General features: G+C 42.9%; 1 protein-coding gene across 1 annotated transcript; it reads left to right on the forward strand.

The window, feature by feature from the left end:
* The first annotated feature begins 33,529 nt into the window (after positions 1 to 33,529).
* On the forward strand, positions 33,530 to 56,669 carry FTA (farnesyltransferase A). Its single transcript, XM_086511963.1, has 5 exons — positions 33,530 to 33,937; positions 46,255 to 46,364; positions 46,472 to 46,592; positions 46,725 to 46,820; positions 56,033 to 56,669. Exons 1-5 carry the CDS (start codon positions 33,653 to 33,655, stop codon positions 56,459 to 56,461), a joined length of 1,041 nt encoding a protein of 346 aa, XP_086368089.1. The 5' UTR covers positions 33,530 to 33,652; the 3' UTR covers positions 56,462 to 56,669.
* Positions 56,670 to 72,089: the final 15,420 nt, after the last annotated feature.

Here is a 72,089-nt window from a genome sequence, read left to right on the forward strand (position 1 = left end):
CACCCAAGCACTCTTGTAATTCTCATTAGGAATCTATTCTAATGAAATGCCCACTATGTTCATGCTAATTTCCGCTACACATAAGTTTTTAGACCATTAAATGTTACACATCTATATGCGATGGGTAGTCTTGATGATGTAGTGTTTGCAGATAGCACAGAAGAGGCGAGTATAGCTAGGTTTGCACAGATTTCATCAACGTTCGGGTGTCTCATGTTCAACTTGTTAGTGTCGAGGCCCAATCTAGCAGCTGTAGTGGGAACATTTGCAATACAGGGGTTGTGAGTCGTGCGATGGCTGACACTAGCATGATGCATAGTGGAGTTTTGCAGACCATACTGAGTAGTCTACGAGATTTACATATAGGCTCTAGCGTGGGTACGCACACTCACCTACCACAAGAGCCGATATGACTACGTGTAGATCAATAGAGTGAGCTAGTGGACATAGGTTGAGAGAGCCTCTCTCCTAGTTTCTTGTACATACTAGTAGTCTAGTTAGTAGGTCTCACTCATCGACGCATCGGCTTTAAGTGGGAGATTGTTGGGATAAAGGCGCTGCTACGCCTTTTTCCCGGGCCAAACGTCCAGTGTCCGGTCGCCCGCCCACATGTGTACATGCTTTTATTCATCATACACATATGAATAAGGAGCACCTCACTCATCACTTCCTGGGGTCGCTCCACACACACACATTGTGTACTCTCTCCTTCTCTCCTTCCCACATGCACACCGCACCGCGTATGTACACATCTGTGTACATTGCACTCATATGATTGGCCAACAATGAAGGTAGACATACCGGACTATGTTACCAAATGCATTGTATGTCAAAAGGCAAAGTATGATAGAGGAAGTCATTACCTATACCTTATTCTCCATGGGAAAGTATACCCATGGATTCATCTGTGGATTGCCGAAATCCATACATGGGAATACGAGAATATGGATAATAGTAGATTGGCTTGGCAAGCAAGCGCATTTCATATCGGTCAAAAAGACTATTAAAACACACATATGGCAGCCCTCTTTATCTCACAAGTCTCTAAGTATCACGGCTTACCAACATCTATAGTATTAATAGAGATCCAAGAATGACCATTATTGGGGAGTCAACTTGAGAACTTGGGTACTAAGTTGAATTTCTCCTTGGCCTATCACCCACAAATGGATGGCCAGAGTGGGATAGCAAATCAACTATCATTGAGCTACTTCAAGCCTATGTGACGGAAGTAGATCAATGGAAAAGTATTTATCCTTAGTAGAGTATGCGTACAATAAGCATTATCCATAATTCTGTAGAAAAGACACCCTTTGAGGTAATTGAAGGAAGACCCAAGCTCTCATTTATAGTCAAGACAGTTGGAAAGATATTTGCTATCGATGAGTATAGTAGAGATCTTAGAGAATCTTTTCAAAAGATCAAAGAAACTATATCCATCACACAATTGAAGTAAAGGCTACTATTGATAAGCATAGATGAGACTTGACCTTTAAATAAAATGATACGGTATTGCTCAAGTTTCCAAAAACATGCCTAAGCCACACTAGCGAGGGAACACAAGCACGCCCAATGTGTCACCATAAATATTATGCTAAGCTAGCAAAAACATATTATGGCCCATTTCAAATTCTTAAGCCTATCAATGAAACAACTTACAAGTTGAGGTTATTGAGTACCTGGCTTATTCATAATGCTTTTCATGCGAGCCTCTTGAAATCTTATAAGGGCTAGCCACCCAAAGAATCAATAATTGAAGAACCACCTGAGTTTGAGGGTCAAGAAGATATTTTGCAGTCTCGGAGAGCATTCTACGACATGAAGACAAGGTTTTAAGAAGTGGTAAGACTATCCAACGATATCTTGTCAAATTTAAGATTATCCTTTTGAAGATGCAAGGTGGATGCAAGACATCCAGCTAAAGGATAATGTAAACCTTGTAAATACTTACAATGACTCCTGTCAAAGGTAAGAATTAGGTATGAACAAGCATATCTTATAAATTTTTTTGTCTTGTTTTGCCTCAAAGTTCCTTTTAAATGTTCATAAGTTTTAAGTGTATGCATACGATGAATCAAGCTTGTGGTAGCTTAGTCTCTTGAGCATCTAGTGGACCTTGCCAGTCTACTATGAAACATGATTAGGGCTAAGTAAAGGCATGCTTATGATAGCTAAGCCTTTCAAGCACCAAGTGGAGTTAATCACCACTGTAGAATAATTTCAACGAGGTAAAAATGGATTCTCTATCCAAAGAAACAAGACTAGAAATGACTTTATTTTCCCTATCCCATAGTCGAAGATGACTATGATTTAAAGGAGAGGTAATGTCATGGATATTAATTTCTAACCTTCTAAAAGTATTTTCCATCTTAATTTGACCACTTAAGTCATGAAAAGAGAACAAGTGAAATTGATTAAGTGCTGACGGACCAACCCGGTCAAGGCTTGGGACCATAAGGGAAAAAGTCCATTAAAGACCAAGGGTAGTTGCTATTTAGTTATCACAATCATAGGTACAGGTCAAGGAAGGATGAATATATCCTTAGAAGCCTTGATCAAAGGTACAAGACAAAGGAGATGACCTAGAGTAATTATAGGACTCTAAAAATAGAAAGTAGCTATGCTAGTTCAAGTCATTAGAATAACTCTTTAGACTCCAAGTATGAGGTCTAAGAAGCCTTAGGGTGAAATTCTAACTTGCCACAAACTGTCTAAATTTAGCAAGTTTTCAGAGCAGCTTGGTGGCACCTCAAAAGCATTGTGCTAAGGTTTTGCAAAGGAGGTGAAAGCTTTAAAGCCCAAAGCATAAGTTTTATTTTTACCAGAATTTATCTTAATTTAGCACATTCTAAATTAGCAGGTAGGTTGTAGCCCCGGGTCAGCTTCATAAGCCTCCAAGGTTTGTGCACTCGAGCTAATTAATAAAAGGGTAAGTTTATGGTTTTTAATGAATGAAAGGAAAAAGATAAAGACTAAGGTTAGATCAACCCTTCTTCATTTAGTAAGTTGGCTCTAGTCTTTCTTTACTAAGCTTGGTTAGGCCACATGTCCAAGGTAGCACATACTTGCTTTGTGTGAACTTAACAAGTGTATGTGTGTGTGTGGTGTCTTCATTTGCCAAGAAGAGTCTAAGAGAAGGGGGGTGGGTTTTTTCATGCATGGCAAGAGTAGACAAGTGTGTGATAAGCATGAGTTTCATTATGGAGTGTTCCCACCTCATTGGCCAAGTTAACCATTCCAATTGAAGATTAGTTGTGTGATAAGCATGAGTTGTATCATGGAGTGTTCCCACCTCATTGACCAAGTGTAAGGATTCCAAGTGTAAGCATTCCAATTGAAGACTAGTTGTACACTTGCACATACATAAATGGAAGGTCTTGTTGGATTTTGGCTCTCTTGCTCCTCTCACACACTCTCTGAAGAGTGTGTAAGCATTCTAACTGAAGACTAGTTGCACACTTGCACAAGCATAAAAGGGAGGGCTCGTTGGATTTTTGGCTCTCTTGCTCCTCTCACACACTCTCTCAGGTGCCCAAGTTGGAAAATCAATTTCTCTCTCTCTCTCTCTCTCTCTCTCTCTCTCTCTCTCTCTCTCTCTCTCTCTCTCTCTCTCTCTCTCTGACATACTCGGCCATTTCTTTAGGTAATCCCACACAAAATTGTTGCTTTTGTTCGGCGAAGTCTATCCTTTGAAAAACTGTAGCTTTGAGATGTAAATCCCAAAACTTGTCTACATATTTGTGGATAGAGTCATTGAAGAGTAGCTTCAAACTTCGCCATTCGGTGAGCTCTTTGTCCTTGGAAACGCTTGCAAGGAATTACTTCATTATGGAAACTCATAGAGTTTTCCATGTCTTTGGGGCCTCGCTGTTGCCACAAAGGCTAGCCCACCATTGACGAGTAGACTTCTAGAAGTGCATAGCTACATGGCATAGCTTGGAGGACTCCATGAAGCCCTCGTCTCCAAAGGCCGCCACATCAAATTGTTGGATAAAGGCCAATACTTTGTCAGTGGCGCCAAAGGTGCCATCATAGGTGAGAAAAGAGATACTCTTTCCTCCCTCTTTGAATTTCTTGAGCTTTTGGGACCTTTACCATGCAAGGTAAATTTTATGATGTCCTCTCCTCTTGTATTCTCCAGGAGAACTATTTCTTTCGTCGGAAGAAGAGGAAGGTGAAGAAGAAGGAGAAGAGGGTGACCTCTTTCTTGCCTTTTTCTTCCTTTGTTTCCTCTCTTCCCTTTTGGAATGACGAGGAGAAGGACTATGGGTTGACCACTTCCTCTTGAGAGGAGTTGGCAACAACCTAGACCGCCGTCTTCGTGGAGCCACATCTTCAAAGGAACTTAGGGATTTGCTTCTTTCTCATTCTTTGGATTCTTCCTCTCTTATGGGAGAGAGTCTTCTTTCGAGAGTCTCATAAAGAGGCCTCCTAAACTCTCTCTCCTCTTGGAGAGGAAGGGAAATCCCATAAGCACGAAGTTGTTGGGTAACTTCGGCTTGCAAAGTAGGGTTTCCCATAGCTTGATGCAACCTAGTAATAAGATAATTGATAAACATGGGGGCATCATCATTAGCACCTTCATGTGCAAATCAAAGTTATCAATGTTCATTCTACGCTCTTGGTTATTGTCAGTCATGCTAATTATACTTATGTGTTTACTTAGTGTAACCTTTGGAAATTCAAAACCTTAGATGCTACTCCTCTTAGCCTTTGAAAATAAGCACTTGAGTATCTACACCCACGGCTCGAATTGGTTGATTATAGAGAGTAGTGGAGTGGGTTTAACATAGCAGAATTACCGAGGGATAGCTCCTTTCAGACTTCTTATGGCTCAATAATGGTAAAGCCGTAGTTAAGTTTAAAAAGACCCCCTTATTAAGACCAAAGCTCCCGCGGTGTGCACCTTATCCCACATAGTGGGCTCAACAAAACCGATAATAGATCCCATTCCACTTACACTAATATAAGGACCTCTTCTCTTCAGTAAGAAAAGAGAAACCAAATGCTATGATATCAATGTAATGGAAGAGGCCTATGAACTTTGAGAATAGAGGAATTAAAGGAATTAGAGTGAGCATTTTTGTGAGATTACTTTGAGAACATAGAGGGTGACCTTAATTAATGATCGCAACATACTTAATTAGCTTGGCATGAACAATACTTTTGCAAGAGAGAGAGTATCAGAGAACATGACAATAGTTGAGGACCGGATTTACTTGGAGCCGGTGCCCCCTCCAAAAGGCGTTTGTATTATAGATTCTCCCATCAAGATAGACTTGATACAATACAATCTTTGTGTTCCTTGTGACCTAGGTGATGCAATGAAGATGGAAAGCTTTATGCATCACAAGCATAACATAAACTTTGGAAAAAGAATTAACTATCCCAAGCCTCTGTCCCAAGGCCTCAAACACCTTCGAAGGTGGAGAGAGCTAGCGGGGAATGAGGGTAGGGAAGAGGAAGAATAATAATCCATAGGAGAAAGAAATAGTTCCTCACTTATCATCACTCTTCTTGTTTAACATAGCATAATAGCATAGTAATGAAGATGAATCATCCCAAGCCTCTGTCCCAAGGCCTCAAACACCTTCGAAGGTGGAGAGAGCTAGCGGGGAATGAGGGTAGGGAAGAGGAAGAAAAATAATCCATAGGAGAAATAAATAGTTCCTCACTTATCATCACTCTTCTTGCTTAACATAGCATAATAGCATAGTAATGAAGATGAAGAAGATGGCAAGCTTAAGCATTGAAGCATGGCTCTTGGTTGGATTTGCATTTCATAGCCAAGAGTGTTGGTGTAGGCTCTCCACTTCTCAACAAGCTTGGAGAGGGAGATGGAGCTCTTGCACTTTGCACTCCACACAATGAGAGAGTGTGTGTGTTTGTGTGGGAGAGTGTTCCCTCATCTCTTGCTTGGCCCACCTCTCTCTCTCTCTCTCTCTCTCTCTCTCTCTCTCTCTCTCTCTCTCTCTCTCTTGTATTATTTAATTATATCATTTGGACATGTGTTCTCTTTGTCCTCTTTGAGAGAAAGAACTTTTTTTTTTTAATGCATCTAAATTCTCATTAGACCCCTTTAAAGCCTATCCAATAGGACTCAAGCACATCATGAGGGCCCAAATGGGGGAAATCTTAACATGTGTCTTTTATGCTTCTTAAGTCATTTGGTTTGAATTGAACACTTCAAGAACTTAGTCATTTAAGCATGGAAATCGTTTATGCCTCTTGAGTGTTTATCTTTGATTGAACACTTCAAGAACCTTAGTCATTTAAGCATGAGAAGCACCTCAAGCTTGGGAAAGGTTCCCACAAACACTTTAAGCACTTTAGTTAGTAAGCCGACAAGCACCTCATACTTGGGTAGAATTTCCACCTCAAGGTCAGTCCCAGGTTTTGCCTAAGGTCAAATTACTTTTTAACACTAACTTTTGGAGGTCTTTAATAAAGCTAACCCTAAGGTCTTTTAAGCTCCATTAGATGCATGTTGCTCTTTGATAGACTACCTCCTTTTGGACCCCTATTGAGATGTAACCATCTCTCCTCTTGGTCCCTTGCTGAGGTAAATCTAGAAGCACTTATTGCACATTGCTCTCTGGTAAACCGTCTCCTTTTGGACCCCTATTGAGATACAACCATTTCTCCTTTTGGTTCCCTGTTGAGATAGGTCTAGAAGCACATGTCTATATCCTAACTCTTGTTCCCCTTTTATCTTCCTATATAAAATGATCAGTTTAATATGAGAAAATCATTTGGTAAAGTTAGATATTATATTTGATGATAGCTAGAAAGTGCAAAAAGAGAATGAACAGAATGACTGAAAGCCCTTCTATTGAAACTTCACTTAGCAACACACTATTGTCGAGCCTACGATTGGGAAAGGGTTACAAAATTTCCTTCTCACAAGTTGTTGGTTGCAATGCATCATAGAAAATGAGGCAAGAGCTACAAATACGCAGATTATAATCGTATCCCTTACCATCTACACACAAAGAGGGCTCTTCGATCACCTCTCTCTCTCTCATACACACACACACACACACACACACACACACAACTCAAGTGGCACTAACCTTGAGCTGTGTATGTGTGTGTAGCTGTTTAAATCTTAACTAATAAAACATAATTGAATTTTTACATTCAAAAGACAGCTCGCCAAGGAACAATGAACTGATACGTACAAAAATAACTCAGTATCAGAATTATTTAGGTACAATGATTGTAGGAAAGAGGTCCTCTTTCAGTAGGGTTGGTAGTAAAAAAAATTCCCCGTTCCTCAGTGGGTATTTCATCACAGTAATGTTGCTTGCCAAAGAAAAGAAAACCCTCCAAGATAAGATAGAGTCCTTACCTGCATCCTCCAAACAAGACAACAATTCAGTTAGCCTTGGATGTGTTTTACAGGTATCAATGGACCATATCAGTTGTTATCCATGTCCATCTTACAAAATTTAATTACTTTAGACAAACTTTAGGTTATTAGATTTTTTAGCAGTCTTTACATATTCTTTCCAGAATCAGTGGCACAATTTACCTTCTACTCTGAGTGGTGAAGTCTACCAATAATCAAGAGTTTTCTTTAGAAAATTTTAAAGAATAGTGAAGTTTACTTGTTAAGCCATAGCTTGGTAGCTTTGCTTGAGCCCATAGTAGCAACCATAAACATACTAATCAATAGAGTATCAAAAAAGACTCCATTTTTACCAAGTGTAACCACATTTCTCGAGCCGTATCTTGGTATTTATGTCCAGTTTGAGGGTACCAGCCATATACTTACCTTCAACCTCCTAAGATTTCTCCATAGCTCGGTAGCTATGCTTATACTAATAGTGGCAACCATATACTTACGAATAGAGTATCAAAAAACCCATTTTTTTCAAGTGGAACTTTATGTCATGAGCCAAAAGGCCAGTTTTTTACGCCAAAGCTAAGAGTATATACTTACCTTCAAATCTTCAAATTTAGCATTCAATATATTTCGGCAGTGTTCAACCTTGTTTTTAGCCAAGATTTTTCAAGTTTCCACCGTCATAGGTGCTAGATGGGTTAAGATAACCCCAACACCTTCTCCTCATATGAAATCATGAGGGAAGGTATTATGCAGAAGTCCAAGAGTTGCCATATTTCTTAAAATAGAAAAGCCAGTCGTATCCTTGTCGGTGTCACACATAATTTTATGAAAAACAATCCACAAGCTTTCGAAAAACCTAGGTTCCATTAACATCCCATGTGGTTACTAGCCTTTGCTTCAGGCCAGAGCTGAAACGCAAGAGCTATATACTTACCCCTTTTCCTTTAAATCCAAGTGATTATTCATCATAAAAAAATTGTAATGTTCGGTTACTGTTAGACCTGCAAAAGGAAGACCAATGTCGGCCAAAACAGAGCCCAAAGAAGACCAGTGTCGGCTAAAACAGAGCCCAATAAAAAGCCTGTAACGGCAAAAACAACGCCCTTTTCTTTTTTTGCAAAAAATCTTAGTCAAGTCGGTAAACAGCAAGACCTGCAGCGGCTTAGGTCAAGCCAAGAGAACTAATAATGCACAGTTCTTTCTCTTTAAAAAGCTCAGTCGACAGCAAATCCCCCCAATCCTTCTCCTAAGTCCCATTAGGTGTGCTTTCATTCAATCAGAGAATGCCTTGCTACCCTATCTAAGGGTTACAACAGTTATTTGAACAAAAATCGTCTACGTAAAGTATTGCCAAAATTCTTCAAGTAAAACCCCTACAAAAATGAATGTTATATAGCTCAAAGCTTATGCTAAGAGAGCTTACTGTAAGCAGTATCAAATGTTTTTATTTTTAGAAGCAACGAAAGTTCAAAGATTTTTTCTCAAAGAAATCCTTGAAGAAAAATCTGAGTGTTTTGCGCAGAGAGCTCCATAGCTCGGACAATGAAGCAGACGGTATACTGGTTTTAGTCAGAATAACAAAAATACACACAAGCTAAGTGAGGGGCAAGGTGCGCCCTCACCTTATTTATAGAGGTTGAGCTGCATTTCCTGAGTGTGATCGATGAGAGAGGCAAGGCGCCCTGCTGTGCAGCGTCTTCAAGTGATGCACAGAAACTTTGCAAGGGGAGATCCCAACCCAAGATGCGGAGGCCGCCTACTATTTGTCATGAGAGCCCAATGTTTTTACTCACGTCTAATTCTAGGAGAGTTTCGTTATGCAAGGGCATAGTCCCACCGGCCATGAGTGGCATGTTATGAGTCAGTGTCCCATGAGTGCTTCAGAAGACGGGGGGTGGGGGGGGGATATGTAGAAAATAAAGCATTTAGTAGTACCACAATGTGTGTGTGTGTGTGTGTACCCGCCCTAAGCCAGGCACCACACACAATGGGTGGGTAGTAGGCCCATTGTGGGCCTACTACCTTATGAGAGAGATGAGACTCTCTTTGGAATGATAGTCCAGGCCAATTGTGCCGAATGAGAGCTTGAGTGATGGTGTTACAGATCTGATTGCGATTAAATCCGTTAAGGGAGTATTTTTTAATTAGTACATAAATTTATTCCCAGGCCATGGATGGTGTAGATGAAGAGTAGCAGATTAAGTAAAGAAGGCCAATACAGGAGCAAATAGAGGCTTTGTATGGCCTATCGCTATTTCTCTTGATTAATTCTATGTGAGGCAGCTTAAGAAGATCCTTTCTCCAAATATATCTAAGGTCATATCCACCTGTAGATGGGGGGTGAAGGGATATTGAAAGGTTAAGAAATTGGGCTGATGAAGAAGCTCCCTAGAGTCGAGTTATCTGGGATGGAAGTAGGCTCAATTCTTAAGCAGTGGGGGTATATTTGATCAATCTCCGAAGAGAACAATCTGTTGTTGATACTAAGCAGGTCATCCATATATCTAAAAGTGTGATTGAATAGTGGAAGTTTTTTATGGTTAGTTTCCATGTTCTTAAGACACCATTTGTACTCAAAAAAGGCTAAATAAATGTTACACATAAGTGGTGAGAAAGAGAAGCCCATAGGGATGCCAAGGCATTGATTAAAGCAGCAACCACCTGCAATAATAGTACAGTTGTTCAACAACCAAAAAATGTAGGAGCAAAGTTTTGCTTCATTGAAGTGTAGAGGGTTTACGGAGTGAGATGCTTGAATCCATCTAGGTTTCTTGGCTAGAGAGATAAAATGATTCTTTCTTTTTTTAGCATTGGTAAAGGCTAAGTTAATGACCTTGGCTAGCACCGTCTTAAGGCCAAGATCCCCACTAAGTGGGATGTTTTTGTAGCATTGTGTAATAACAGCTGCTGTAAAGATGTGGAAAATATGTTGAGGAAGGTTGAGTGTGACTTCTGTAGCATTTTTTGTCAGCCATAAGGGATTGTATTGGATATTTAGGAAATCCTTGCAGATTTTATGTTTCTCTACACAAATGAGTTCTAATTCTGTAAGAATAATATCAAGACAAAGAGTACTATCTTTGGTGATATCTGTGAAGATACAGTTAGAGGCATCAAATATCCATCTGAATTTATGTTTGTGGAATTTATATGCAGGAAATAGTACTGGTAACTTGGTGTTACTGATAGCGTAGCCAAGCTGTCCTAAATGTTTAGAGATCTTGTCAGAGATATCTTGCGGTGTTTTGTTGGTATGACAGAATTCTTTTCCTGATACTCGATCCCGAGCTGCTTTCCAAGCAAGGTGTTTGCACATAATAGTAGGATAGTTAGAGCTTTTGTCAAGCCTGACCACCAACCATTTATCATAGATTAGTTGAAAGTCAAAAGCTAGCTGAGGTGTAAGCCAAGAACTATCAGAAGAAAGCCACTTTCTAGGAAGTAGAGAAATTTTGTGAAGGAAGCATTCCTTTACTAATTCCTTTAAGTCTGGTAGGACTGTCATCTCCAGTCGGAGAGCACTGACAAGGTCAGTGAGGCAGCTAAGTAAAGCTGATAGAGCAAGGTAAGGGTTTTTTGGATAGTTGGGTATGTGATTGAGTCCTTTGGCTAGTAACTTACGTATTGTGACATTATCGATAATGTTGAGGTCCTGAGTACAGACATGGTTCCCAAATCCTTCAAAATTCCTGTAGAATGAGGTAAATTGAATGCATGTACAGTAAGGGATTGTATCTTGTCTAAGAAATTCATTGTTTAAAACTAATCCTTTTATAGGATGATGATATTTCCATCCAATGAGAATATTGTCAAGCAGTTTATGATTCCCAAAAAATAAGTCAAAGCACTCACAAAAAAGACTTTTTGGTAAGATCCAATCAAGAAGTATGTTGTGAAACAGACAGTGTATGTAGATAGCGCAATAATTCGAATCATCTTTGCTGAGAACTTTTCTTCCACATGGGTTTGTAGAGACCTGCAATATATTCAGGGGTTAGATTTTAGGGAGTTTCTGATTGCAAGGAATCTGCCTCTCCCTCTAGTAAAGCTATGAGACTTTCCTCAATTAGATGAGGAGCTAGGTGTGAAAAAAGAGGTGAAAGAGTTGGGAGAAGCTAAAGAGTTAGCTCTTTTTAGAGCAAGAGAATCATCATCTTCAATACAGGGTTTAAGCAGATTAGTGATGTATTTGACTCCTTTGTAGTTAGCATAAGTGGTGAGGTATAGACAGGGCTCATTAGCTTTAAGTTCTTTCAGAATATCATGCATCAGCCCTCGGAAGATGTTAAAGGCAATTTGTGCAATCACAATCTGCTTAGCCTGTCCACCTAGCCATGAGCAGATGAGGGATAGATGAAAGTCAACTGGTTTCTCTGGGAACAACAGATCCAAATGGTTGAGGATATACCAGATTGCATGATCAAACCACATGATGCTTGATTCACAGGTAGCTTTGGGGTCAAGAAATCTGCAGGCACATTTTACATAGGGGCGGAAGATATTCTAGATAGACTCTGTGTAGAAATCTGGGTTACTTTTCGCAAATTCCATGCTACCCTTAGTACGTATGTACAATCCAGCATTTGAGGGGCATTTGGAGTGGTCGATGAGATGAAGGTTAAAAGGGGCTTTAATCAGTTCTCCCTTGTCCAAGAATTGCCCACCTTTAAGAATCTTAAGTTTACAGTCTTCCACTGTTGAGGCGGGGAGGTTGGCCAAGTATACCCAGGTTTCACTAAGAATAGGAGCCAGGAAGGCTTTGTTTGGTAGAACCCACAATTGAGGTCAACTCCAAGAGATTCAATTTCTATTTCTCTTATTGGTAAGACAGGAAAGACTTTTGAGATTTTAGGTACCATCTCAAGGAGGTTAACATCATTGAGAGAGCAAAGATTATTTTGAAACTCTTTTACTGCTTCTAGAGTTGCACTATCTCGACAGAAGATGCCACCAGTTGGAGGGATGGAGGGGGTATTTGGGGTGTAGACAAACGAGGGATTAAGTCCACAGAGTTTTCTAAGGAAATTTGACAACTCAGCTCCAGATGAGGAGAACAGGGCAAGCTCTTGCTGATATTGTGAAGCAAGGACAGGAAGTTGGGCAATATATTGGGATAGCAGATTAACACCTTCTAGGGGGTCTTTGTCCAATGAAGCCATACTTTTTACCCAGTCATTAAATGATAACATATGCAAGACAGAAAGTTTTTTGTCCGAAACAAGAGCTGAATCATAAATAAGCTGTGAAGCATCCAAACTGCTAATACATCTGAGGACCAAAGAGGAGGCCACATAGAGGGGCTCCGCGGTAAGTTCCAATCCTTGAGATAAAGCAAGAGTCTGCAAAAACAGTGAGGTCAGGTTTATTTTTTCTTGCCATAGTATGTGATACATAATTTGGCTTTCCTAGCAAGGAAAGGTCTAGTTCTAGCAGCTAGGGCATCCTTTGGTGTATGGTCTTTAAGGTAGAGCTTAATCTGATCAAGAATCTTTGCATGATTCTCAGGGTTGTGATTAGTACTCATGCGAGCTATCATTCTATAACGTGAGCAGTCCTGAAACAGAGGTGACATAAAAATTAGCAAAGTGTCTAAAAAGTAAAGTCTTTTTGGTCCTGCAACCCTTCAACCGGCAAAGTCTGAGACTATGGTAGCCGTGAGCAGGGAACCAGAAGAGAGTCTAAAAGGGGCCACCTAACACCATTCTACCAATGAAGGATTTAACGACTGTGGGTCCAATTTAGAGCTCCATTCCTACGATAATTTCCTAGGCCAGCATCCCGGTTTCCCCAAAGAGGAGAGACCTTATGTATAGGATGTGTGTGTAGCTGTTTAAATCTTAACTAATAAGACATAATTGAATTTTTACATTCAAAAGACAGCTCGCCAAGGAACAATGAACTGATACGTACAAAAATAACTCAGTATCAGAATTATTTAGGTACAATAATTGTAGGAAAGAGGTCCTCTTTCAGTAGGGTTGGCAGTAAAAAAACTTCCCCGTTCCTCAGTGGGTATTTCATCACAGTAATGTTGCTTGCCAAAGAAAGGAAAACCCTCCAAGCTAAGATAGAGTCCTTACCTGCATCCATCCAAACAAGACAACAATTCAGTTAGCCTTGGATGTGTTTTACAGGTATCAATGGACCATATCAGTTGTTATCCATGTCCATCTTACATAATTTAATTACTTTAGACAAGCTTTAGGTTATTAGATTTTTTAGCAGTCTTTACATATTCCTTATAGAATCAGTGGCACAATTTACCTTCTACTCTGAGTGGTGAAGTCTACCAATAATCAAGAGTTATTTTAAAGAATAGTGAAGTTTACTTGTTAAGCCATAGCTTGGTAGCTATGCTTGAGCCCATAGTAGCAACCATAAACATACTAATCAATAGAGTATAAAAAAAGACTCCATTTTTACCAAGTGTAACCACATTTCTCGAGCCGTATCTTGGTATTTATGTCCAGTTTGAGGGTACCAGCCATATACTTACCTTCAACCTCCTAAGATTTCTCCATAGCTCGGTAGCTATGCTTATACTAATAGTGGCAACCATATACTTACGAATAGAGTATCAAAAAACCCATTTTTTTCAAGTGGAACTTTATGTCATGAGCCAAAAGGCCAGTTTTTTACGCCAAAGCTAAGAGTATATACTTACCTTCAAATCTTCAAATTTAGCATTCAATATATTTCGGCAGTGTTCAACCTTGTTTTTAGCCAAGATTTTTCAAGTTTCCACCGTCATAGGTGCTAGATGGGTTAAGATAACCCCAACACCTTCTCCTCATATGAAATCATGAGGGAAGGTATTATGCAGAAGTCCAAGAGTTGCCATATTTCTTAAAATAGAAAAGCCAGTCATATCCTTGTCGGTGTCACACATAATTTTATGAAAAACAATCCACAAGCTTTCGAAAAACCTAGGTTCCATTAACATCCCATGTGGTTACTAGCCTTTGCTTCAGGCCAGAGCTGAAACGCAAGAGCTATATACTTACCCCTTTTCCTTTAAATCCAAGTGATTATTCATCATAAAAAAATTGTAATGTTCGGTTACTGTTAGACCTGCAAAAGGAAGACCAATGTCGGCCAAAACAGAGCCCAAAGAAGACCAGTGTCGGCTAAAACAGAGCCCAATAAAAAGCCTGTAACGGCAAAAACAACGCCCTTTTCTTTTTTTGCAAAAAATCTTAGTCAAGTCGGTAAACAGCAAGACCTGCAGCGGCTTAGGTCAAGCCAAGAGAACTAATAATGCACAGTTCTTTCTCTTTAAAAAGCTCAGTCGACAGCAAATCCCCCCAATCCTTCTCCTAAGTCCCATTAGGTGTGCTTTCATTCAATCAGAGAATGCCTTGCTACCCTATCTAAGGGTTACAACAGTTATTTGAACAAAAATCGTCTACGTAAAGTATTGCCAAAATTCTTCAAGTAAAACCCCTACAAAAATGAATGTTATATAGCTCAAAGCTTATGCTAAGAGAGCTTACTGTAAGCAGTATCAAATGTTTTTATTTTTAGAAGCAACGAAAGTTCAAAGATTTTTTCTCAAAGAAATCCTTGAAGAAAAATCTGAGTGTTTTGCGCAGAGAGCTCCATAGCTCGGACAATGAAGCAGACGGTATACCGGTTTTAGTCAGAATAACAAAAATACACATAAGCTAAGTGAGGGGCAAGGTGCGCCCTCACCTTATTTATAGAGGTTGAGCTGCATTTCCTGAGTGTGATCGATGAGAGAGGCAAGGCGCCCTGCTGTGCAGCGTCTTCAAGTGATGCACAGAAACTTTGCAAGGGGAGATCCCAACCCAAGATGCGGAGGCCGCCTACTATTTGTCATGAGAGCCCAATGTTTTTACTCACGTCTAATTCTAGGAGAGTTTCGTTATGCAAGGGCATAGTCCCACCGGCCATGAGTGGCATGTTATGAGTCAGTCCCATGAGTGCTTCAGAAGAGGGGGGGGGGGGGGGGATATGTAGAAAATAAAGCATTTAGTAGTACCACAGTGTGTGTGTGTGTGTGTGTGTGTGTGTGTGTGTGTGTGTGTGTGTGTGTGTGTGTGTGAGAGAGAGAGAGAGAGAGAGAGAGAGAGAGAGAGAGAGAGAGAGAGGCCATGCCTTTGCATGCACTGATAATACCAAGCGTGCTACCAAGAGTGTGGTTGTGAGCTACCGAAGGAATGAGAGATTTCTAGCGGATTGCAACAATGCTCCACTTCTCACTCTCACTGTTGGATGTAGCTCTCTATGTAATGGAGCATTCCGCCATAGCGTCGTACTACAAAGTAAGCTTGAAGGGGAGTGATTGGAGTAACATCCATGCCACATTTTACGATGGGAGTGATGTGTTAGAGACTATGGGAGGCGCTTGTGGGTATGTAGATCTTTAGTCATTAGGATACATTACCAACATCGCGGCACTAAGCATCACCATGTTCAATGTGAGACCGAGCTATGGGGCTTGTTTTGAGATCAAGTGCGACAAAGGGAAGGACCTAGAATGGTGTTTGGGTGGACGTTGAGCGATGGTGACAACTATAAATTTTTGTCCGCCCAACAATGTCGTGTCCAACGCTAACGGCGGTTGGTGCAACCCAGTACTGTTGGAGCACTTTGATATTTTTGAGTCTGCCTTTGAGCAGATTGATGTATATGTGGGGGTCCCAATGCTCTATTGCAGGGTTCGTTGCATGAGGAAAGACGACCTTAACTTTACCATGAACGACCACTCTTGGTGCTGATAACCAACGTGGGTGGTGCCGGGGGCGTGCAATCGATTTCCCTTAAGGGTGACCTGATGGGTTGGCAAGCCATGCACAAAAATTCAAGCAAAGAAATAGCCTGCTGGATGGCCAATCATTGTTCTTTATGATCACCACCATGGAAATATCACCTCTTTCAATGTGGCCCCGGCTTCCTGGCGTTATGGCTAGACCTTCGAGGGAGACCAATTCTAAATCTAATTCTAAGTGAGAAAAAGCTTGAATGGAACATTGGCAATACATTCTTATACCCACTAACTTTAACAATCAATTTCCACCTTGTATGAATTGCAGCTCATCCCTCAAAACACTCTTTATGAGGCAGCTGCTTGTAGCTTTCTCGCTCGACTAATCTAACCTTGGCACAACTGTGGCATGACTGTGGCACGACTGTTGATGCCTCCTATTTGTATTCTACATATCCTAATGTTGATTATCCCCTCCTTGTAGATATGGATACGATTGTTCAACACAGAGTTAATAGCCCTCTACATTATCTTCTTGAAAAATTAGGGGAAAAATTGTTATTACATACATACTTATATATATAATACACACACACACACACATATACATATATATATATACACACACACACACACACACACATATATATATATACACACACACACACACACACACACATATATATATATATACATATACACACACACACACACACACACACATATATATATAGAGAAAGAGAGTAGAGAGACATAGAGAGAGGAAGAGGAAGAGAGAGAGAGAGAGAGAGAGAGAGAGAGAGAGAGAGAGGGAGAGGTAGAGGGAGATAGAAGGGGAGTGAGAGAGAGGAGATAGAAAGCGGAGAGGGAGAGACAGAAAAGCTCACTCTGAAAGCTCTATTTGGAGTGAGCTTTTAGAGCGAGCTTTTTTATTAGATTTGGTTAGTAGAGGAATATCCCAAAAAAATCTCACTAAAGAGCTCGCTCTAAAATCTCACTCCGTATTGTGCACGTCTATCGCACGTGTCAATGCAAGGAACTTACCAATACACTGTGTGCGAGCCACAAATGGCTCCAAGCACGCAACTAGCCTAAACTAGTAAGCTCAAAGAAGACGATGGTGTGTCACTCACCACTCTACGCTTGCTGTCGTGAAGGATTCCTCGCCGCGAAGAAGAGAAAGATACCGCTACACCACGCTCAACCGCCTTGCCACCGCAATGCTCGATTGCTCTCTCTCTCTCTCTCTCTCTCTCTCTCTCTCTCTCTCTCTCACGCATACACACACACACACAAGGAGATGAAGAAGAAGAAGATGGAGATGGAGCAAGAGCACTCTTCAATTGCACAAATGAGAGAATGAGTGAATTTTAGTTTAGTTGACTTTTATATGAGCTCGCCCCATTCACACTTGGGCGCCCATGCTTAGCCAACTAATCCCTTGAATGTTCCAGTTAAAGTGCGTCTCTCATCGGCGATCACTCTTACCCTTTTCCTATCGAACCGACAAGCCCGATACCTGACTCTACCAAATAAATAATACGGCGTCCGTCTTAGGTGATAGGAATGTGCATGAGGGTTAACATGCCCCCCTTCCTGATGTAGATTCCATCCTCGAAAGCTATTGAGTTGAAGCTCGTTCGTCGAGGTGGAAGAGCATTTGAGATGAATGTCCTTAGCCTTCTTCAGTCACTGCAAAATCAAACAACATTGGCATAGTAATTGCATTCTCATATACAATTAAAAATCAAATGCAGTTGTAGGCAGACAATTTGATTGGTAACAGAATTTTAAACCATTTGTCAGCAATAAACATTAAATTCAATATAATCAAACGCATAAAGAATTGTAAAGATAAAAAATTAAACAAGTATGGGGTGGCTAATTTAACGGTCGAAAGGCACTAAAGATCAACTATTAATACCATGGGCAAGCTTCTCAATTTTCTCTGGTCAATTAAGTTGTTTAATCGCGAGAGCCAAGTATTTCATGTCCAAGGGCTGACTAGAGACTATACCTAGAAGACCTTGTAGTTAAGCTACAATAAAAGGAATTTCTCATGAAATGATCGCCTGACTGATTACCTTTTCTTTGACCCCCCAAAGTCTTTTCACAGTGATTGAATTTTGATGTGTGTGCTTATTTTGTATGCCTTGGGGTTTTTGCTTTTCAAGGAAAAGAGCCCACACTGGGAACCTCTAGGCCTCTAGTACCATAGGCGATACATGTGAGTGGAGTACCAAATCAAGCTGAGGTTTCTCTTCCAGCTTAAGATTTTACATTATGGCACTTTGATTTTTTGTTTGTTCGTTTTCAGCATTTTAATTTTGTAACTTTGGGGGGTCATATAACACTATTACCCTCCCCAGGCTCATCACACTAGTAAACTCCCTTTCTAATACTTAAGCTAAAGGTCAATAGGGACTAAGCCCACTAGAAAGCGCTAGTACATTTCACACAATGCTGCCTAAATCGGATTAAGAACTTAAGTAACCATTGATAATTAGGAAGGCATTCCCCATGGTATTAAGAGAAGATCTCTAACACCTAGTTTGGTCAAACTAGCTTAGTCAGACTGCTTGATTTTTAAACCTAGACAAGTGATTATGACAAAAAATTACATTGAATTTAATGTTTGATACTAAGTAAATGTGCTGGATATTATGCTACCAGTCACAATTAAAGCAGACAAACATGGATGCAAAAAGATAAGGGGCAATGCTAATGGACAAGAAACACCTGTTTGTGTTGATGGTCGCGCTTGATTTCAAGTGTGAATGAGAGAAAGATTCCATGAAGGTCCAAATCCTAACAACAGCACCACGGTCCTGTACATACTAGGAAACACAAAGAATACCTCTAGGAGGCACATCAGTGGGAAGAAAGAACTTTGCTAATCACTAAACTCTAAAACAGAAATACTCCTATCGTACTAATCCTACCTACCCTCCATCACTCGAGTAATGAGGATCAAAGGTGTTTGATGACATAGGTTTCTGTTTCAATGTACCGGATGTGAATGTGTAGGTCTGGTCAATGTTTGGACTTTTACTGTGCATGCTCGTTTGCTAATTGCTCTTGCTCTTTACTGTTTTCTGTTTTTTGTGAGTATAAGGCTTTATATATACATTCCCTAAAATTTGTGATTGAGAGGTCAGGGAGGAAGGTTGAGAGGGGAGTGAGTGAATGATGACTGTCGGCAAACACTCCCCCCTTCCTTGGGTAGATCATACCGTTTGAAATGTGCTTGTCACCCTTTGAAACCAATTGTTCCAGTTGGTAATAGGTGAGGATTTTTGCCAGTAGTGGTCTATTGCCTTAGGTGCCTCGTCGAGTTGCAAGGGTGGTAAGGTACTCTCCCAGGATCGAACTTGGTACTCTCCCAGGATCGAACTTGAAGTGGTTCATCAGGTGATTCTTGAACACTGGGAGGTGTGGATTCTTTTGTAGCTTTATGGAGGTCCATTATTGTAGGTGGAGACTGTGGAGAAGCTTTTACCTCTATGGATGCATTACATGAGGAGCTAGAAGCTTCATGGGACTCCCCCCTTCCTGAGCTAGGTGGAACAAATTGTTCTTTCTTCGGTACCCAAACTAGCTCTGGAGCGGGTGTGTAGCATTCAATGATTTTTTTCTTTCCACAATCATCAATTCGTTTTGGAGCTACAGGATTGGGCACACATGGGTCAGGTGACAGGTAAGAATACAATCTACGTTTTGACACCCAGATTTGATCATTTCCTTTATAGTAGCCTTGGGCTTCCAATAATCGTTTAGGAATCCAACGCCATGTTTCCTTACATTTCTTGGAGCGAGTCGGACGTTTCTTACAAGGCTTTTGTTTTTTAGCATCAACCATGGTCGCTAAAGAAGATTTAGGCACCCACTTGTATGTTTTCTTTTTTATATTAGGATGAGTCTTGTCAGAAGCTATTTGCATTGCTTCTAGCATATTTAAGGGTACGGGCATTTCATCCCCCTCAGGTGTTACCCAGGTCGTCCCCCTATTTCCCCAAGTGTCTATGGTTGCTGCTAGGTGGACCCAATCCACATTGTCCGACTCAGTCATTCCAGGTCGTACATCCATATAAGGAGAATCTTCCCCAACATCAGTGTCCGCTTTACGTGTTCTTCCTTCGTGTTTTCTTCTTTTTCGGAGATTGGGCAATTGATGCCATATCTCTTTCCTCAAGGATATAGTTTTGTTTTTGGAGCATCGATCGTGTGAGTATGTTTACTGGTACCACCGGTGTACTTTGTGATGGCTCCTCGGTAACTTCAATCAAGTTTAATGGCGTGATCTTGGGTGCATTTGGATTTTTGGACATTGGGCAATCAAATGATCTATGCCACATCGATTACACATGAGTATCGGCATTGTAGACGTGCTCGCTTGATTGGTTTGCATTAGTGTGGCATTCTTTTGTAACCTAATAAGACACTTGGCTACACGATGAGGACCTCCACACTCATAGCATTGAAGAGGTGGTCTCTTAGCAATGTAATTGATATTTTGGCCTCTTGCCGCAAGAGCAGCTACTTGATATACATGTTTGACTTGTCCCCAATAGTCCTCCATGTAGTATTGTGGAATTTCTTCAAGCACATCCATCCCATAGGCAATATTAGGGTCCATATCTTCCTCACAGCCTTCCAAACAAGCAATAGATGACTCACAACCCACTTGATTCACATAAGTGATTCTCGATGTGGTGCTTGCGGTAAGGGTGTTGTTTGAACAACATTTTGGGCCCTAGGGACCATGTGTTGTGCTGTTTGTTCAAGAGGTGGGGCCGGCATCAATGCATGCACTCGAGGTGTGTCTGTCCATGCTAAGGTTGGTCTATTGGCCATCGCGTGCTTAAATACTATGCAATCCTTAGCTTGATGACCATACCTCCCACAGGCATTGCAGTTCCCATTGAATTGTACTCTAGAAGTAGGGAATTCACTGATACTATGCGGTCCATAGCATACTGAGCACCATTATTGCTCCCTTCTTGGATACATATGATTGTTTTGTAAAGCACGGTTGTCTCTAAGACTCTCTTGAATAGCCTTGGTGAGATCTGCTAAAGTCATCTCAGATATCTTTGGCTCCTTAGCAATAGGATTTAGGGTCATTGGCTGATGCCCCGATGCTTGCGAGCTAATAGATTTAGGCTCAACAGACACTCTTTCTCCTTGAATCATTAAATTATCCTCCAATTGGATCGCATTGGTGGTGACTACTTCCCAAGTGGTGATACCTCTAATGACTAGGCCATTGTAGATATCCTCATGTCGTAATCCCCTAATGAATCTATCAAGCAATTGGTTATTGCTGAAGCGTTCATTTGGATAACAATGAGAATTCAAATGCTTCAAGCGACTAATAAAGTCTCTCACCGACTCTCCTTCCTCTCGTTGGTCTTTCTGGAGCTGAGAAGCTACACCCCAAAGTACTCCCTCTCGTATGTATTCTTTTAAGAACAGTCTCCTAAGAGTAGGGTAATTTATTTTTTCTTCCACCCTTAGGGTTCTATACCAATCCCTAGCCTTTCCACTTAAGGTTAGGCTTAAAGCATTACTGTTATGCAGGTCATTGTGTTCTCCTAGAGAATCGCATATTTGTTCAAACACTTCGATATGCTTTCTCACATCCCCGTCTCCACTAAATTTTTGTGTGAGCTTGGCTATTTGTACTGCCTTACTACTAGGCTCTGTATCAGGCATGTTATGCATATTCTCAGCAATAGATCAACCAATAGCTTGAGCAAATGTTGCCAAGTCAACTAAGTGAGCAGGCACCGTGGGTGAAGGTGCTCCAGAGACTACATGTGGAGTAGGTATTGGCAGTGGGCTTGGTGCATAGGAAGCCCTTGGGTTCCACGTTGGGTACGATGTTGTGCCATGTGGTGGCCCAAAGTTCATATGTGTGGCCCTAGGCATAGCAGACGTCGTATGTGACATGCTAATGCTAGCCGGTATAGTCCCATGGAAATAAGAACTTGGGTGTTGTGGTTGGGGAGTATAGGTTGTTGAAACAATGGGAGGGGTAGGAACTACATGAGTACGAGGATCGATGGATGTATACGATTGGTACACACTTCTAGGTACTGTGGTAGGCATTGAGCTACCATGTAGCGGTGCTTTACTAACAAATGAGGTCCATGGTGTGTTTCTCAGTATGCCCATCATTGGGGTAGGCATGGTAGCCATGGTGTCATCAAGGGAAAGATGAGCTAGACTTGGAAAGATAAAGCTATCACTTGTGGGCTCCGATTGCACCGAGACCCCTGGCGAAACAACATAAGGGGGATCCATCGAACTTACCGAGGGAGTCTCCATTTGCGATAAGGTCGGTTGTTTAGCCTTTCCTGTATCCAAGAATCTCATGAGACCCGTTGAATTTGTTGATCCCCTTGTTCTGTCTCTCGAACTCAATGACCCTATGGATGACCTCAGAAACTCTTTGTTGTTGATCCTCCACACTAGTAGCACCCATTGTGGATTGTAGGACATCTAACCAACCCACGTGATAGGTGTGACCTGTGTATAGGTCGGTGAGAGTTTCCGTTTGTAGTTCGTACTCCCAGTTCTCATTTAAGAACGCTCCATCTAGGATTGAGGTGCTAGGGGTGTCTTTTGAGCTAGATGCAATGTTGCTTTCTAGGGGTTGGCCCTTAGCGGTTGCTAAGTCAGGAGCACTCGATTGCTCTCTTAGCAAGGATATTGACATAGGGGCTTTTGCTTTTAACTCTCTTCGTTGCTCTGCCTTGAGTAAGCTCTCGATTTCCTTTCCTTTTGCTGCAAGGATATACCGCTCAACCTCTTGCACTTCGGCAAGGCTTCTACCATCAGATAATATAACCTCAGAGGGGAATAGTTCTGAAGAGTCAGGGGGTGCAGTGAATGGAGTATTCACGTGCACATTCTCTAAGGCATAGGGTCTGCGTTGGTCATGGATGGAGAATTTACTTCCCCACCCCCCTCATTTACATCATTAGCTCCATGTTCGGAGTGAGTGGCTCTACTAAAGGTTTCCTTCAAGCGGCTAAGCACGCTCGGCCCGGACCGCGGGCCCATGGAATGCATGTCTTGGCTTGAGCTATCGGGATTAGGCATTGGAAAACCCTCCATGACGTCGTAGTCACAGGAAGAGTCACTAGCCGCTATGTTTGGGTCTTGGTTTGTACTACCTCGGGTCCCCGCCGAGGGCTCGGAACCTAAGGTAGGCGGATATTGAGAACTCGCATAAGTTGAAATTCTCTCTAGTTGCTCCGTCTCTAGCACACGACCAGAGCGCAGATGCATGTGCCTTTGGCACCCTACAAGCGTCGGTGAATAACCTCGAAGGTTAACCGCTTACTTTTTTAGGCGTCCATTTTTACTCGTTTTTTTTATGTTTTTTAATGATCGGTTTTTTTTATTAAAGTGCGTGATAGCTCATAACAAGCGTATCACTCAGAGGGTCGCGGTGTGCTTTACAACACAATGTTCAGTCACCTGAAGCTCCGTTGGTCCTCAAAAAGGTCAATTTGTAGCTACGTGTGAAGCTAAAATACGTAATTTTAAAGGGCGACTGAGGCCTGAGCCTGAGCGTGAGCGTGAGCTTGGGCTTGGGTTTGGGCTTGGGTCTGGGAGATATTCCCGATCCCGATCCTACCTTTAATTTTTTTATTATTATTTTTTTTTTTTAAAGATAAGGTCGTCGCGGCCTATGCGCGAGCACACACACACTCTACCTATGTACTTACAACTAATACACCTACTGTCACACACTAACACACTTCATTAGCTCTAACAGATCTACTTCCTACTTACTGTACTTTACATTACATAGAACTAACAACCTTAATACTAACACCTTATCATCACAAAGAAAACACAGTACCTTTCAAAACTTCATTAACAAAGAAACACACAGTAGCAAAACAAAATCCTTCTTCTCAACACACACACCTTCCTTCCCTACCTTTCCTACAATTGAAATTGCACCACAAAGAAGCACAGAGTGCCACTCAAGCTTAGTGTATGGCGTTCCCCAGCAACGGCGCCAAAAATGTGTACGTCTGACGTGTCAATGCAAGGAACTTGCCAATACACTATGTGCGAGCTACAAATGGCTCCAAGCACGCAACTAGCCTAAACTAGTAAGCTCCAAGAAGACGATGGTGTGTCACTCACCGCTCTACGCTTGCTGTCGTGGAGGATTCCTCGCCGCGAAGAAGAGGGAGACGCCGCTACGCCGCGCTCAACCGCCTCGCCGTCCTCGTGCTGCCGCAATGCTCGATCGCACACACACACTCTCTCTCTCTCTCTCTCTCTCATGCATACACACACACACAAACAAGGAGATGAAGAAGAAGAAGATGGAGATGGAGCAAGAGTACTCTTCTATTGCACAAATGAGAGAGTGAGTGAATTTTAGGTTTAGTTGACTTTTATATGAGCTCGCCACATTCACACTTGGGCGCCCATGCTTAGCCAACTAATCCCTTGAATGTTCTAGTTAGAGTGCGCCTCTCATCGAAGATCACTCTTACCCTTTTCCTATTGGACCAACAAGCCCGGTACCTGACTCTACCAAATAAATAATAAAGCGTCCGTCTTAGGTGATAGGAATGTGCGTGAGGGTGAACACGTATCAATCCCCCTTTTGCAAGGGGACCACCTCCAGGAAAATTTGGTCCTCATCGAGTTGTCAATCTTAATTGGGTACTCTCGTTGAATTATTTACATGATTCTAATGTTTTTAATGTGTAAATGTGTAAAGAAATCAACCCCGCACAACCTATAGTCTCCTCTCTATCTTTCTCTAAGGAAAACTCTCTCCTTTCATAGCTAAATTCCGTTCAATCTAAAAGTAAGAAATTGATTCTCTAACAACTCAACATACATGACTTGCTTGGCAAAAGGTCTCCACAAAATATTGCATCAAGGCCACCAAATGGCTCTGCATGATTATACTTGATAGTCGTAATGTTCTTCCAGCCTTTTTTCGCGTGCCCAAGGGCAAAGGCTTTAGAGTTGTCTTCTCTTTCTTTGGCTAAAAATAGAAAATGTTTTGTGGGCTTCTTTTAGGGCAACTTAAAAATCATGTCTTGTGATGATTATTAGAATTGATAGGTGAACTGGTGGAGCTCGTGCTGCAATTGCCTCCAGTTCATCAATCGAGAAGATAGGGTGGGTCAGCCGATGGGTGGGTAGGTAAAATAGTTGTGGAGGGAATTGAAGGCGTAGGGATGGGGTTCTGGGTTCATAATTCCTACTTTTTCTCTAGGGTGTATCTCTTTGTGTGCTTAGGAATTCTTTTCTCACTTTCCACCACCTTGGCATCCTTGGGGAGTCTCTGCACCTACTGTTTGTTGTAGGCATGGTGAGTATTGATTAAGGCTCACTGTTGTTGGAGAGGTTTTGTAAGGTTCTGATCTTCTTTTCTAAGAGGTTTCATGTTTACACAGTGTGGAGAGTGATGGGCTTTGAAGGAGGTGATGCGAGACATCACAACCTGCAGTAGATTGTGCTTGGAAGACATCCTTTGTTTCTCTGCGCTGCCATGGACTTCTCTGTAGGGTTTCATCATCTTTGAATTTGCAAGTGGCCTTTTGCTTGATGTTTGCTAGCCTTAGGTCAATTAAACGGGGTCTATTAATGTTTAATTGTTTTGCTTTGCCTAGTTGAAGTGCAAGGATGAGCGAGAAGTCCATGAATGGCTTCAGTGTTTTGTGTCAATTGTGGTGTAGGGACAACTTGCCGAATTATCGATTTCCATGGAGAGCTCTCTCTTGTAGCTCACCTATGACATCTGATTCTCTCTCTCCTTTCCGCTAGGAAATTTTTTTCTTCTCTAGTGCTAAAGGTTCAAATATGATGCCTCCCCAAATGCAATCAAAGCAGTCGCTCCTCGATGTGAGCATTTAATCCCTGCAAGCTTTTCTAGAGACTACATGCACACACACAGAGCACACACCCATGGAAGCTATATATGCGCCCATGAACACTTTCAGATGTATCAAAATATCATGCTCTACCACCGTGTAGATTCTGTTAGGAAATAAGACGTAGCTAAATAGATAATTGAGTAGATTACTTAATGGAGAGAGACAGATTTACATACACGAGATTATAGAGTAGAGAGAGAGAGAGAGAGAGAGAGAGAGAGAGAGAGAGAGAGAGAGAGAGAGAGTACACACGATATACGTGGTTCACCCAATGTGGGCTACGTCCACGGGAAAGCAGCCACTCAATGGCTTTAGTACTTCAAAACAAGAAGTAATTTACAAAGGGATTATACCCTTAATGGAGCTCCCGCCTTGCTTCACTCTCACCACCTCACACTCACCTTGTTGCATCAACTTCACACTATGAAATGTGTGTAGAAATGGCCTCCTTTTATAGGCCAAAAGGGCTGCCCTCTCTTATGAGAGACAGCCATGTGTAGCCGCCCTTGTGCGAATAAGTCCAAATCGGACCCTCCAATCCGCCCATGTGTGGCTGCCCTTGAGAAGACAAGTCCGCTTTTGAATTCGGCCACCGGCCATTGAATTCGGCTACCGGCCATTGACTTCCGACCACCGACCACCGGCCATTGACTACCGGCCACCGGCCAACCGACCGGTTGTTTTCCGACCACTTTCCGGCCGTCGTCCGGCCATAATATTCCGGCGAAAAAAAAAGTCTCGGGGGCCTCCGCCCCCGAGGCCTTTAAAGTTGCCCCTGATTCTTGTCCGTGAAAATTTTGGTTTCCGGTGAGTGATTTTCCTTCACGCACGATGGCTTCTCCTCATAATGGGGGCCTTACAAATGTGCGCTTTTACCACAGAAAAATACAAGGGTAAATCAGGCTCCATACTTAACAATCTCCCACTTGGAGACTGATCTCCAAACCAAACCTGTGACTGCTTTCCATTCTGGCTTCTTATCCTTGAATGCCGATTGAAGATGAGCAAAAGCTCAACGTCTCCTTGTTGACCACCTTTGTAAACATGTCTGCAGGATTTTCACTTGTATGCACCTTTCCTAGCTTTAGTTGTCCCTCTTCCAAAAGAGTGCGTATGAAGTGATATCTCACCTCAATGTGCTTTGTCCTTCAATGAAAGGCTGAGTTCTTCGCCAGATGGATAGAGCTTTGGCTATCACTATACAAGACACAATTGTCTTGTTTGAATCCAAGCTCTTCTAAGAATCTGTGAAGCCACAGAATTTCTTTGCTTGCCTCCGTCATTGCTACATACTCTGCTTCCGTGGTAGAAAGTGAAACCACTTTCTGCAGCTTTGAAGCCCAGCTTACTGCTGTGCCTCCAACCGTGAACACATAGACAGTAGTGCTCCTTCGAGTATCTTTGTCACCTGCCATATCTGCATCAGCATACCCTTCTAGAAAAATATTAGTTCCTCCAAAATACAAAGCATTTGTTGTTGTCCCTTTTAGATACCTAAGTATCCACTTCACAGCTTGCCAATGCTCTTTACCTGGGTTGTCCATGAACCTACTCACAACTCCCACTGCATGTGCAATGTCTGGCCTTGTCCAGACCATAGCATACATTAGAGAACCTACCGCTGCAGCATATGGAACTTTAGACATATAGGCTATCTCCTCTTGTGTCTTTGGACACATATCCTTCGTTAGTTTAAAATGACCAGCCAAAGGTGTAGAAACTGGTTTTGCATTTTGCATTGCAAACCTTTCTAGTACCTTCTTGATGTAATCTTCTTGAGATAGCTTTATTGTCTTCTTCGTCCTGTCCCTTGATATTTTCATACCAAGTATCCTCTTTGCAGCACCTAAATCTTTCATTGAAAAAGATTTGGACAGCTCCTCTTTTAGGTCTTTGATGTCCTGCATGTTAGCACTTGCAATCAACATGTCATCAACATACAACATTAGGATGATGAATTTCCCATCTCCCAAATTCTTTGTGTAGACGCAGTGATCCGAGTTGCATCTTGTGAATCCATGATCCAACATCCATCGATCAAACTTCAAGTACCATTGTCTTGATGCTTGCTTTAAACCATACAAGCTCTTCTTTAATCTGCAAACCATTTTCTCCTTAGCTTTTACATTATATCCCTTTGGTTGAAGCATGTAGATTTCCTCCTCTAAGTCACCGTGAGGGAATGCCGTATTTACATCCATTTGCTCGAGATTTAGATCATGAGCAGCCACAAGGCTTAAGACAAGCCTAATTGAGTTCATTTTTACAACAGGAGAAAATATTTCATTGAAATCAATACCTTTCTTTTGAGAAAAACCTTTTACCACAAGCCTAGACTTGTACCTTTTCTTCCCACCTTCTTCTTCCTTTATCTTGTACACCCATTTGTTTTGAAGTGCCCGCTTACCTTTAGGCAACTCAACCAACTCCCATGTTTGGTTGTGATGTAGTGAGTCCATCTCCACTTGCATGCTCTTCGTCCATTCTTCTTTTGATTCATGTTGCATAGCTTCTTCATATGATTCCGGCTCTCCAAAATCTGAGATCAAGAGATGGTTGAAGGAAGGAACAAACCTTTCTGGAGGTCTACTTGCTCTTGTAGATCTTCGGGGAATAGGTTGAGGCTCCTCATTTGGTTGACGTTGTTGCACATTGTCACCATTTGCAGTCCTTGAGTCTTCACCGTCCTCAAGCTCCATGTACTCATCACCTGTTTCTTTTGTTTGTTTTCTTTCCAAGTAATCTTTGTACATATTTTGTTCGTTAAAAATTACATCCCTACTCCTTAAGATTTTACCATCTTCAGGATTCCATAGGCGATACCCAAAGTCTCCTTCTCCATAGCCAATGAAGAAACACTTTTTGGACTTTGCATCTAACTTTGATCTTAGGCTTCTATCTATGTGCATGAAAGCCTCACACCCAAACACTTTGAGAAATGCATAATTCACCGGTTTACCTGTCCATGCCTCTTCTGGAACTCCCCCATCCAATGCCGTTGAGGGTGACCGATTGATTAAGTACACAGACGTACTTACAGCTTCTGCCCAAAGCTCAAGCGGTAGGCCTGCATGTAGCCGCATGCTTCGTGGTCGTTCCATGATTGTCCTGTTCATCCTTTCCGAAATCCCATTTTGTTGAGGTGTCCTTGGGGTTGTCCTTTGCCTCCGAATGCCGTTGCTAGCACAAAAGCTTTCAAAAGCTTGGCTGCAATATTCGCCTCCATTGTCGGATCTGAGGCATTTAACCTTGGTACCTGTTTCATTCTCCACAAAGGCTTTCCACCTTTGAAATATGGAAAATACATCGGATTTATTCTTCATGACATAAACCCATGTTTTTCTAGTCGCATCGTCTATGAATGTTACATAGTACAATGAGCCACCAAGTGATGGTGTACTTGCAGGACCCCAAACATCAGAATGAACCAACTCAAGTTTTTTATTTTTTCTTTCATTTCTTGATTTTTGAAATTTTACCCTCTTTTGTTTACCATAAACACAATCTTCACAGAACTCTAAGTCCACTTCTTTCAAACCTGGTAAAAGCTTCTTTGTTTGAAGGATTTGCATTCCTTTGGCACTCATATGCCCAAGTCGGTAGTGCCACACCGCACTGTCAACTTCTGTAGTTGCTGCACAAGCTGAAGGTTGCGTGCTAACAGTACACAAGTAAAGTGTACCGACTTTTTCACCCTTGGCAACCACCAAAGATCCCTTTGAGATTTTCCACCGTTTGTTTCCGAATGCAATGTGGTGACCTTCATCGTCCAATTGTCCTGTAGAGATCAAATTTTTGCGAAGAGAAGGAACGTGCCTAACATCTTTAAGCTTCCATTCATTTCCGTTAGTAGTTTTGACAGAAACTGTACCTTTGTCGACAATCTCACAAGCTTCATCATCTCCCAAGTATACATACCCAAAATTACCTTTGGTGTAGTCTTGGAAATGTTGCTTGTGTGGTGTCGCATGGAATGAAGCCCCGGAATCTACTATCCAGGAATTAGACACATTGTCTAATGAGAGAATTAGAGCATCTTGCTCTACTTTACCTGCCACATTGGCCTCCGATGTTGGCTTGTTGTCTTGAGACTTTGTCTCCTTCTTCTTCTTGGACCAGCAATCCTTCTTGACGTGGCCTTTCTTGCCGCAGTTCCAACATTCAAGAACTGACTTTGTGCGTGACTTGCTGCGCCTTGAGCGATCACGACCCTTTTGGTTTTTGAACCTCTCCTTAGGCCTTCCTCTTGTTTCCACTGATAGTGCAGCACTTGATGATTCTCCTGTGCTTCTCCTTCGCATTTCCTCGCTTAGGAGAACACCCACAACATCATCAAACTTAAGAGTATTTTTGCCAGAGATAGAATTACTTACAACCATCACAAGGCTGTCCCAACTATCCGGTAGAGATGATAGTATAAGGAGAGCTCGTACTTCGTCATCGAAATTGATTTTCACTGATCGAAGTTGACTTATGTTTGTGTTAAAGTCATTTAGGTGTTCTGCAACTGAACCATTCTCTGCCATCTTTAGATTGAACAAGCGCTTCATAAGAAATACCTTATTGGATGCCGATGGTTTCTCGTAGAAGTCGTCAAGTGACTTCATCAAGTCCTCCGTGGTCTTCATCTCCGAAACATTGAAGGCCACCGTTGACGCCAAGCTTAACCGGATTGTTCCCAGTGCCTTTCGATCAAGGACAATCCATGCTTCATCTGCGATTGTTGTGGGCTTCTTCGCAAGACCGCCTAGTGGCAAATAGAGGTCCTTCTGGTAGAGATAGTCTTCAATCTGCATCTTCCAATGTTGGTAGTTTTTGCCGTTGAACTTCTCAATCTTGAGCTTCCCTTCCTCCGCCGTAACTCCCACTCAATTCAAGGAATCCTTTCCTTGAGATAATTTAGCTACGAGCAAACCTTGCTCTGATACCAGTTGTTAGGAAATAAGACGTAGCTAAATAGATAATTGAGTAGATTACTTAATGGAGAGAGACAGATTTACATACACGAGATTATAGAGTAGAGAGAGAGAGAGAGAGAGTACACACGATATACGTGGTTCACCCAATGTGGGCTACGTCCACGGGAAAGCAGCCACTCAATGGCTTTAGTACTTCAAAACAAGAAGTAATTTACAAAGGGATTATACCCTTAATGGAGCTCCCGCCTTGCTTCACTCTCACCACCTCACACTCACCTTGTTGCATCAACTTCACACTATGAAATGTGTGTAGAAATGGCCTCCTTTTATAGGCCAAAAGGGCTGCCCTCTCTTATGAGAGACAGCCATGTGTAGCCGCCCTTGTGCGAATAAGTCCAAATCGGACCCTCCAATCCGCCCATGTGTGGCCGCCCTTGAGAAGACAAGTCCGCTTTTGAATTCGGCCACCGGCCATTGAATTCGGCTACCGGCCATTGACTTCCGACCACCGACCACCGGCCATTGACTACCGGCCACCGGCCAACCGACCGGTTGTTTTCCGACCACTTTCCGGCCACCGTCCGGCCATAATATTCCGGCGAAAAAAGAAGTCTCGGGGGCCTCCGCCCCCGAGGCCTTTAAAGTTGCCCCTGATTCTTGTCCGTGAAAATTTTGGTTTCCGGTGAGTGATTTTCCTTCACGCACGATGGCTTCTCCTCATAATGGGGGCCTTACAAATGTGCGCTTTTACCACAGAAAAATACAAGGGTAAATCAGGCTCCATACTTAACAGATTCTGCCTTGAGACATGGGCTTTGGATAGATGACTCTAAGACCGTCTCTTTGTGCATGGAAGTTCAACCCTAAACTTTTGCACGAATAAGGAAAGAAACATCCCTGGTTTGCTAGACAAAGAATCCCTAAACCTTCTCTCACCTATATGCAGGTGTTTTTCACTCTTGTTCAACTCATTTCAAAATGCGTGGAGTTCTGCCATTTCATGCTTCGCCCCTCCCTTTCTAGTGTATGTGGGGTGTGTGGTTCATTGGAGCTCCTTTGAGAGATGATAGGGTCTCGTATTTTTGCTGCCTTTTTACACTCCCTTTGTGCTTGGCTTGGCCTTACAACTGGGAAGAACCTTGCTCAAGTTTGGCTCTCTTTTATTTGCTCGTGATATTGTCTTTGCAAAAATGTATCTAGCACAAGTCATGAGTACCATAGTACCACCTTTGTGAACCACCACTTTGGATATACAGGCAATAGGAAACAAAATAGTCTTACCTTATTTGTACACTTGCAAGGCATAGTCAATGGCTGGTAGCTACCAACAACAACAACAACATTTGATGAGTTATATCCTTGTTGTTTTTGTCCTCTCATAACTGTCTCTCGGATTTTTTATTTGAGACTTACATTGGAGGACCGCAATGTCTTGAAAGTCTCGATCAAATAGTGCAAAGCATAGCATAAATTAATTTATTTGCATCACGTTTCATAGAACAATACTATAGTGAGACTAAAGGCCTCATGCCTCAAGATAGTAGATGGGGTAGAAATTCGATGACACCAAGAGCAAATGTAGCCCTAGTTTGTTAACATATGGTCACCATACGTATTCACGTATATTGGTGGATACTAGAGATGAAACCACCTTTATTTTTAAGAACTTGAAATGAAAAATAACAATAACTTCCTATTAGTAAAAAATGCAATAACTTGAAATGTCAATAGAAATGCAACAACTTGAAATGATCATCTATACTATAATAAAAGGGGGAGGGATTCCCCCCCCCCCCCCCCCCCCCGACATGTGGCAGAAGCAGCATGAACGGCTAGTGTGCCTTGTGCCTCCTGGCTGCGAGAGAGAGAGAGAGAGAGAGAGAGAGAGAGAGAGAGAGAGAGAGAGAGAGAGAGAGAGAGAGAGAGAGAGAGAGAGAGAGAGAGAGAGAGAGAGAGAGAGAGAGAGAGAGGCGGCCGAAGGCCGTCGGCCAGACTAGTGTTTTTAACATTATATTGATTATTTTTTTAATCATTTGGAGCTTTGCAGGCAACCTCAAGATTTTATCACTTGTTAAAATTGCAAAAGTAGTCATTACCTTTCACTACTCTCAAGGGCCCCTGGTTATTCATTTGACTTAGGGTACGTGGGCCAATAACGGGATGGCCCCCTTTTCAAAGACGGATGACCCTCCAAAAATATAATGATAAAGCTCCAGTTTTGTAGGAGCAACGAGCGCAGAAGTTGGCACGGCTATGAGGAAGTGCGTGAAGTTCTTATTGGACGCGGCCTACGTTCAATCCTTGGTAGCCCTTTTGTCCTTGAATACCCCTCTTGTCGTCTCGCTACTAGCCCCCATTTCTTTTACACAAGATTTCATTGAATCATGTCGTACTCTCTGTCAAAGGTGCCATTGCAGCCAATGCTTTTGCTACAGATTGCCCTTCGTCCCAGCTTCATTTTTCGCCGCCCAAATCATGGAAGCGAGCAGCAAGCAAAAAACGCGCCCGGAGCGAGCTTAGATGTCTTTAGTCTGGGTGTTTTACCCTAGATTCACAACGCCCATGGTGTGATATGTAATTCTTCCCTCGTGTTACTTGGCCCAGGTTTGAACTCGCAGCCAATGCCGTCATTTCATCAACTACATGCTTTCGGCCCTTGGCGTGCTTTCAGCTGAGAGCAACTCTGAGACACACACACACACACACACACACACACACGAGGCGCGCAATGTCGAGCTCTGAGTCGGATGCGTCTTTGGAGGGGGAAGAAGATGAATTCGAAGAGGAACACGAAGCTGAGAAATGGGTGCCCCTGAGTGAGAGGGCAGAGTGGGCTGATGTGCGGCCGCTGCCTCAGGACGATGGGCCTCACCCTGTGGTTCCTATTCTCTACACCCCCCGATTCCGTCAGACCATGGATTATTTTCGTGCCATCCTTGCCCTCGACGAACGCAGTCCACGATCGCTCCTCCTCACCCAAGAGGTCATCATGCTCAATGCTGGTAACTACACGGTTCGTCTTGCTCCCTTTCAACACCTTTCCTGTATTCCTTGTGAATATGAGGGAGGAAGAAATGTTTTGATGCTCTTGGAGACAATCTCATGAGACGCGTTGATTTAACATTTTTGTTGAACTCAAGCCCTGGCGCTCCCCCATATTGGCCAATTGAGAGAACAAAATGGGCATGGAATATAGTATTAACATCTGCAAACGGCCAATACCACCTGAGATACAAACACCACTTGCAATGGCTTGGGAAAAAGTAGCATGGAAATCAAACAACTAAGGGTAACTGAGGCGATGGATAGTAAGGATGGAATTCGTCGTCAGAAGGGTTAATCACTGGGGTATTGGGTACCTCTTCCCGCATCTAGGTGATTAATTGCTCATTGGATTCGCCCATTTCAAGGGAAGGTTCCATTGGCTCCCCCCATATGACCCTTTGCATCACATAAAATTGACCATGGGTCCATATACAAGAAAATGGGAAAAATTGTGAAAGCTATACAAGAGATGATTCATCCACTTTTTGAGCAAGGTTACTTTCTCCTATTGCCATTCGTCTATCTCTTTCATTCTTTCATCTCCGCCTCATATGTTGAGAGGTGCTTCTTGGTGGCCGCAAATGTAGCCGCTTTGCTTGCCATTGGGGAAGTCACTTTGCTTGTCATGGAGGCCATGGGAGGAGAGGAAAGCCTTCAAAGCAATACAAGAGACTCGAAGAGACTCAATGAGGCTCAAAGGAGTGAACCTCCATGTTGCCCACATGTAGAGAGAAATGAAATGTTATATTAACGTCTTCAAAAGGCCAAAATGACCTATGAGACCAGAGCGTTACAATGTGGTGGATCTGATACAAAGTCAGAGTAACAAGATGAAATGACAAAATGAAATACTATGAAATGAAATGAAATCCTAAGCTTGTAGGTGTGAAATAAGCAGCTAGCCGGGATAGCTAAATCACAAGTCATAAGAGATCCAACATTGGTCGTTGGCGGATCTCATCAATCTCCTCCATGATCAACAATTTGACTGGGCGTCGTGCATGTCGGGCCAAAGTGATCCGAATCCTCTGATGTAGCCTCTGTCAATGCTGTGGAGTCCTCCGCTGTCGTGGGCGTTTGGATCTCCCCAACTTAGTAGCTCGGTCGATCAGTGTGCCTCTGGTGTGAGGTGACAAGATCTGTTGTGGTAATAGGTCCTCTTGGTGTCCAGTGTCTGCTCTAAAGAAGTTTGTGATGTGTCTCTGAGACTCGCCGGCCTCTCCTCTCATCAGGCTCTCTCTGTGTCTGCGCAACACGATCAGAAACAAACCCAGGCATCTCTGATCCTCGTACCTCATGACTGTGGAGAGTGGTCCAAAGCCCTCTGTGAACAAGCAATGGAAGCTCTCGTAGTAGATGGGGCAGTGGCATGTGTAGTGTAACGCTGTCTCTGGCTCCATGTCACATAGGGGGTATGTCCTGGCCTCTACTGGTACTCCGCTGTATCTCCTAGTCTCGATCCGCAGCTGGTGTGAAGATGTGCGTAACTGGCCAATAGCACACCGTATCCCATGAGACAAGTGGGTGTCCATGTATCTGGGTCTCGTCACAAAACCGTTCGCCGTAAGCTAGAGAAGATGCTCTCTGTAGAAAGCCATCTTCGTGCCTAGCGCCTGTGCTGGCTGTATCCATGTCCTCCTGAGCTAGGTCCTGGTGGACGAGCCTGGTGATCTCGGACTGTGTAAGAGTCAGGGAGGGTACTGAAAGGGGACCAACCTGTCTATACTGAACCCATGCGCCTGGAACCATGATGTCATCTCTTCATACCAACATGCTGTATTTCCCTGCATGGCTAGCTGTCGAGAGGACTCAAGTGCAAGGCGGGTGTATCTGTCTCTGGGAAGTTCCCACATGCAGTGTATGAAGGAGATAGATCTGGTGAGCGCCTTCACAACTAGTGGGGGAGCAGCTAGCTCTGCTCGGATAATGGCACGTGGTACTGAAGCCTTGGCTCTAATGAGCCGCGAGATCATAGAGACCAGGGGCTTCTCCATGTCCCCCCATCCATCAGTGCGACCTATTCTCCCGTGATGATCCAATGAAGGCCCCCAAATCTCAGCTCCATAGAGCAACGCAGAAGCCACCAAAGTGTCAACGAGCCAGAGCTTCGTCCGAGGCTTTTGAAACTGTACCTTTGAACACATCCTCTCCAATCTACCCTGTGAGGATTCTAGGTGCTAATCCTTAATTAAGTACTTAAACTCATGATTAAGACTTAAGAAACTTGAACTGTACTCAAGACAAGACTTAGAAGACTCTGTGTTTGATTGATTGATGATTGATACAAGGGCTCCTTATATAGGAGACGAAGAGACATAAATGAAAAGGCACGTCTCTTGGTAAAGAGAGACGACTTTAGACGTAAAGACACATCCTTTCGGCGAAGAGCTGCAACCATTGGGCGAAGAGTCGTACCCGTAGAGCGAAGGGGTGTGACCAGTCGTCGAAGGAGTGTGGCTTTTGGCGAAGAGACACGTCCTTTGGGTGAAGAGGTGTGACCGTCCAAGCGCAGGGGTCCTCCTTGGCATGGCACTTCGCGTATCTGCAACTAGGAGTAGGTGTATTACTGTTAACATAGTCACAATCGTGACATTCCCTCCCATTTAAAATGAGAGCCCGTGTCAAAGAAACGACTTCTGATGTTGATAGAACTCTGGAAAAGCATTGAATCTTCGAAAATCTTCAATCTTTGAGTTATCTGAAATTTTTGTCTTGAACCGTTGCTTCTTGCGAAACCTTTTTGCTTTGACTGCTAAGTCCCATATCATTGCATTGTTCAAAGACTTTTTAGAGGAATCTGGCTTAATCAGGTTGACTGTAATAAGAGGTTGATCTTCAAAATCTTTCATGTGATGTAAGCCTTCTGGTTCAAAATCTTCCAATAACTATGAAATATTTGGGGAAGAGGAAATCTTCTCAAGGTACTCTTGAGATGGGGTAACTTAACTTTAGTAATCACTGGAGAGGACTTTGGCTTGAGATTGTAATCATCTTCCAATAATGAATCCCAAAATTCTTTAGTTTTGGAGCCTCTCTCAAAGCAAGTTTTGAGCCTTCTTGGAACTCTCAATGGTCGCTCCATTAATATTTTGGTGGACAGCGGATGCTCGAATAATTTCGTCAGCACTCAAATAGTTCAACAGCTTGGCTTATCAACTCAGAAGACATCTCACTTATATGATGTGGAATTAGCAGATGGATCAATTTTGACTTGTGATCAGACAGTTCAACAGTTGCAGTTCGAGATTCAAACTTATGCAGATCAATTGGATTTTGAAGTCATGCCTTTATCTTATTACAAAGGGTGCAGTGTCCGGGTACGCGACACACATAGTCTGGGTACGCCACACACTCACACACACTGCTGTCCCGTTTTTGTTTATGTTGCTTTTATATGCGTAGAATTAAATCAGTTACCTCAGACCATTGGCGAAGAGGTTGAATTCCATCTTTCTTCTGCTTCCATACAACACACTAGGTGAGTGTCGCGGGTAGGGTCGGCAATGGCGAGGCTAAGTAGACGCCAAGTCAAAAGGCCCGGGAAAAAAATTTGCTCTGATACCACTGTGAGGATTCTAGGTGCTAATCCTTAATTAAGTACTTAAACTCATGATTAAGACTTAAGAAACTTGAACTGTACTCAAGACAAGACTTAGAAGACTCTGTGTTTGATTGATTGATGATTGATACAAGGGCTCCTTATATAGGAGACGAAGAGACATAAATGAAAAGGCACGTCTCTTGGTAAAGAGACACGACTTTAGATGTAAAGACGTCCTTTCGGCGAAGAGCTGCAACCATTGGGTGAAGAGTCGCACCCGTTGAGCGAAGGGGTGTGACCAATCGTCGAAGGAGTGTGGCTTTTGGCGAAGAGACACGTCCTTTGGGTGAAGAGGTGTGACCATCCAAGCGCAGGGGTCCTGCTTGGCATGGCACTTCGTGTATCTGCAACTAGGAGTAGATGTATTGCTGGTAACATAGTCACAATCGTGACATACCCAATGCCGAATGGGCTCTGGTCAATCTAGTCTTTGCTGCTCTCAATGAAAATGCTGGTCCACTGAAAACCACTCCAAGGTAAGTGTAAGCATCTGTATACTCCACCGTCTCCTGGCCGTATGTGAATGCGGGCGCTGATCTCCTGATCCACTGTGGCGTGGTATTAAATACCATGACTGTTAGGTGCAGCGGAATGAATGTTTGCGCTTTGCTCAAGATGAGTGCTCCGAAATGTGCTCAAGGTTCCTTTTGTTCTTATGGAAGGTAGAGCCTTCCGTTCTTAATGAGAGAATGCTATGATCACAAACAAAGTGAATGGACACTCTGCGTGCAAGTGTATGAGACTGAGAGAGAGAGAGAAGAGAGATACGACACCAGAGACGTTGTAAAACCCTCCTCCGAAAGCCACACTCTCGTCGGCGAGAGTGGTCTACTTATGATTGCTTAAACTGGTACAAACTGAATGCATAGGACTGATGCAAGTCTAGGCTATGTTGGCGATGACGACAGGGATGACGAGATCGACCTAAGGGCTGAAATCTGCAATCTTCTTATCTGTTGTCCAAAAATGCTATGGGCTGAAATCTGCGGCTAAGCCAAAAACGCTGATTTTGGGGGCTGTTTTTGTGGGTCTTTGTCGTTGAAATTCTGCAGGTTTTAGGGCTGAAAACTGAGGTTCTTAAGGCTGAAAACTGATGGTCTTTCCGGTCTGGCTACTTTCTTAGGGCTGAATTTGATGGTCTTTCTACTGCTGAAAATCGGTGAAGGCTGAAATCTGCAAAGGGCTGAGATCTTCAAAAACGCTAGGGCTGCATATCTGCTTGTCGATGCAATTGTTGCAAAAACGCTAGTTGTTGGGGCTGCCTGGCGATGCTGCTTGGGGTCAAAAACGCTAGGTCTATGGTCTCCGGCGATGAAGCTTGCTGATGACAAAAATGCTAGTGCCGATGTTGACTGCTTGAGGGAAAACGCCCCCAAGGGGCTCTTGCTTGAGAAGTTGCTTGTTGAGCGGTGTAGCTCCTGCTGCCTCTTCTGCCAAATAGTGCTAGTCTAGGTTTGCTTATATACAAACTTACTCAATTTGCCCTACCTACTTTCCAACAAAAGTCACTTAAAAATAATAAGTGAAAAATGTCAAAAATAGGTAAAATAGGCTAAATGCATTGGAAAATTCCCATAAATGATCCTGATAGATTTTGATGGGAATGCTTATGATCATGCTGTGTGCAACCAGAGGATATGCATCTACACTAAGTGATTGGGCATGCACGGTTTACGAATAGACTCACAAAAGTGCCAGATCACTTCTAATCTAGACTGACTAGACTGACTGAACCCTTGTCGTGTTGTAGCTTGTCCACGGACACATAGGGTTGGATGTGTCACGTGACATCCCCTACTTTTCAAAGTGAGGTACTGGTACCGAATTGTATGGCGTCGAAGGAGATCACCAATAGCATCCGGAATCCTGGAAGGGACTCTTCGCCGGCCCACTCTGATGTGTGGGTCGTGCGGTACTTGAACTTCATAAAGGTCTGCAACGCTTGCTTCTTTGGGCCGCGCCGAAAGCGACACAAAGTCTTCTGAGTCTCCTTCAATGGTTCCACTTCTTCTATGGACGTAGGTCCACCTTCTTCAAGAATCTCTGAGGTTGAAAATTCCTGAAACCACTTCCAACACAAAACCATGAACATACCTATTCCATGTAAAGTGAGTGGAAAAAATCTTGTCTTCAGCAAAGACTGTGCATGCAATGTAGATGAACACAGAAACGGAGTGCTAACCCGTTCACCACACACACGCAAACAATGAGATCGAATCTTTCTCTTGGATCTAGAGCAATCAACTGTGGCAATTCACAACGGAAATGCCCATGCTTGGGTGCTCATACTTTCATGTGCTCGTTCTACGAATGTGTCATACCAAGGAAGAGACATACGGAAGTCTCCATAGGAGTTAGTGCAATCCTTTACGTAGATGGGGAAGGGGGAAGGCCGGAAAAACCTCCTGGTGGGGAAAATTCTTCTTCACCTCTGTCATGCTCATCACCTCCAAGCGAAGTATCCATTCCGCTTCGAGTGGTGACCATCCACGGAAGTCGTGGGTTCTTGTGGTCTTGGGTTCTTAAGTTCACGAGGAACTTGGGTTCTTGAGGGTCTTGGTTTCTTAAGTTCACAAGGAACTTGGGTTCTTGGGGGTCTTGGTTCTTGGGTTCTTGAGGGTCTTGGGGTTCTTGAGGTTCTTGAGGTTTTCTTTCGCTTGCAAACCGTGTTTGAGAAGGATCTTCTCCGAGTTCTGCTCTTTTCCGCGGGCGCACCCCTTGGCGGCCTTGCGCTCACACCAAGGTTTCTTTTTCCCACCTCACGTTGATTGGCCGGCCGCTAAGTGCACGGTCCACTCTCAATGAGTGAAAAGAGACACAAGGGGAGGTTGGACAAGCCCTTCTTTCCTGGGATTCCTGTCACTCTTCAAAAACACAATTAGGAATTGACACGCCCAAGCGAACTTGGGTTCGTGCGACTGCAACAAGCAAAAAAATTTTCTGTGGTTCTTGTGGTTCTTTCCTTGAGTGATACAGAACACTGCCAAAGCTCTTATACCAATGTTAGGTGCAGCGGAATGAATGTTTGCGCTTTGCTCAAGATGAGTGCTCCGAACTGTGCTCAAGGTTCCTTTTGTTCTTATGGAAGGTAGAGCCTTCTGTTCTTAATGAGAGAATGCTATGATCACAAACAAAGTGAATGGACACTGTGCGTGCAAGTGTATGAGACTGAGAGATAGAGAGAAGAGAGATACGACACCAGAGACGTTGTAAAACCCTCCTCCGAAGGCCCCACTCTCGTCGGCGAGAGTGGTCTACTTATGATTGCACAAACTGGTACAAACTGAATGCATAGGATTGATGCAAGTCTAGGCTATGTCGGCGATGACGAGACCGACCTAAGGGCTGAAATCTGCAATCTTCTTATCTGTTGTCCAAAAACGCTATGGGCTGAAATCTGCGGCTAAGCCAAAAACGTTGATTTTGGGGGCTGTTTCTGTGGGTCTTTGTCGCTGAAATTCTGCAGGTTTTAGGGCTGAAAACTGAGGTTCTTAAGGCTGAAAACTAATGGTCTTTCCGGTCTGAATCTGCTACTTTCTTAGGGCTGAATTTGATGGTCTTTCTACTGCTGAAAATCGGCGAAGGCTGAAATCTGTAAAGGGCTGAGATCTTCAAAAACGCTAGGGCTGCATATCTGCTTGTCGATGCAACTGTTGCAAAACGCTAGTTGTTGGGGCTGCCTGGCAATGCTACTTGGGGTCAAAAACGCTAGGTCTATGGTCTCCGGCAATGAAGCTTGCTGATGACAAAAATGCTAGTGCTGATGTTGACTGCTTGAGGGAAACGGCCCCCAAGGGGTTCTTGCTTGAGAAGTTGCGTGTTGAGCGGTGTAGGTCCTGCTGCCTCTTCTGCCAAATAGTGCTAGTCTAGGTTTTGCTTATATACAAACTTACTCAATTTGCCCTACCTACTTTCCAACAAAAGTCACTTAAAAATAATAAGTGAAAAATGTCAAAAATAGGTAAAATAGGCTAAATGCATTGGAAAATTCCCCTAAATGATTCTGATGGATTTTGATGGGAATGCTTATGATCATGCTGTGTGCAACTAGAGGATATGCATCTACACTAAGTGACTGGGCATGCACGGTCTATGAATAGACTCACAAAAGTGCCAGATCACTTCTAATCTAGACTGACTGGACTAACTGAACCTTTGTCGTGCTGTAGCTTGTCCACGGACACATAGGGTGGATGTCACGTGACAATGACCTTGGTTTTACCAAGGTTGACAGACAATCCACTTTCATGGGCAAACCTATGCAAAGCATCCAAGTGACGTTGCATCCCCTCCGAAGAGTCGGAGATCAACACAATATCGTCAACATATAATAATAGCGGAATCCATGTCCCTGCCAGCTGTGCACCTCTATCCCCATCTCTCTCAATGTAGTCAGAAACCTCATCCACATACATACCAAATAGAGTAGGAGAGAGCGGGCAGCCCTGCTTCACCCCATTAGTGGAGTGAACCGGTGTAGATAGACCCTCTGAGGTGCGTACATGCCCTACTACTATTCTGTACAATGCCATGATCCCCCAAATGAGCTTTGTGGGTACTCCCATCTCCTGTAATCTGCGCATCAATCTAGCTCTGGGTATTGTGTCAAATGCTTTGCGGAAGTCCACAAAGCTACAATAGATCTGTCCCCCACGGGATCTACCCTCCTCGATGATGGCCCTGAGTGTCAAGATATGGTCAAGAGTAGAAAAACCTCTCATGAACCCTGCGTGCCCATCTGCACGCACTCCCTCTCTCTGCCCATCTACTCAGCTGCTGCTCAAGAATGGATGCGTACAACCGTGTCAGTGTGTCTTCAATCATGATAGTGCGATAATTCCCGGGCTCCATGGGGTCTCCTGATTTGAAGATAGGTACAATCATAGATAGGCTCCAAGTATCAGGCAAGCCCTCACACATGGCACGGTTAAACATCACTGCTAGAAGCTCTGCTAGTAGATTGTAACATGCATGAAATGCTCAGCCACCAGGCCATCATGATCATATGCTCTCCTAGTCCTCATCCTGTCAATGGCCTTCTTCACCATCTCAGCAGTGAAAAAAGTATATGTGTGTGGGTATGGATCGGGGGGGTCAGGAAGGGGCGGCTGTCCAGAAACCGTGTACAGAGATGATGCGTACTGACCCCAGGTCTTTGTAGAGGTAATGGCAAGGGGGGGAGACAGCTCATGGAGGAGCCGCCACGCCTCACGTGAGTCCCGACTCAAGAATAACTGGTAGAGATCCTGCTCTAGTCGAGCCAAAAAAGCCCTCTTCTTCCGCCGCACTAGGCGTCGGAAGTCAATCTGTGACTGTCTGTGAGTGATGTCCCCCAAAAGCACTTCCCTCTGAAGTCTAGCTCTAGTCTTGCGGCATTCCTCATCATACCAGCTATTCTGAGGCATGCTCCAAGAACGGCGTCTATGCTCAGGCTTTGTGTGGGTATGCCTCTGCTGCTGCATCTAGTAAGCTCCTCCAGAGGTCGCCCTGGCTCCTCAGTGCATAGACGTTTGTAGATCCCGTCTATGTATATAGAATCCGTCTCCCCCGTGAAGGTGTAGCGAGTAGGGGCTGCTACCCGTGGATTGTGTGCACTAAACTGAAAAGAGATGGTCAGCGACACAATAACATGATCCACTGCCACCCCAACAGGCCTGGGCCCAACTATGAGATCTTGGATACTAGAGATGAGGCTTGGTTGTGCCACGACATAATCCACTGTGCTGGCTCCGTGTTTGTGTGGAAAGCATGTGAAACCTCCCGCAGCGGGAAATCTCTGTAGGCCATTCAAGATGGCCAATCCATGTGCAGTCCCCATGTCTATCAAGTGCCTTCCATATTCAGTATGTTCCCCATCTTGTGATAGTCTGGATAGGCCCTTTTTTGCAACATCCAGCTCTCTCAGATCTCCTCTGTAGTATTATAAAATACTGTCTGATGATGGGCAGTTCTGGCATTGAAGTCCCCTAGAATGATAATGTCACCATCTCTAGAGAATTCCCATGTCATCATCCAAAATAGAGAAGGGGGACTGTCCTCTGGGTGGAGCATATACTGACGTACTCGGAGGAAAGTAGCAAATAGCAATGTAAAGATATCTGCCATTCTCTGCTCTCAATCTCACCCACATGTACCTACCTTGCTCATCCCTGCGAGCTACATTTATCAATGGCTGCAACTCCTCCTTGAATAACACTGCCACTCCTCCTGAGCCCCGTCCTCTGTAGTGTCTCCTATCTACAGGCTGTCTCCCATCTGTATCCACTAATGTGAGGCATAGACTGTCCAGGGGCCTGATGTGTCTGAGAGTAGAAGATGATGTTTCTCCCACGAAAACTCTCCTCAAAAGCACCTACATAAAGACGCATAGATCCATTACAATTCCAGGTAGCAACTTTGAGTGTGGTCCCATAGGTCTCACACCGAGACGGAAGAGTGGCTCTAATATCACCACTCTTCCGTCTTGGTAAAAAGTAATCTTACCTTTTTCCCTATCCGCTCTAATCTCTGGCATTACCTCTTGCATATGGGCTACTTGTGAGAGGGTAAGGTCATCCCAAAGAAAGATGTCCGTCTTCTTAAGAGTTGGTCTCTTCTTCAAAAAATCCTTCGCTTCCATGGAGGGAAAACGAAGGATAAGTGCCCTTCCTTTCGAGGTTTCCCCCTTGCTCCCACTTTTCTTGTTGCCTACTCTCCAAGCTCTTGAGTGCATCGGCTCATGACCTCCATCAAAGCCATGAGTTCTTTTACCTTTTCGTCTACATTATCTGTGTCTTTTAGGCCGCAAATTCTCACGTGTAGAGAGCGTACACGTCTTCTTTGCTCCTCTTCTAGTGTCAGGTTGATAATAGTGGGTGTGGATGTTGTTTCCTTACTTTTCCCTTTCTTGGCAACCTCAATCCATTTGTCAGCCTCGTTTGATTTCTGTTGAGTCTTTGTGATAACGTCTACCCAAGAGGTCGTCATTTCTTTATGCTGCTCTTCCCCCTCTTTGATGGCTTGCACTTGCGCTTTGATTGTGTTGAGTTCTTCTATTACTGAGGGTTGCAATTCTCCTTCTTCAAGCGTGTTCCGTGATCGTGCCTCTGCGAGCTCCTTCTTAAGTGACGCAATCTCTTCGTCTTGGGCCGTCACACGATCTTCCATTGCCGTAATCTTGCTTTCTTGGGCCAACATGCGGTCTTCGAGGATTTTTATTGTCCCTAGTAGATGGCGGTTGATCTTGTTAATGGCTTCGGTCATTTCTTCTTTGCACTTTTGCATTGCATCTTCTAAGGGGTCGGACTTATCATTCTGTTTCCTCATGCTTGGTCGTTGCCAAAAACGAGATAAAATTGCCCTACACGCACAAGTGCTTCCACATTATGCATACATGTTTCCCACACTAAGCATACATGGTGTGCATTTCCTGCAATTTCTGCAAAAATACGACAAAAAACCCGCTTTATGCAAATTCTGCAATTTTTGAAACTCTGCAATTTCTGAAATTTCTGAATTCTGCAATTTCCCGATAATCTGCAAATTCCTGACAATCGTAATTTACTGAAAATTCCCTGAAAAAATCCTGAAAATGTGCAATTTCTGATTTCCTGCAGTTTTTTTTAAATTTTAAAAATTTCCCCGAGGGCTATCCGGCTTCTGCTGTACCTGCGGGGGGGGGGGGAGGCGGGGTTGCGGCAGCAGGTTTTGAGAGAGAGAGAGAGAGAGAGAGAGAGAGAGTCTATGTGTATGTGTATGGGTGTAGGCGTGCTGGTGTGTGCAAGGTAAGATGGTGAGCGTGGCTGTCTGTGTGGGGTTCAAGCTCACCCCTTGCTTGAAGTAGGGCCTCTGTGCTACCTTTTTTAATGTTGAACCAAGAGTTAAAGAAATTGAGGGTAGAAAAAAGAAGCAGGGAAGGAGCTTGTTCAGGAAATCATTCCAAGCACTTACCTAAGGTTTTAAGAATGAGACTTGCCTTTATTTTCATCACGGAACAGCCATGTTGCAGCAAATAAAATGTTTGCTTAACGACTTTGACCAGCTCTAGTACCTTAAATGTATCCTCACTTTACATGAAATACATATTTGTTTCGTGATTGCATAATTTGATAGCTCTAGTACCTTAAATGTATCCTCGCTTTACATGAAATACATATTTGACAGCTCTAGTACCTTAAATGTATCCTCACTTTACATGAAATACATATTTGTTTCGTGATGCATAATTCGTGACAGCTCTAGTACCTTAAAATGTATCCTCACTTTACATGAAATACATATTTGACAGCTCTAGTACCTTAAATGTATCCTCACTTTACATGAAATACATATTTGTTTCGTGATTGCATAAGAACTAGCTCGACAGCTCTAGTACCTTAAATGTATCCTCACTTTACATGAAATACATATTTGTTTCGTGATTGCATAATTTGTAGTATTATTCCATGTTGATAGTGACCTGAGAAGTCGTATGCAGGCAGGCTGCACACTGCCATGTTGCATGGCAAGACTACTAGGAGATCTCTATATGCTGGTTTTCTATTGTCCCCTATTTCTCGGAAAATTGTTAGTGCCTATCTGATTTACTTTGATATTTTCTAAGCAAGAAGTAAGTTTGAACTTTTGGTTTTGGTTGATTTTGAGTATGTTTTATTTTTTGCTGCTTGTTTATAGTTTTCTTTGATCATATCTTTCTGTTTTTTCAGGTTTGGCATTTCAGAAGGCTTGTTCTACAAGATTTGTCTTCTGATCTTTTGGAGGAACTAAAATTCATAGAGAGAATAGCAGAGTCAAACTACAAGAACTACCAAATCTGGTTGTCACCTTGATTTTGTTCAATTTTGAATTCGTATGGTGATAGATTAGTTTACTTGTAGTAGAAGCACCAACCATAGTAATAATGATTTTGAACTTTCCCTGCAGGCACCATCGAAGGTGGACAGCTGAAAAATTGGGCTCAGCAGCAATGATCTCTGAGCTTCATTTTACAGAAAAGGTCTTTTCAAAGGATGCCAAAAACTACCATGCATGGTCCCATCGGCAGGTCTTCATTGCAATCCTTTCAATAAAAAAGCCTTGCATGCAAGGCATTTCTTTTTATATATGCTCGTGCCTCTGAGTTATTTCTTATGATTGGTTTGTTTTGAAATGTTTTCTTACATTCTTGTTCCTGCAGTGGGTATTGCGCACACTTGGAGGATGGGAAGGAGAACTTGATTTCTGTGATAAGTTATTACAACAAGATATATACAACAACTCTGCATGGAATCAGGTGCTTGTTTTAGCAAAATTTTTAACTTATACAAAAAGATGTATGAAAGGTGAACCATAGTGCAGTCTTTCTTTGGGAATTAGAAGTTTTAGGGTAAAGGGGCCAGTTTAAAGGCGGTGAAGTTGGGAGATCGATTGCGAAGGTGCCGCTCCACCATTTTGAGCTTCAAGGAGTGCATTCGAGAGCCTTGCACAGCATGTTTTTACAGCAGAGACGGCATTCGTATCGGTAGTCCAACGTCAAAGATATGCAGCAATGTCTTGACTTTGTGTGCAACAAAAAGAGGGGCTGATCGCTCAGCGCACAGGGAGGTAACTAGCTGCAAAACTGGCAGCATGAAATGAGCCTGTATCGGACACATCAGATGCAGCTTGCTGATGTCTCTAAACTGGATTTAAATTGCTTGTAATTTTAGGGGTCGACGGGTCCCTAAACAGGGACCTGTCTTTTGATTCGCCCCTATGTTTGTTGGGGTTATATTTGCTGGGTTTTTGAAGAATTAAATGCTGGTGTCATGGGCAATGGATAGACATGGCAAGGATCTTGTACCACAAAAAACCCAATCCCGTTCCTTTTTCTTAGAGAATGTTCCTCGCCCTTGTGGAGGAGATAAAGAGACATTTGAGAGGTGATCTTTGGGATGGAGAACACAATGACGGGGTCTCAAGTTTCAACCTATCCTAAGGCACCACGATGGGGCTCCACTACACCCTCCCTCTGGCCCCCCACCTGTTACTGGATTGATATATGCTTCTTATGACACAAACAATGTTGTACAAGAGATAGTAACTGATACTCTCAGGTATAGAACTAAGAAGACAACATTTCAGCCATTCAACATCGCCGCTTCCGTCGTCGCCGTCGTATCCACCCTAGACACATTGCATCATAGTCTCACGACTTGCATCAGTATCTTGTACCAGATTGTGCAATCAATAGCATAGACCTCTCTCGCCATCGAGAGAGGGGCCCTTGGAGGAGGGTTTGACAACTTTCTAGTGTCGTATTCTTCTCTCTCTATCTCTCAGTCTCAGCAAATTCACTCACAGTGTCTATCCACTTTGTTTGTTATCACTTGCACTCTCTCTTTAAAGAACGGAAGGCTCTCCCTTCCCTAAGTAAAAGGAACTTTGAGCACAGTTCGGAGCACTCATCTTGAGCAAAGTTGAACATTCACCTCCGCTGCACCTTACACGGGAATCAATTCAATCGTTATGATCTTTCAGATGTGCAGGAGGTAACTCTCCAGGTAACTCTCCTGGTAAACCTTCAGGGAAACAATTAGCTTGAGCTTGCAGAAATTCTTGTTGTTCCTTTTTGTGGTTAGACATATTTGACCTTTGTTCTTTTTTCAGTTCTTTCAAGAAGATTGAATAAATAAAAAGATTGGATTTCATCAAATCGGACGGACTTGCCTTTTCGTTTTACATTAAGTACAATCTCTTTGCCCTTCTCATTCTTTAAGATGGCCTTTCTTGCCCTATAACCGACCACGTCATTGTTCATGGGGAACGAAGGGATTCCTCGGAGGAAGTCACACCCTTCCAAAGGCATGATGTAGAAGTCCTCGTGCCCTAAATACCCCTGACAATGCAAATATAGTTTGCCAATGATAGGTGTAATGGCAACATCCCGTCTAGGTGCCTCTAGAACAACCTCGGCCTGTGGCCCCATTTCCTTGGGCGTAATTCCAAATCGAGCTGCCAATTCGGTTGAAGTTGGCCTTGGCTTCTCCATCAAAGAAAATAAGGGTTTCTTGGTCTCGCACTTTGCCCCATGCTTTGCAAAGTTCGGTATTTTTGTTCATCTGATCAAGGTCGGTGGTTCCCACAAAATCTGGTACCAGTCTTGCTTTTGTCTTTCCGGTGCTGCTTTGCAACTCTTTGGCTTACCTTCTGGTGATCCTCTGGTTCATCTTCTTTTCAAGAGTTCTGTCTAGCTCTTTCTGCAAGTACAGGTTCCGCTTGTCCATACTCATCTGTCCTTTCAGCTTTCCTCGTGACTTGAGAGGAGAATCAATGGCCTCGCGCCTTCTCGAGTAAATCTCATCAATCGGGTAATTCTTCAGGTCTTTCAAAAATCTCGGGTCTCTGGAGTACTTGATCAATCTTTCCACACACATGCCAGTTGACGTTTACACTCTGTTTTGGCAAACTTTTCCGCCAAGAATCTGTCCAAATCTTCATTCTTTTCTTCAATTCCTGCGTTGGATTTCAACTTTTCTCTGCCTACCCACCAAGAGGTGTTATCTCTGTCAGATACTCCGCAAAAACCCATGTGTAATCTGGGGTTCTTTATGGCTTATGCCCTTAAAGACAGAGCGACGAAGACGGGATCACAACCGATGCGTGATGAAGTAAGAGTGCGAATGGCTAATAAGCCCAGGGTTGCGACACGAAGATTCTCTCACAAAAACTTGGGTGTGCTGCAAAAAGGATCGGATCCTCCATAGAATTAGAATCTTTCTGAGCTTTGATACCACTGTAACAGGCTTGGAAACTGCAAGTGAGAAATCAATAGCAACACACGAACAGAAACTTCAAAATCACTGAACTCACTTTCCGGGGTTGGGGCACAAAGATTCTCTCACAAAAACCTGCGTGCTGCAAAAAGGATCGGATCCTCCATAGAAGAAGAATCTTATTGAGCTTTGATACCACTGTAACAGGCTTGGACACTCCAAGTGAGAAATCAATAACAACACACGAACAGAAACTTCAAGATCTCTGAACTCACTGTCCGGGGTTGGGGCACGAAGATTCTCTCACAAAAACCTGCGTGTGCTGCAAAAAGGATCGTATCCTCCATAGAAGAATCTTACGGAGCTCTGATACCACTAAAACGGGCCTGGAAACTCCAAGTGAGAAATCAATAGCAACACAAGAACAGAAACTTCAAAATCACTGAACTCACTGTTCGGGGTTGGGGCATGAAGATTCTCTCACAAAAACCTACGTGTGTTGCAAAAAGGATCGGATCCTCCATAGAAGAAGAATCTTTCTGAGCTCTGATACCATTGTAATAGGCTTGGAAACTCCAAGTGAGAAATCAATAGCAACACACGAACAGAAACTTCAAAATCACTGAACTTTGAGAGAGAGAGAGAGAGAGAGAGAGAGAGAGAGAGAGAGAGAGAGAGAGAGAGAGAGAGAGAGAGACGGCTTGGCGTAGTTCCGTGCCCAAAGGTATTGGCCCCAAAGTCTAGCGTCCCTTTCGGTATTTCTTTATCATGAATCATTGCCAAGTACAACTCTCAAGGAGGGGCTTCAAGTTCCAAAAGCATTTGGTCCAAAAACTAGCAGCGCAAATCGCAGATTTTTGTACAATTACCACGTCATCAATCTGCGCAAAACGCGGAGCATCCGTACAGCTGCCTCGTCAGTATCTTCTACGCGATCCTTCTCTCTTTTTATTACTCTAGTCCCCAAGACCCCATCAGACGGGACTTCAAATTCTTGTCAGATTCTAGGCGGACATGCCACATCATTATTTTATGACATCCGTCGCGGTAGACCACCAACTTACCCTTAGCGCGAGTCTCAGTCACCTTCTTGAGTTCTACTCTGTTTTTCAGTTGTGAAAGGGTGAGCTCTTTTGTAATCCAAACCTTAGTGTCCTTGAGAAGATGGGATTGTTGGAGCAATCGGAGGCGATCTTCACTATTCGTGAAATGGAGAATGGCATGGCCACTCAAGATGCGCTCGTTGTGTTGATGGTCGTTCTTGGTGCTGACGCTTGCCACGGTACTGACATCGAGCCGTATCTTTGGAAGAATCTGCTGGATTTGTAATCCTAATAGATTTGTAGAAATTGTTGCTCGAGTCAAGGATCGAGGAAATCCCTCCAATGCGGACCCTTAGTGTATTTTGTTGTTGGAGTATCTCGACATGAGAAAACTACCTCACTTTGGCCGGGCACAACCACAGAACAGCCCTCACTCCTTGCCACCTGTCCCTTGGAGACTGAATGGACGAATCCAGAGATATGTAATAACTCTAACATTAAAATGGTTCACGGTTTAATTTGATACGTTGAAAAGTGTGATTTGTTTTGTCTTAGTTGGGACTGATTGGGCGACTTCTTTTGGAGCTACAAAGGCCAAGAATAGCCATCTTTGTGGGCTGATGGTGAGCAGCAAAATGCTGATGCGATAGCCAGAAAAACGCAAATCTAATCAGCGTATTGGGCTCTAAGGGAAGCACCATGGTGTGGACACAATTGCCTCACAAGCCAAGAGTAGGCTAAAAGCCAAGAAGTTTGTGAAAATGCATACTATTGAAACTTTGCCAAAGGCCAAGGATTGAGAGCTAGAAAACTCTAATAAAGAAGATAACAATGCGGGGGTTACCTAATGTATGATAAAGGAATAGGACTGTTAGAGACTTGGACACCCCAAGTCGGGAATCTGGCATGACACACGAGAGAATCACTTAAAAAAGATACTTTACAATTCACTTGAGTCGACACTGGTAAAATTTGGCGCCCCTTTCGGAGCAAAGTTACAAGGAAGAGTGACCCTAAATTCATATTTATAGGCCCTTGGCCTCCAAACTCAAAAGCAATTACATGAAAAGCTGCCAACCCAAAAGCTACTGGCCCAAAAAAGCTGCCAACGTGAATCGCGGAAATTTGTACAGCCTGCCACATGGGACAGCCAATGCAAAACGCGGAATGTCCGTACTGTTGCCACGTGAGCATGTCAGTGCAATTTGTGGCCGTTCGTACGGCTGTCCACGTCAGTGTGTCCGCCATGTCATCAATTTGTGACATACCCCCCTCTTGAAAGAATTGTAATTGCCCTCTATTACGCCTGCAAAATCAGACAGAAGCCATAAACCAATTCAATAGACACTGACTCTAAGTACCGACGCACTAGACAACACAAATCTAGCACTCGCACAAAAACGACATTCACTGCACATTCACATCACATTCAAATCATATCTCATAAAATCCATCCAGATCTAGGACCGTGATTCTTGGTAACGTTTTTAGCAATCTCATCTAGATCCACTCCGGACCTCATTGATGTCGGATTAACTAATTCTTATTGTGATCGTAGATTCTCAAGATTGAAATGCTGCAGTCATTTTGTCTTTCAATCCCGGCACTCAAACACAATCACATGAGTGAGTACTCAAAAATCAAGTTCATTTCCGAGAATTCCAATTCACAAATTACACACTTAGTTCATACTGAACAGAGTGTTTCAATCATTCAGTCTAGTCATCTTATCCCTGTGTAATCATCTCATCCCTTGGGAACTTTTGATGCGCTCACCGTTGTCCAGTCATCTCATTCATCATCAATCATCATCATCATTGAAAATTCATGATTCTTATCGTGATTAGGTTCATTCTAGAGTTGTCATTGCTCTCGATTGCATTTAGATGCAAATTTCTCAGCATTTCCTTCTTGATTTCACCTGTTATTTGTGTAATCTTTTAAAAGAGATATTGGCCCCAAAATCTGGCACCCCCTTTCGGTATTTATTTTTATATTAATGCTTGAGCAAAGTTACAAAGTTCGATGGTTCTCTCTGCTCAATTGCTCGTCAGCAGACTGAGTGGAAGAGTGGCCTAAATTCATATTTATAGGCCCTTGGCCTTCAAGCTCAAAAGCTACTGGCCCAAAAAAGCTGCAGGCGTGAATTGCAGAAATCCGTACAGCCTGCCAGGTGGCACAACCAACGCAAAACACGGAATGTCCGTACTGTTGCCACGTCAGCATGTCAATGCAATTTGTGGTCGTTCGTACGGTTGTCCACGTCAGCGTGTCCGCCACGTCAGTAGTTTGTGACAAGGACTCGAATTGGCTTTTGAAAGATAAGCACCACGACCCAACTAAATAAGAGAAACACCGATTGTAATGAGCGCTCGATTCAAGTAAGAAGCCCATATGTTGGTAACAACCAAGAAGCAAGTTGATGCCGAAGACGAGGATGGGATTGAAGAAACGAGCGGGAACAATCGAGGTAAATTCCCAACGAGGTAGTGAGGACTAAGATTTGCAAATTTGGAGCACAAGCACGATGAAATATGCTTGTCACGTGCACATCTAACCCTATGTGCATGTGGACAAGCTAACTCCTACTTCAAGGGTTTAGGACAACCTAGGAAGTGTTTTGGCATCCTTGTGAGCCTGTACGCAGGCCGTGCATGTCCAGGCACTTAGATCAATTGCATACCCTCTGATTGTACATGAGCAGAACCTGTGTCTGCTAGGTGTAGGCATTGGGGAGTGTTCCCATACAACTGCATTATTACCAAGCCTACGTAATAACTGCATGCGAAGCACCTCTTATAAGTGAGTTCATCAACTTGCTAATAAGTGACATTTTAAGAATCCATGGGTTTTTAGTGGCATTGCCCGACCCAGCTTTAATTCCATAGATAAGTGACCCTTGTCAAAGGTGGCAGTGGAAGATGCAGTGAAGACAAGAACTGGCTCGTGATCCGGTGGGCACCTCGACTCCGATCTAGAACACTGGCAATGCCAAACACATGGCACACTTGTAGAGAAGAGAGATCACTGAGGTAGAAAGAGAGGACATTTGAGAGAGAGAGAGAGAGAGAGAGAGAGAGAGAGAAATGAAATGTTATATTAACGTCTTCAAAAGGCCAGAATGACCTATGAGACAAAACTGATACAAAAGTGGTGAATTTGTTACAATGTCTGGGTACCTTAGTACTAAAGTACTAAGTGGGAAAAGTGTGAAAATAAATGTGAAAGACTAAATACAAAGTATTAAATAAACTTCTTAGGAGCATTCTGGGTGTCTGGCTAGAATGCTTCTAATCCTTTGTTGTAGTCTCCTCCGGTGAAGTGTGCTTCTGCATCTCGGTCGTGGTCGTCTCGATTTCCTAAGCTCAATTGCCCTGTCAATAAGGGTGCCTTTGGTATGAATGTGGGTACTCCTTTGTGCTGGCTGTTGGCCTCTTGCTTCTCCTTCCACTCCTGCTTCTCTCGATCCGAAGAAATCTGTGATCTGCCTCTGAGGCTGTAGTGCTCTTTGTCTTCTCATTAGATTATCCCTGTGCCGATGTAGTTCCAGTAGGTACAAGCCTAAGCATCTTTGATCTTGGTATTGCATGACTCTTTCTAGAGGTCCATAGGCTTCTTTAAATAGGCAATGGAAACGCCCATGCATCTCATAGTATACGGTGCAATGGCATATGTAGTGTAATTCTGTCTCTGGCTCCATTCCGCATAACTTGCAAATTCTGCTCTCAGGTGGGATTCCCCTAAATCTGCCAAATTCAATTTCCAGCTGGTGTGAGGATGTACGAATCTGACCAATAGCACATCTCAAACCATGAGACAGGTGGGTATCCATGTAGCTCGAGCGAATCACAAATCCATCTTCAGATAGCTGTAGGAAGTTTTCTTTGTAGTCGGCCATCTTCGTGCCCAATTCTTGTGTAGGGTCTACCCATGTCCTCTTAGTATCCAACTGTATAAGATCCTGACGGATGATTTTATTAATCTCCGTTCGTGTAATTGCCAGTGATGGAGCCTCAAGAGAGTATTGGAAGGGCGGTAATCTTTCCATACTGAACCCGTGTCTCTGAAACCACGAGGACAATTGCGCATACCAGCATGATGTATCCCCTTTCATTGCTAATTGTCGAGAGGATTCGAGGGCCAGTCTAGTATATCGGCAATTATTTGTATCCCACAAACCATGTATAAAGGACATGATTTGGTAAGAGCTTCAATTTCTATCGGAGGGGCAGCTAGTTCCGCTCGGGTAATCGCGTGTGGTACGGAGGCCTTGGCTCTAATCATTCAGGAAATCATAGATACCAAAGGTCTCTCCATTGACTTCCAATTATCCTGATCCACAGATGGTCCCCAAATCTGGACCCCATAAAGCATAGCCGAAGCCACCACAGTATCAAAGAGCCAAAGTTTTGTTCGTGGTTCCTGAAACTGCACTTGAGAGAGAGAGAGAGAGAGAGAGAGAGAGAGAGAGAGAGAGAGAGATCTGGGAAAGGCTCTCCATGCTGATAACAAGTTGCTCATACAAGTGACCAAGGGTGGTCCTGCATATAATTGAGATGCCAACTGGATAGACCTGAGGTACACACAACTGCGACTCCTACTGACACTGCCAGCTGCTCCTGCACATGAGACCACTGTCATGACGACAATCCCAACACTGATCCACCTGGCATGAAGGAAGAACTGGAGAGAGAGAGAGAGAGAGAGAGAGAGAGAGAGAGAGAGAGAGAGAGAGAGAGAGAGAGAGAGAGAACTGGATCTCTGCTCTCCTATGCCGGCTCACAAAGATGGTACTATGCCTTTGACTGAGATGCCCACGGGATGGGCTGCCTTTAGGGGATGACACGAAGGGGAAGATCTGCTGCCCATCTCTCCTAGCAAGGAATCACCTCCACAAGAAGCCCGTCATCACCGGCAAACCGTGCCGTGGTTGCCCACCAAAAACGCTGGGGGTTGCTAGGCAAAAACGCTAGGGCTGCTGGTGAAAAACGCTAGGGCTGCATGGTGGAAAAACGCTATGGCTGCATGTCGCCGGTCTCCTCCTGTTGCCCCTTTGGAGCACCCTCTCACTTTGGAGCACCCATGAGAGGGTGCTTCAAAGGGCTGCATGTCGCCGGTCTCCTCCTGTTGCCCTTTGGAGTACCCATGAGAGGGTGCCCCTACACTGGGGCTGAACTGCATGCATACAAGGTGATCCCCCCCTTATAGGGGAGTAATAGGACTGCCCGACCCAGCCCTCGTCCCCCACGATTTGTGATAAATCCCAGAAATGGGAAATGAGGAAGTGGCTACTGGCCACTAGGGCCATGGGAAGTCTCTAGACTACAAGGGGGAAATGTACCCTATGGCACAAGGAGCCTACATGGCTATGGAACTGAGCCAAAACCCTAGCTAAACATGGCTAGACACAACCCGACATGAGAAACCTACCTCACACTGGCCAGGCACAGCCACAAAACAGCCCCCACTCCCTAACACTTGTCCCTGGGAGAAACTGGGACTGACTGGACGAATTGACAGAGATGCCTGAATTTTTAATGCTTTTAAAAATCCAATCAATTAGCAAATTTGTTTGTTGCTTGTAGTGTAGCTTTAAATGAGCATCCCAAGGAAAGTTCTCATTTCAGAAGGAAGAAGATTCTTGAGACTCCTCAAATTGTTGATTTCTGCAGGTGATAATGAGTTAACATCATTGTTTGCAATTGCAGCGCTTCTTTGTCATCAAGAATAGTCCCTATCTAGGCGGCGTGCAAGGTATGCGTGAAATGGAAATAAAGTACTGTAAGGATGCAATTGCTGTAGATTCTGCCAATGAGAGTCCCTGGAGATACCTCAAAGGTCTTTTCAAAGGTGATAATGAGGCTTTAGTAAGAAGTGGGGCGGTTGCAGATATAATATTGCAAGAACTTCAAAAGAGCAAAGAGTGTATCTTTGCTCTTGATTTACTGCTTGATCTCCTGAATCTAGGATATGAACCTCCGCACGACCTGATAAAGTCACTTGGTTTAGACAAGGATATGTGCAGTGCTTTTAAAATGGCCACCTTTATCTGTACTTGCTTGAAAAAGATAGATGCAATGCGGGTTCTTTACTGGGATTGGCGTTTAGCAGCAGTCGTCAACCCCTCTGATGGTTAAGGGGATGAAACTAGCACAAGTTATCGTCACTTTACTGGGATTGGCATTCAGCAGCACTCATCAACCCCTCTGATGGTTAAGGGGATTAAACTAGCACAAGTTATTGTCAATGTGATGCCTGTCAATATGTGGAAGACATTGGCAATGTGAATGTTTGTTTAAAGAAGTTTGAGCATTGGGGTTTCATTTCGAGTGGGCCAATGGCGTATGTAGCCGTCTGCTTATTTTGTGATGTTGTAATTAAGTTCTTTGATCAGTATGAAGCAATGGGGATGTGTGGGAGGATTGGTTTTTAATTGTGATAATTATGAGGATACAAAAACTCCAATATCTTAGTGCATCGTATTAAAGAGATTCTTGAATAGTGGGAATGAGCTGGACGGCTCGAAAAAAATGCAGGTTGTCTTATCTTTAAAGGCAGGAGACACCCAGGATGTAGACTAAAGTCCAAGCAATTTGCGAGGATTTCTGCTTATGATGCCCAATTTTGGCCTTGATTTGAAAGCAAGATCCAATAAAAGAATTAACTGGGTTTTTTACTTCCAGTGTGGAAATCTATCTTGGGGGGAAATATTTCACTCACCCTTTTTGAGAGTTCCTCCATTCCCAAATCTACATAGTCATTGTGGTGGTCAATGTTGATGCCTGCATGCAATTTATTCTTGTCTGTTGCATGATGTAAATACGCGGGAAGAACTCACCGACTTGATTGGGCTGCTTGGGTTTGTATACAATAGTTTGTATGGCTGTATGTGAACATTAACATTCCAAATGCTCTGGATGTGGCGATCATACGGATTGTGCACTCCTCTTCCTTGTCAATGTCAGCCTTGCATGCTCCCATTATGATTGTGAAAACTTATCACATAAACATAGATACTAGTAGCTCAATGACTATTCCTCACACTACCTCTGAGAAATGTATCAAGAGAGACCTAGAGAGTCCTCTTGTTAACATGCATCTTCCCTGTTCATCTATGCCTAGCTTGCTAGTGCTTTGCACATGGATGGCCTATCAGCCCACCCATTGTACCATTGTATCAGCTCTCATTGTACTAGATGCACCACTTGTAACTTTTTTGGTATCATAGGTCACTTTGGCCTTCTGCGGGCATTAATATATCATTTAATTTCATCTGTGTGTGTGTGTGTGGGGATGGGTCCATGTATACCAATGCTTGAGTGGTGATTTGTTATCTTGAAGTATCACAACACAGATTCAAGATTTAGGTTGCACACTATTGCAAAGCAAAGAGGATTTGTAAGATATGCACAATGAAGGTAGAAGAAGAAAAAGAAAAATTTCAATCCATCCAAGTGTATGAACCAAAACACTACACTGTTCCAAGTGCAGCCTACACTCAAGAGGGCTAATGTTGAGAGAGAAAAGATCATTAATTTGCTTCTTGTTTAACACATAGATCCACTCGTGTAGGCATCCGCTATCCCTATTGGCGGATGGTAGTGTCTCTCATAGACATGTTCGATAGGATCAATGTTGCAACCCCTCCTATCAACCTAGAGGGGATCCTCTTCGGCATGTGCAGGGGTTCCGCAACCTTGAGCATTGGATAAGGCACTTCAAGGCCACATCAGAGAATTATAAAAGAGAGTATGAACAAGACATCATCAGGCTAGGGAGGAATCAACAGAGGGTGGCTTATGCTTTCTTTTTTGTGGAGCCATCTTTGTGGACTTCTCATTCCCTACCAATTTATGCATCATATTCTACACCTGCATGTTGGTATTAGATGGAGTTGGATAGATAGTCTTGCAAATCATGGTTATGTTCTATTCCTCATTTGAAGCAATTCATAAACACACTAACCTATCATCTTTTCCCTTTTTCTTGGATAGCTAGAGGGTGGCTCATGCTTTCTTATTTCCCAAGACCCTCTCTTTGGGGATCTTCACTCCCTACCAATCCATGCATGATATCCTACACGCTTTAGTCAACATATAGAACCATGCACAAGAGCACAAAAGAAATTGACAAGCTTCATGTCTAGAATTTGTCTCTCAAAGTTTATTGATTTTTGCAAGACATGCCCATTGAGGGCAAGTCTAGGAAGCACTTGGTTATTTTTAGTGTATGCAACAACATTAAAGTTCTCATGAGGGCTATCAATAGGCTCCAAATAGCTCAAAGAACAAGTCCAAGCCAGAAAAGATTCAGTTTTGATCAACTTGTTCAATATCACACTACTAAACTTTGTTGACAAATTTGAGAGTTTGTATCACTAGATGCTTCTACAAATTGAGTCAAGCATGCAATCATTGGTGCATGCATTATAAAGGCTTGTGGACTTATGCAAGAAGTTGACATGGCCAACAAAACATTATGAGATTCTTAAAGGAGGGGCTTTTGTAGAAGCACATTGTGCTTGCCATTGCTTTGGTTGATATGTAGGAAAAATGAGGTCTATTCACAAAAACCAAAAAAGTGTTTGAGAAGTTCACGTATGGTAAGTCGTTTCTTTGAGGGCATTGACTGCAGAAGGGGGTTGTTTTTGAGGTAGGGTTTCCCTCTTGATGCAATCACCTATGCTTGAATGTGAAAACATGTGGCATTATGCAAGCCATTGACATGGGCATATACAATTCTAATGAGAGTGTTTGCTAGGGCCACTTGGAAAAACATGTCGTTGACTATTTTAATCAACATGCATGTGTCAAAGTATTGATTACAAGATATGCTCAATAGGGATGGCATGGGAAGGAAAGAGCTATTTTGAGCACATGCAAGGTGATGCACTCACCTATATTTGCATCTTGAAGGCATGCGGCTGACAAGGGCAAAGAGGAGAATGGTAGTCAAAGGCTCTTGGAAGAAAACGATATGTTTTGGATCACCTAGGTGGACATATGCAAGTATTGCTATCTTTCCATGAAAGCAAAAAACAAGCTTGACCAAATTCATATTTGAAATGTTTCTTCTTTGATTGAATTTATTGTAGACAGATCACTTGGCCAGTTTTCAATGAATGTAGATTAAGGGTTTGTCTCCAAATGCAATAATATATGCTTGCATTTCAACAGGCATGTGCCACTATGCAAGAAGTTGACATGGGCAAAAAAATTCTGGTTGAGATTGTTAAAGCCTCTTGAAACAAAGTGGCATGCTTGACATTGCTTCGGTTGAATCAAGTGTGGTTTTTATTCATGGAAGCACCAAAAGTGCTCAATGAAATTCACGTGGAGAATGTTTTTTCTTGCAATGTATTGATTAGAGAATGTGCGAGGACAACACAAGGAGGGCCAAGGAGTACTAGGGTTGGTCCAGTGAATAGAATTCTTATTGTACTATCCACTCACAGTTGTGAGTTTTGAAAAAAAAAAAGAAAAAAAGAAATCTTATTGTAGTAGGAGAAAGGAGGAAAAAGAGATAGTACTCATACTAGGTTGGCAATATTTTGTGTGTGTGTGTGTGTGCATCTGATATTTTGTCCCTAAAGGCAAGGAGTGCTATCCTAGTGCCTTATGAATTTAAGAGAATAAAAGAGTGTAAGTCCTCGACAACCATTTATTGGCACTGCCTGCCTGCATGTAGTGATATAGGGGTGGTACCTATCGAATCTTGTACACTTTTTTAAGGCTATTTTCAGATTCTCCAATGCTTGGTAATAAAAATAGCGCTTGTGTAAAAAAGGATTTGCCGGCAGCAGCGCGAGGAGTGTAGAGACGAGAGCAAGCTCTCTCTCTCTCTCTCTCTCTCTCTCTCTCTCTCTCATGGTAGGCAATGCCGTTGTCTGCGTGTTAGTGACGGCCCTTGTCTTCTTAGTCAAGGTTAGCTAACTATTCCCATGGATAATTTTTCATTTTAGCAATAACCGGTGAGAATTTTTCATTTAGCAATAAACCGTTATAAACAATTAACTTTGCATGACCTTTGTTTCCAAGACTTTAATCAATTGTAGCTCCCATGGATAGGGGATTGAATTAAAATGCAGAAAGTGAAAAAAAAATAATTGTCCTTCACTAATTGTAAGCCCTAGTTCAATTCGGATACTAGAAACTTGCAAACTCAGGTATTCCAAATGAGTCAAATATATCAAATCTACTCTCTAACTCATCTCACTAAAAAGAGTTGAGGTGTGAGCTTGTAAACTATGTGCGTGTGTGTGTAAATGTGGCGCGGATGCTCGCAATCCCAAGAGACCTGAAAGATCTATTTGACGATTCTTGAATTGTGTGTGTGTGTGTGTGTGTGTGTGTGTGTGTGTGTGAGAGAGAGAGAGAGAGAGAGAGAGAGAGAGAGAGAGATTCCAAATGTAGCTTAAAGAGCCATACAATTTTCTCGTAAAATCATGGCTAATTGTAAAATAGTGACCTTTCATCTCTTGATAAAGATTGCAATCATGAAATTGGTGACTTAATTTTTTAGTGTTCAATGTAAAGGCAAAAATTTGCAAGATTCACACGACGACATATGTTGAGCATGCTCATATTGAAGATACCACCAATCACGCATGTGAGCTGCGACAATAACAACGGTGCATATGATCAGTTGGACGCAATCACAATGGCATGCCCTATATCGACAAGGTTTATCTCAAAGATTCTTAGAATCATGCATATCGACAACAATGATGCATATACTAATTGTCTCAATGCAATCATATCGACAAGAACAACGGTGCATATGATCATTTGGATGCAATCACAATGGCATGCCCTATATCGACAATGTTTATATCAAAGATTCTTAGAATCATGCATATCGATATAACTAATTGTCTCAATGCAATCATATCGACAACAATGATGCATATACTAATCATGATGCGCTGCAATGACTCGAGAGCCATATATTGATGATTACAATGCAATTGAATTTGAAGGTAATGACACATGCCCTATAAATGATTCGAGGTGTTATCTTGCTAATGACGAGGGTAGAGCTTGATGCTCAAAGAACTTTTGCCAAGCATTGGCTTTTGGTTATTTTTTATTTAGATCAAGCGGACAATGCCAACTCTAGCTTTGCGATGTAGAAGGCCATGGGTCCCAAATTAGTAGGCTTTTGAGGAAAGGACAACATGCAAGCTAGAATGGGCTTTGTAAATGTAGCCACTAGGTTTTTCAAACAATAAAGACATAGACTTTGTCCCAATATTTGGACTAGATTTCTTGAGTTGTCAGGATATCATTGCCCGGTCTCTCTTCTCTAGATTCTTGGTGAAGTTTTGACCGTTCTTGAGATAGACATGGCAAATTATCTCACTGGGGATCATTTCATGTTTGTCAAAGCTTGATGAAAATCATTAGCCTGGCCTAAGGCTGGTGAGAGCCACAAAGCGTATAGCAAGGGAGGGACTATTATTATGGAAGACAAAGGAGGACCTCGACTACTTCCTGCAAAGTCATTTTCAACCACAGGTGCTTCGGCCCCTCCACCCCTAGTTCCTCCATCGCCTCGAGCCTCCCATGAATCTTTTCCCTTCTTCACTAGCTATTTGGTAATAGGCGGTATACGTACTTCTTCTTCCTCTTCTATGGTTAGCTTTGGGCTTTTCCTAGTAGGTGTTGGTTACTCTTGGTCCATGCCTTTTGTATGTTATTTTCTACTGTGAAAAAATCATTCTCTACTTGATTTACAAGTGTAAGAATGTTCTCAAAGAAGCCCAGTCGGCTACTTTGAGAGCGGGTTTCCACTCGTAAGTCAAGTAGAGAATGCTTCCTGCACACAAGAGAAACAACAAACAAACACATAAATAAAGAGAAACTAACATGAACTAGACCAACTAGGAAAAAGCCAACGCTAACCACAAAAGAAGAAGAATGTGAACGCATACCACCTAGTACAAAACAACTGGTGAAGAAGAGATAAGACCCGGGAGGGGGGGGGGGGGGGGGGGGGGGGGGGGAGCAGGGGGGGAGTTAGAGGTGGAGGGATCATGTGAAGCTCCTACTATTGAGAATGACTTTGCAGGAGCCGGTCGAGGTCCTCCTTTGTCTTCAATAATGATAATCGTTCCCTTGATGTAGACTTGTTTCATGTGCCTGCCACCCAAAACTTGTTGCATATTTATTTTGTGTTGCCACCCACCCTATGTCTTATAAAAAGTGGAAGCCCATGGCAACCCTCCCAAAAAACTTTGTATCAAATTTAAAAAATAAGAACATTTATCCCCAATCCACGTTGCATGTTTTTAGGGTGAAAATCAGAGCTCAAAATAAACTTTTTTCTTACTAATGTGCTACAAGAGAGAGAGGAGCTCCAACCATCATGTGGATGCCACAGGCATAGTTTAAATGCCAAAATTGTTCCTATGCTTTCTATGTAAGGGAAAGCCTACATATGAAAAATTTGAGAGGTACATTGACTATACTTAAAAGTTTTTATATGAATTTTCTTTTGTAGGCTTTCTCACCTTCAAATTCAATATATTTTCAAAATTGTAGTTGAAATTACACTAAACTTGGGTTTTTTTTTAGCATTCAAAATGTAAGCCACCATGCCAAAAATGCACTGAGATACTCCAAAATAAATACATTTTTTTCTCTAATCCCTATCAATTTAAGAGGCGAGGTTAGAAAAAAAGTTTATTTAGAGCATTGATTTTCATCCTCAAAACATGCAACCTTGACTAGGGACAAATGTTCTTGTTTTTTGGAATTTGGGGCAAAGTTTTGGGTTGGGAGGGTTCCCATTGGCTCCCACACTTTATAAGACATGGGGTGGGTGGCGGCACAAAATAACTATGAAACGAGTTTTGGGTGGCAGACACATAATAAGTATAAAACAAGTCTGTAGCAAGGGACGGACTATCATTATTGAAGGCAAAAGAGGACCTCAAATTTCTCTTGCAAAGTTGTTCTCAATCGTAGGAGCTTCCCGTGCTTCAACCCCTCCACCTCCAGATCATCCCCCACCTTGAGCCCCCCATGGATCGTTTCTCTTCTTCAACAACTATCTGGTACTACGTGATACGTGTTCTTCTTCTTCTTCTTAATCTTCAGCTATGGCTAGCATTGGTCTTTTCTTGGTTGGTGTGGTTGGTGCTAGTTTCTCTTCGTTTATGTTTTTCTTTGTCGTTTCTCTTGTTTGCAATAAGCATTCTCTACTTGAATTACAAGTGCAAGCCCTTCCTCCCTTTATAAGGCCCTTTCTCCCTTGCCCCTATAAAGGATTATTGACCAGGCCCAAGGGTGGTGAGAGCAACCATTTTCATATTTTGTGAGAGTCTTCGGGCTTGCACTTCTAATTCAACTTAAGAATGCTTCCCGCACACAAGAAAAATAGCAAACAAAAGAAAGAACTAAGTGTAACTAACACCCACTAGAAAATACCAATGCTAACCACAGTGAAGAAGAAGAACGTATAACATCTATGACCAAACAACCAACAAAGAAATGAAAAGATCCATGGAGGGACTTGAGGGGGGGAGGAGCTAAAGGTGGAGGGGTTGAAGGAGCTGCCTATTGAGAATGACTTTGCAGGAAGTAGTCGAGGTCCTCCTTTGCCTTCCATAATGATAATCCCTCCCTTGGTACATGCTTTGTTGCTCTTACCACCCTTAGGCCTTGCAATTGATCCTTTATAAGGAAAAACTAATGATTTTCATTGAGCTTTGACAAACATGGAATGATCCAAGCTAGGTAATTCTACCATATCTATCTCAAGAACGTTTAAAAATTCACCAACAATCTACGTGAATGAGACTAGGCAATAATGTCCTTACAACACTTGAGCAATTTAGTCCAGGTCTAGGACAAAGATTTTTTTGAGAAACCTTCATTTTTTTGTTGTGTTGGTTTCATGTTTGTTAGCTTTCATTGGGGAAATAAGAGTGATAGCAAAGGAGGTCGGTTTGCTACCAAGCTCAAGCTACTATTGGATGGAGCTAGATAGATGGTCATGCACATCAAGGTTGTAACTCCTAAGCATTTAATTTCCTTTGGCTTCAAAGTTCAGAGTCTTGCCACTCCCAACACCCCGCCTACTCGAGTAATCTATCTAGTTTTTAGTCAATTTGTAGTGATAGTTTCATTTTGTCTCTTCAACCTTTTTCTTGGATAGCCAGAGGCTACATGCATGTATATTTATTTGTCTCATAGGCAGGTTATAATCTCTAGAAGCGAGATTAAATCTCTCTCTCTCTCTCTCTCTCTCTCTCTCTCACACACACACACACACACACACACACACACACACACACACACACACACACACACACACACACACACACACACACACTCAGTCATGCATTTCTATGTGGTTTTGGTTCATAAGACAACATTCATTGGCCTTCACAAGACCTTACTAATCTCTCTCTCTCTCTCTCTCTCTCTCTCTCTCTCACTCATGAAACCTAAACACATGCATTTCTATGTGGTTTTGGCTCATAAGACAACATTCATTGGCCTTCATGAGACCTTACTACTCTCTCTCTCTCTCTCTCTCTCTCTCTCTCTCTCTCCATCCAACATGGTAGGGAGACAAGCTCTAGGTTATTTTCTAGGATGTGAAGCTAGGGCCTCTACCCAAGTGCAATCACCTATGCTTGCACCTTGAAGGAATTTGAACTGAAATAAAAGGACGATAGCATGGACTCTTTGAAAAAAGTACATGCTTGGCATTTTATGCCTGGAAATGCTTTGGTTCATATGTACACTTAGTGTGGTGTATCCCAAAAACCAAATTCTTGATGGTGTTCCCATTTGATGATGCATATTACCTCAAAACCTCATCTGATGAGATCATTGCAATTAAAGCACATGACCAAACATATCAAAATCAAGCATTATGTTTTCATCAAGTGCTGTATTGAGGAGATATTGATCCATAATTGAGTCAAGGGAGAAAGCTAGAGTCTTTGGCCATGGTTATAAAATTATGTTAGAAGCAATTGTGAGGAAAAGTTATGAGGATTGCAAAATTTGTTCAGTCTTCCTTATTCCCTCACCATTTTTGGCATCACTCACCAAATTCAATATGAATGATAAAACTCTATAAACATTTATGTATATGGTAGCCCCACATTGGAAAATTGGCATAGAGAAGACCTTTGCAAATTAGGTATTTGTGTTCTCAGACACACTCCTCTACAAGCGTGTGCAAGGCAAACAAGAAGAACCAACTTTGGCATCTTAATATCATTGTTGAAACCTTTGAGCATCCCAAATTCTATTGCAATAAGCTTTGGGATCTTTGGAGCATTTATAAAAATACGGTGTCTATGGAGACAAGCTTTGCGTGCCATTCATGAGAATGATAAAGTTTAGGGCTTAGGGTTGATATTGAATTCCCACACATCACAGTCTAAGGGTTACCTTATCTATCTATTATCAATTTGTTGCATCCTTTTGTATTTTGTGATATTGATCGTGCTTTCTTTTCAATGTAGGCACCATGTTGTAATAGTCAGAGCATGGAGGTGGTGACCCCCACAAAATAGCCATAGCCCACTCATCAGGCAGCTCCCTCACATAAGCCACAACCGCGAGAGCAGGCTGAGGCATCTCCCATTCCTACACCCTCTCTAGTGCACATGCACACTTTGGCACAAGACTTGTTTCATGGTGGAGAGTGCCTTCATAGTCTTCCATCCTACCAAGAGTCTAGGTCAGCAGTAGAGGTCCTGGAGGCTACCGCGGCTGTGTTCATTATGATGCACAATCCCCATGCCTTCCAAGAGTGGGTAGTCACTCACTGTCTTGGGTGTACATACTTTCCATGGTGTCAGCAGGTGGAGGCCCTTCCTTTGATACACTCTCTTAATTTTGAGAAATTGCATCCCAGGCTAGGAGCCTTGGTTCCATGAGAATCCTTTTTCATAGAGGAATTTCTACACCCTATCATGAGAGAGTACGTCCTTCTATGGTACGTGACATACTATGATCTGTGTGTGACCATTTGGAGGTGCCTACCTACTTTGCCTACCAGCTTTGCGCAAGGTTTTTCTTGGGCTCGATGTGGACTACTACGATAGACGTCCAGGAGGGGGTTGTAATTGTAGGAGGTTGGGCCAGCAGCAAAGGCTCTTGAGGAAGAACAAGTTCACAAGCCGTCCAACTCACCGACGTCAGGTAGAAACAAGGGTTCCTTGGAGCTTAGTCCAGGGGTTCGACACACTGCTTGGATGGGAGGTCCAATCCGTGGGCAACACACTCACCCACCTTGTCGAGCGTTTTGAACAACCAAGAGTCCCTTCTCGTGTACATTCAAGCATCTTTACTTACGGATATTTAGAGATAGGTAAAGTTCTTTTGATGTTCTAATTTTTTAGGTGCCATTACATATTGCACCGCTTGCTAGCCCACACAAACACGACCATATTGCAACCTCTACTTGTGACATGTTATACATACCCTTCCCATAGTTTGCTTTGCTTCATTTATGATTGCCATTCATTATGCTTACTACTGTTGTCGTTTTGGTTTTTCACACAATCAGGCAACTTTCTCTACACCACCGGTGGAGCCACCTCTATTGACCAGACCTTTGACGCCTTTAGTGTCCACTACTGCTAGCATAGCTTCACACATACACTCACTCACCTATGGTTTTAATAATTACAAATTAAGTTTTGGAAATTTAATTCACTATTTGTGTGTTGTTGTGCTTGATGTAGGTTGGCCTCTTTGGAGCTCCACAATCGCGTAGATGAGCTCACATGAAAGTTGACTATAATGCAATAGAGCGTTGGGAAGATGGAATAGGCGCTCAGAGACACTCCTTGGGAGAATCCACCATTGAGAGGCACATTGCTTACTTTTGAGTAGAGCACTTCACACACCGACATGCCTACCTTAGCCGCTCCCCCAACATACACATAGTTCAACCCTCAATACCATTCTAACCTTACAAGCCCGACGTGGGTCTAGGAAGGCGATAATTTTTGATGGGCATATGGCTACACTAGGAGACCACTTAGAGCTTGATTTTCTTGAACACGGAGCCTTCTACACTTTGGGCCATGACCATCACTTCCACCTTTACTACCTCGTCCACGACATGTGCATGTATTCAAATTGCCTGATGTTCCATCGATAGATCTTGGTTGCCCTTTACCGCCACTGGGGCATCAAAAACCTTTTTCCACCATGAGGCCGGATAGTAGACATCACCACTTGCTGCCCACTTGGGGCTAGTGATGAGGCATACATGCAAGTAGTTGTTGCATTGCAAATGGCAGAGTTAGTGGGTGCAATGGAGCCAGGGGTTACAGAGGTGAGACAAGAGCGCTTTTAATAGTGTGATTTGTAGTGGGATTGTATGATGTGTCTTAATGATTGTAGTCACCATGTTCTAGTTTTTGCAGTCCACTTGTATCGCACCTTGGAATAATGTCTTTATGATTGTAGTTGTCATGTTCTACTTTATGCAGTTTACATGTACCATGCCTTTTGTACGATGCATATTTATGATTGTGTACTTATAAATGATAGTTTATGGAGATCACTTGTATTTGAAATTATGTTGATATATGTTGATGATGATGTACTTATATTGCAGCGGATGGCCATGAAATTTTATAGGGGTAGGGGAAGCACCTACTCCCCACCCTTGCAAGTTTTCATGGGCATCGTTGACCGTCTCAATGGTCAGGTACGACACGATCGCCAATTTTTTGACGTTGGCGAGCCCAATGGCAAAAAAATAGCAATTGTGCAACACTTGACCAATGAGATGGCAACAAATGTCCACGAAAGATTTCAAGGGTAAAAATTACCCTACTCCCCTATCACTGCAAAGTTTCATGGCCATCGCAAGCCGTTTCGATCGTCAAGCCACACAATCGCCATGTTTTTGTTGTTGGAACTCCAATGACAGAAAAATGGATTTTGTGCAAGGCCTGAAGACGAAAAAATGGATGTCCTGAAGATGGAAAAATGGATGGACCTACTTCATGCCCCTACAAAGCTTCATGGCCATCATAAGCCGTCTCGATGGTCAAGGGCGGCACGATCGCCAATTTTTTGTAGTTGGGCCCTTGGGAAGAGCTCAATGAAAAAAAAATTAGCATGCAAGGTCTGACCAAAAAGATGATGATGGATGTCCATGAAATTTTTTAGGGGTGGAGAGAACACCCTATTTCCGGTCCCTACAAAGTTTCATGGCCATTGCAAGCCATCTTGATGGTCAGAGACAACACAATCACCAATTTTTTATCGTTGGGTCCTTGGAGATTGTGCAGGGTTTGACCAACAAGACGACAATGAATGGCAATGAAACTTTGTAGAGACAAGTGAAGCCCCTACTCCCCAACCCTATAAAATTTCATGGCCATCGCAATCTGTCTCAATGGACAAGGGTGGCACAAAAAAATGACGATTGTGCAAGGCCTAACGAATGAGACGGCAATAGATGGCCATCAAACTTTGTAGGGGTGGGTGAAGTACTCTATTTCCCACCCTTGAAAAGTTTCATGGTCATTGCAAGCCATCTTGATGGTCAAGGGTGGCACAATCACCAATTTTTTGTCGTTGGAGCATTATCGAGCACAATGTCAAAAAATTAGAGTTTGTGTAGGGCCTGATCAACGAGACGACAACGACTGGTAATGAAATTGTGCAAGGGTAGGGAAAGCACCCTACTTCCCTTTGTTGCAAAGTTTCATGTCCATTGTAAGCCATGTTGACAATCATTAGCCGCACGAACGTCGATTTTTTGCCGTTGGACCCTTGGTGAGCCCAATGTTAAAAAATTGGTGATTGTGCAAGGCCTAACCGACAAGATGACAATGGATGGCTATGAAACTTTGCATGGATGGGGAAACCACCCTACTCCCCAACCGTCAAATTTTCATGATCATCACAAGCTATCGCAACTGTCAAGGATGGCACAATTGCCAATTATTATCTGTTGCGCCCTTAGCGAGCCCAATTTTTTATCGACGGGCACTTAGTGAGCCCAATGGAAAAAAATTGACGATTGTGGAGGGCGTGGCCAACGAGACGGAAGCAGATGGCCATGAAACTTTGCAAGGGTAGGGAAAGCACCCTACTCCGTGCTCCTACAAAGTTCATGGACATTGCAAGCTATCGCGACGGTCAAGGACGACACAAACGCCAAATTTTTACTGTTGGGACATTGACGAGCGCAATGGCAAAAAACTAGAGTTTGTGCAGGGTCTGACAAATGAGACGGCAAAATGGATGTCCATGAAACTTTTCAAGGGTGGAGAAAGCACCCTACTCCCTGCCCCTATAGAGTTTCATGGCCATTGTAAGCTATCTCAACAATCAAGGACAACACAACCACCAAGTTTTTTACCAGAGGAGGAGGTACTACAAATTGTAGAGTCAGTAGGTGCAATGGGGCCAAGTGCTAAAAAAGAGGTGAGATGAGAGTGCTTTCAATAGTGGGATGTTCTCATTGAGTGATCCAAAGAGAGAGCACTAAGGAGGCCACCCAATGGTTTGTCTTTTCTTGTAGAGACAGACTTTGCAAACCTAGTACTCATTGCAGAGCTCTAGGTAGCATAGGAGAACACTTGCTCACAATTCACTTTGTGAGTATATGAAAATTCACAAATTTGGGAGATGAGATAATAGGCCTACCGCACGCTAGCTGACCATGAGATGACACTCACTAGGATCCAGGTCTAGTGCTACAAATCTCGGGTAGAGGCTAGAGAGCCTTTAATTGTAGTTGAGGCCTGCATCGAGCTAACTATAATACCTAGAAACTAGCACACCATAGCACAGATAGTAGTGCAGACCCCCCATACTAGGGTGCAAGTGGAATCATACATAGAGCATGTAGCTTTAGACTCTGATTCATATTGATTTACTTGTACATATTTTAGTATTTGTTGCATTTTCTTTATGGTTGTAGTCGCAATGTTATAGTTTACCGGAGTACACTTGTACCACACCTTTTTGTATAATGTGTCTCTATTATTGTAGTTGCTATGTTCTAGTTTATGCTGTCCACTTGTGCCACACCTTTGTACGATATGTCTTTATGAATGTATTTTCCATGTTCTACTTTATGCAGTTCATTTGTACCACACCTTTGTACGATGTGTCTTAATGATTGTAGTCGCCGTGTTCTAGTTTTTGCAGTCCACTTGTATCACACCTTTGACCAATGTGTCTTTATGAGTGTAGTTTCCATATTCTACTTTATGTAGTCCATTTGTACCACACCTTTTTACGGCGTGCCTTCATGATTATAGTTGTCATGTTCTAGTTTATGCATTTTACATATACCATGCCTTTTGTATGATGTATCTTTATAATGGTGTGCTTATAGATTATAGTTTATGGAGATCACTTGTACTTGACATTATGTTGATATATGTTGATGATAATGTATTTATATTGCAATGGATGGCCATGAAACTTTATAGTAGTAGGGGAAGAACCTTCTCCCCACCCTTGCAAGTTTTCATGGGCATCATTGACTATCGCAATGGTCAGGTGTGGCACGATTGCCAATTTTTTGACATTGGCAAGACCAATGGCAAAAAGATGACAATTATGCAACACTTGATCGAGGAGATGGAAACAAATGGCCATGAAACTTTGTAGGGGTGGAAAAGTACCCTACTCCCCATCATTACAAAGTTTCATGGCCATCGCAAGTTGTTTCGATGGTCAAGGGCCGCACAATCGCCAATTTTTTGCTGTTGGGCCCTTAGCGACTTCACTGGAAAAAAATTGGAGTTTGTGCAAGGTCTGAAGATGAAAAAATGGATGGCAATGAAACTTTTCAAGGGAAAGGGAAGAAGCCTACTTCCTATCCCTACAAACTTTCATGGCCATCACAAGCTGTCTCGATGGTCAAGGGCGGCAAGATCGCCAATTTTTTATCGTTGGGCCCTTGGCGAGAGCCTAATGGCAAACAAATTGGCATACAAGCTTGGCCAAGAAGACAATGAAAAATGGCCATGAAAATTTTTTGGGGTGGAGAAAGCACCATACTCCCTGCCCGTGCAAATTTTCATGGCCATTGCAAGCCATCTCGAACCAATTTTTTGCCGTTGGGTCCTTGGCAATTGTGCAGGGTTTGACCAACAAAACGACATTGGATGGCAATGAAACTTTGTAGAGATAAGTGAAGCACCTACTCCTCGACCCTAAAAAGTTTCATGGCCATCTCAATCTGTCTTGATGGTCAAGGGTGTCACAATCACCAATTTTTTGCCGCTGGGCCCTTAACGAGCCCAATGGGAAAAAAAATGACGAGCCTAATGAGACGGAAATAGATGGCCATGAAACTTTGTAAAGGTGGGTGAAGTAATATATTCCCCACCCTTGCAAAGTTTCATGGACATCGCAAGCCGTCTCAATGGTCAAGGGTGGCACAATCCCCAATTTTTTACCTTCTGGGCCTTGCAAAGCCTAATGGCAAAAAATTGGAGTTTGTGTAGGGTCTGACCAATGAGACGACAATTCTTGGCAATGAAACTGTGCAAGGGTAGGAAGAGAACCCTATTTTCCTCTATTGTAAAGTTTCATGGCCATCACCATCTCAATAATCATTAGTGGCACGAACGCCAATTTTTTGTCATTGGGCAAGGCCTGACCGACAAGACGACAACGGATGGCTATGAAAATTTGCAAGGATGGGAAAGCCACCCTACTCCCCACCCTTGCAAAGTTTCATGGCCATCAAAAATATTCACGATGGTCAAGGATGGCACAATCGCCAATTGTTTGTCGTTAGGCCCTT

The sequence above is a fragment of the Adiantum capillus-veneris genome, chromosome 5, assembly GCF_014529385.1.
Source record: "Adiantum capillus-veneris isolate H3 chromosome 5, ASM1452938v2, whole genome shotgun sequence".
NCBI classification, from domain to species: Eukaryota; Viridiplantae; Streptophyta; class Polypodiopsida; order Polypodiales; family Pteridaceae; genus Adiantum; species Adiantum capillus-veneris.

Coding starts and splice junctions, on each gene's coding strand:
- FTA (XM_086511963.1), top strand. CDS start 33,653: ATGTCGAGCTCTGAGTCGGATGCGTCTTTGGAGGGGGAAGAAGATGAA. Junction 33,938..46,254: donor TCAATGCTGGTAACTACACG/GTTCGTCTTGCT, acceptor CTGTTTTTTCAG/GTTTGGCATTTCAGAAGGCT. Junction 46,593..46,724: donor ATGCATGGTCCCATCGGCAG/GTCTTCATTGCA, acceptor TTGTTCCTGCAG/TGGGTATTGCGCACACTTGG.